Source organism: Lytechinus variegatus, chromosome 1 (assembly GCF_018143015.1).
Source record: "Lytechinus variegatus isolate NC3 chromosome 1, Lvar_3.0, whole genome shotgun sequence".
In the NCBI taxonomy this organism is placed as follows: Eukaryota; Metazoa; Echinodermata; class Echinoidea; order Temnopleuroida; family Toxopneustidae; genus Lytechinus; species Lytechinus variegatus.
The window spans coordinates 59539180-59611268 of NC_054740.1; the positions used below are offsets into that span (position 1 = coordinate 59539180).

General features: G+C 35.4%; 1 protein-coding gene across 1 annotated transcript; it reads left to right on the forward strand.

Annotated features, from left to right (window-relative positions):
• The first annotated feature begins 7368 nt into the window (after nt 1–7368).
• LOC121418442 (electroneutral sodium bicarbonate exchanger 1-like) lies at nt 7369–53868 on the forward strand. Its single transcript, XM_041612324.1, has 30 exons — nt 7369–7421; nt 8475–8555; nt 9304–9442; nt 10079–10239; nt 10630–10845; nt 11567–11727; nt 15785–15844; nt 18987–19046; nt 24882–24956; nt 26227–26301; nt 28544–28627; nt 31519–31767; nt 32042–32135; nt 32451–32628; nt 33574–33748; nt 34265–34398; nt 35724–35936; nt 37011–37266; nt 38109–38222; nt 39575–39739; nt 40476–40654; nt 41151–41223; nt 41472–41540; nt 42464–42637; nt 43137–43289; nt 44746–44805; nt 45921–45995; nt 46804–46926; nt 48423–48622; nt 50484–53868. Exons 2-30 carry the CDS (start codon nt 8546–8548, stop codon nt 50674–50676), a joined length of 3918 nt encoding a protein of 1305 aa, XP_041468258.1. The 5' UTR covers nt 7369–7421; nt 8475–8545; the 3' UTR covers nt 50677–53868.
• The last annotated feature ends 18221 nt before the right edge of the window (nt 53869–72089 follow it).

Consider the following 72089-nt stretch of genomic DNA (forward strand, 5'->3'; position numbering starts at 1 on the left):
ATTTCATACTTGTGTCAATAATAATATGTCTCTCTTATAATGAAATGATATCTAATGCCTTAAATCAGTTGTCAATCCAATTTTTCTAGTTCTTGGAGGAAAAATTTTGAATAAACCTAATTTCATATAATAAAATATAAAAGAACAAGTGGAGACATCATCAGCCCACCTAATGAATATTCATGACGGCTGTTTTCACAAAATATTGCTAAACTTTAAAATTCAATAGCTTTGTTATTTGTCATCCGATTTTGATGACATTTTCGGCATTTTGCTCATTGAATTCTACTCTATTTATTAAGCTGTAAATACTTTCAGCCTGGACCATCCCTTTAAGAATTCATGTAGTTTTCATGTCTTTAAGAAATTATGGGAGAAAGGGTATTATGCCCCCATTCTCTAATTCTAAATTAGTGAGAAAGGGGAGGCATAATACTTTCTTGATTTTTTAATGATTTTTTTTCCCACCTTTTTCTGCCATTCTTAAAACATGAAGTGTAAGAAGCATTATTCATGGGAGGCATTGCTTTTTCTCCCTGGTTTCGTTCCATTTTCTCCCGTTTCGCATTCTATTTAGAAAGAGATTGAACTGTAAAGACAACTAGCCGAAGTAGTGTGCGTCATAGAAGTGCGTGTAAGAACCTGTGTCGGCATCGGGATGGTATTGATTCTGAACACAAACCCATGTGTTTTTACAGTATGGGGCTCTCTGTTAGGCATTCTTAAAAGGACGGCCGGTGAAGAGGAAGGGATCGGTTTACAGTTGTCTCCTTGCCTTCTCATTTCACATTCATTCTCTTCTTCTTTCTGTCTTATTTTCACTCTCGCTCTCTTTACCACCAACCTCTCTTCAACCAATAGTAGCGATGGGATGGGGGGAGGGGGGAGTGACCCCTTGAACTTCATTTTTACCTTTTAAGGGGGTAGCAGCCCTCGCGAGAGGGGCTCGCATCCTCCGAAAGGGGAAAAAATCAAGAAATTGCTAGACTTGGTCTTCTCCCATTCTTTTTCACTTCTCTCACACAATATCCTCTCCCTTCTTTCTCTCCAGTACTTTCATTTTCTCTTTTTTTCTTTCTACATTCTGTCTCTTCATTTTCTCTCTTCTCTCTTGCTCATACATCATCTCATTTCTCCCTCGATTTTCATCTCTTCTCTCTCTCTCCCTGCCTATATCTATTGCTTTCTCATTTTTTCATCCCATCTGATTTCCCCTCTCTTGATCTCCCTCTGTCTTTTGCTCTCCCTCTTCTTTTTTTTTCTTTCTCTTCTCTCTCCCTCTCTCTCTCTTTTCCATCCTATCTCTGCTTTTGTTTGGATGATGTGGTGCGATTGAAATCTGGTGATAAAAAGAGCAGTGCACCTGAGCCAGCCTGTGAGCATACATAACAAAGTGCTTGAGTGTGGAAAGGTCTGAATCTGATTTCTTGATACCAATGCCGGCACTAAAGGTAGAGGTGGAGGGAGGGGGGGGGGCAACCAACCTGTATGAAATTTCAATTAGTGAGAAGAAAGGGAAGATGAGGGAGTTAGCAGGGTAAATAAAAATGAGAGTTTGTAATTTGTTCATTTTCAATTGAAAATGAAATAAAGATGTCATCTTCACGCCATTTTGCCTCTCCCTCCTCCTACCCCTCTCCCTCCCCCTTCCCTCCCCATGTGAATGACCTGATTCCACTGCCGCTCCAGATGATATCACTCTGCAAGTGAAACGCCAGCTTTCGGAAAGTCAGCCTGTGAATTGATGTTAATCACTTTGTATAATACACTAGGCTAATACAGAACATGATATGATATTATGCTGTAGTTTTTTTTTTAATTATTGATTTAAGATTGTTTGGATTGATATTTGAATAATAGTAGCAAAAGATAAGTCACTTTTAACTGTTGCTGATAGAGTCATCTATACTTAGTTATGCATGTAGAAGTAATTATTTCTCTAACATGTTATAAAAGATTATGCAAAATTTATGATGTCACTCTAAACAAGATACACATTGAATTCTACAGTTTGTTTTTTTCTCCACTTTAATACTGAACCAGCTGATTTTTTTTGTTAGCTGATCCTGCAAGTCAGACATCACAAGAATTTCCTTTTTGCTCTTTATCATATTGCCATTGCTGTATATGAAAGCAAAATCAGTAAAACTATCAATTCATAGGAGTTGGCACCAAGGACTAAAAAATATCTGCTGAAGTTATACAATATTACATCATTTATACTTTGTATGTCTTCAAATTTACTTGTTTTTTGTGAAGAGTATTCATAATTCATTAATTTCATTTTTTGTTGCAAGAAGGACCTTAGTGAAGCAGTCGCAACCTTCTTGCAGTGTGTCAAAATTAGACCACGATGTTGTCAATATGGAACCACACATGTCTTGATAGAAATATCGTACCAATACCAAGTTCCCAACACACCCTTGATCCTTCTGCCTATGCCATCATGCAAATTGGCAACAGTGTCGGTACCAAGGGATTCATCAATCTGAAAAAGACATTATGTCAAACAACACGCATTTCACTGTGTAAACCATTCAAAGGGTGCCATTAGTACTTCACCATCATAGAACATCATCTTCAAATTATGTACATTATCATCACTTGTTCATTCTTCATGTATAATTTGTTATTGAGGAAGTGGTAGGCAAACGGTGCATTATGGATTACAATCTACCTTTTTGTGTATTCACTTTCCAATTTGTATGAATCAAAAGACTGACAAATTAATTGCTTGCGAATGTTCATGGTAGACTTGAAACCAAATGTGAAGTGTTTTATTTGAGAATGTTACCGGTATAGATTTTTTTCTTAGAAATTTCCAAGATGTAGACAAACAATCTGTGAGCATTATTATTATCATTAGCATTACAGCTTACATATATATTGTCAGTTTTGGGCAGGGGAATACACATTGATCTCAAAGAGGGAGGGGAGGGTGCATAGTATGTACATCAGTACATGTATCATTGAACAGTTTTTACCACACCTCTTGGTTGCTTGGCAATGCTCCTGGTCAATCAAATATTCCAATTTCCATAGATGTTTATTCGTAAGGCCAAGGACATTCATGCCATTCAAAATCTCCCTGGCATTGGCAATACTGTACACAATGCAAGCATTCCTGTTGTACAATACTTCTTAAGATTAAATGATAGATACATGTATGTTCTCAATAAGACTGTTTCGGATGAATCACTTTGACCATGACATTTTGGAAACTAAGAAAGATTTATGATGATCATTTCTTTATTAGTCTGTTTACCTACATTGTACAGCCAGCAGAAATGAAATTTCACATATTGATTCATCAAAAAGAGTGACACATCCGTGCAAACAATTTTTTTGCTCACATGATGGAATACACTTGCATGTGATCAAGAACATTCCCAATTGAGGGGGATTAAATCGCTACAGGTGTGTTGAGCATTTTATTTTCTGTAATGCTTTTGACAGTTTCATTTATTTCAAATGAATTATCTCAATTTTCTTTGTTTCTCTTTTACCACAAAAGTAAAGTGTTCTCGTTAATTTTGGCTAACACCACAGATTTTCACTTCATATTGGAGGAGAATATTGAAAGGAGGGGGAAAATCCGGCTTATTTTAATAACTGCTTAGAGGCGGGGACACAAAGGGCTTTGATGCCTTCGTTTGACCCCATTTTCCACTTCAGGGATTATGTAGTGCAGTGTCTCTCTTCCTTTCTTTATCTCTCATTTTCTTTCGCTCTCTCTCATCGTCTGGTACGCACAATCTCTGCAGCCTGACATTGATTTGATAATTGGTCTAACTACTAGGAGGTCTGATACATTTAGGAGTAAATGAGACGTTGCATTGGCCATGGCATTTGGGTTGAATTGGATTGTCCATAGGCCGCGTTTGAGTAGGTGAATACTGGTTATACTTTTTTATCCATATATCACCACATTCCTCTCTTTACTATTGATGTTATATTGAAAGTGATTTTCCATTTGAAAAAAATGTGTTTTCTCTTTCTAAAAAGTTGTTCAGTTTCAAGTTCAAACTTGATCTAACATGGAATTACATTTTGCCATAAAAAAGTACACAGCAAATACACAAATTCTGTTTTGCAAAAGGTAAATTCGAGAACCAAAAACAGATTTTCCGTCGTGATAAACCAACATATCTGATAATAACAGAGCCTGCTTTTTGATTTTTTTTTGCAATTAATCATGTACAATAATCCACAGCTTTAAGTAAGAGGGGTCCTGATCTGCAATAGAACAAACAAAATTGAAAATAAAACAACATCAACAATAGAAGAAACAGTGAGCATTCCAATAAAACCTTGATGAATTGCTGCTGTTTATTGTAACTTGAAGAATACAGAAACGTTGGTCCTTGTCATATTGACTAGTTCTACATCTACTTAAGATTGTACTAAACCTTCAGTTTTTAATTGATGACAGAAGGGAGACTGTTCCCTCTATCTTGCTCTTTCTGTTATAATACAACTAATTCTACATCTACCTCGGATGACTCAAACAAGAAAACAAAATATTGGAAGAAAAAAAAGTATGGAAATTTAGTTTTGCTCGAACATATACCTTGGCTCCATGTGTTATGTTATTGGTATTGCATAACAGTTTTTCATCTCCTGCTGATAATTTTGATTTTTTTAAACTGTAATTATGGTTTAGTTTTGAAATTTATTCAATTTTATTTTGAGAAATCCAAAATATTTGCTTTTTCTTATTTTCCACAATCCTATAAAGATTTTTCATCTCTTTAAGTAGTTTCATATCTGTTGCTGATAACTTTGAAATAAGCCCATTTTCAGTGGTCTCATTCCGATTTGAATGGCTTTTTATTTTTTTTCTCTCATCAATTTGTTATTGTTTCTCCATTATCCATAATCTTCTCTCATTCTGTTGGGATTTAATGTTTGACTGAGTGCTTCAACATCTACTCTAGATTGATTGATAATCTCTGATTAAAAAATCTATTTCGGTCCTGCTTTATTAAATCTTACTTCGGTACATTTTTTTTAAAATACAGGGTTATTGACATGTAGGCAAATTTCCAGTCATCCTGCTTGTTGTATTGGTGTCTGGGCTTCCACGAGTTCCAAAGTATTGTATATATCTTTGACTTATGAATATTTTGATGAATGGAATTTGTATATGTATTAGCCATGCTACTTTTAGTTTATTTTCTTCTTTTTTTTGGAGGGGGTATCTCATTTCAGCAGGTAGACACAAAGCAAATGTTGAATTATATCATCTCAATTTTCCAGCTGGATTATCATGCTTAAAGCTGGTTATCTGCTGAGATGATCTATAGGCAAATGGAGTTGGATGCTGAAAATATTTATTTCCTTTTGAATATCGTTCTTTTGGGCTACGCTGCCTCCTTTAGTTTTGAAATTGCTTGCAGAATTGTAGTACCAGTTACTGGCTGTACCAAAATGTATTGGTTTTACCCTGCATAGGTTGTGACGCTCCTACATGTATACCAAGAATGAGTTATAATCAATTGCAACTTGGTTTTTCAAACAATCAAAAGTGCACATCAGGGACTTGCTCGTGATGTTTTTCTTTGCGATCGAATGCATTTCTTTCTCCAAAGGACACCAGGTCTTGTGTACACTCTTTGTGTTCACAAATGAGTAAGACACAGACATTCTTGGAAACATGCTCTCTTCATGTTCATGCACATGAAGAACATGAGCACTTACGACGAACCCTTCTTCCTTCTGCCCCATCTCCCAATCGGTAATATCATTAAACCATCTGACTCGGCTCGTTGCACGGTGTTCTTGATCCTTTGACCTTTTCTTCAGCATCCTGTCTGCCAAACGTCGAGCAATTTATATAAATACAAGTAAACGAGAAAGAAGTGAAGAAAGAAATATATCTCGATCTGATACCTGAAGATTGTCTTTGATTTGTTGCAAGTCAAGGTACCAGTACTGTATAGATCTTGAATCTCTTTTCCGGATGTACTTCATGATTTAAACATATTCAGTATACACAAGCTCAAGTTTTATGATGAAGATTTGTTTTCATGAGGATGTTTATGTCTACTGTAGCTCTTTTCCGTTTGCTGGTACAAAGAAAAGTAGACTTCAAAGCACTTTTTTAAGCTTCAATTTTAGACTTGCATGTAAAATGTAAAGAGGAGAAATAAAAAGAAAAAAAAGAGAGAGATTGTCTTTTAGTATTAAACTAAGAATAAAATCTGTGATGAAGCCTTTGAAGTTGTGGATCAAAGTTTTATTTTTTAACTTATGGATTATTCCCCTTGAATCATTATTCTGAGAGAATTGCTGTTAGTGTAAATTTTGTATTAGATCCCATTTAAAAGTGAGACTGTTTTTGTCAATCTTGACCAGATCTGGCGCTATCTGGAGTGCCTGAAGCATTGTGTGGTTATAGAATCAATTATCTTCTTTCCACTGTGTGAAGTAGGCTTAATAAGGAAAGTATTAAAGCTGATTGAAATCTAGAGGAAGTGATATTGTGAGGTGTGGGTTGAAACAGGTTTTAATAATGATAAGAGATGAAAACGCTTCGCTTTCCCAAAAATACATGGTAGAAATTAGTCTGGGTTTGCATCAGATTTGTATGTTTGCTCGAGGATCAATGGTGTTTCACGGAGAATAAATAGAGCAAATATGGAAAATCATTAAAATGGTAAAGGAAGATAACAATGAAAGAACAAAAGTGACTGTAATGTGAAAAATAACAAAAAACAGTGTAATAGAGATTCAGGGAGAGAGAAAGGGGGGGGGGGTGGTAGAATGAAAGCAGACTTGATCATCATAGATGTAAATTAATTAAGAGGATTCTTTAAAAAAATAGGTATTTTATTTTTGTCATAAGTTATGGAAAATAGAAGGATTATTGACGCAAAATAAATTCGATCATAAAGAGAAACTTCTTTCTTGCTCATTCCATTGAGAAATCGACTCCTTCGCTTTGCGATGTTTAAATAAATTTAATAAGTCTGGCTTTTGAGTTATCATCTATAGATAGATGATAACTATCTATATCTATAGATAGATGATAACTCTACAAAAAATGTATTTTTGATATCTAACAGTTCAATAATGCTGCAGTGAACATTTCCATCCCCATTCCTGTATATCCTGTATATTTTACATTCTGAAGAGAGTGAATTGACCAGCAACACTCTTTGTATCCTCTGCTTTTCTTTCATACAGGTCACCATGCCATCTATGTAGGTGTCCATGTCCCACACAGCGAAGAGCAGCCACAGAAGCACCATCATCACCACCACCATCACAAACACCGACACAAAGGCAAGAGTAAAAAGAACGGTTCACACAGTAGCGCCAACAACAGTAGTTCCACCTCAGACGCGTTCTCTACATTGGTCCAAACAGCGACCCGGATGCCAGACCAGATGCCCTTCTCCTCGATAAAAACGGTACCGGTAATGAAAAGAGAAGAAACATCACTATTACTCTTTAAAAAAACAAACAAGCTCTAGCCTACATGTATATTATAAGGAAGTAATTGGAATGGATCCGTGGTGAAAGTTTAAGCCATGTCTAGTCATTGCTTAGACTGGGAATCGGCACCTTTCCTGTTTTTTTACATTGATATGAACTAGAATAAAAGTTCTTTCTTACATTGTCAGAAGACAATGAGTACAGGGGGGGCGTTTCATGAAAAAACAAACAAGCTCTAGCCTACATGTATATTATAAGGAAGTAATTGGAATGGATCCGTGGTGAAAGTTTAAGCCATGTCTAGTCATTGCTTAGACTGGGAATCGGCACCTTTCCTGTTTTTTTACATTGATATGAACTAGAATAAAAGTTCTTTCTTACATTGTCAGAAGACAATGAGTACAGGGGGGGCGTTTCATGAAAGGACTTGTCGGACGTTTTATCCGACAAGTCCCATTTTATCCGACAGTTACCATAGGAACAGTGCCCCTCAGCCAATCAAAATCATGGAAAGATGTCAGATCTGACAACTTGTCAGATGGAAATATTGGTGAAACGCTCCCCAGGTATCTCAGAAAAAAAAATCTTTGTAGGAATTTTTGCTAGTCCTGTCCAATCCTATCCAATCTAGTTTCTGTATCCATAGACAATTCACAAAATCATGATCCCATATGGACCTGACTTCTGATAATGTACATACTACCTAAACCTAATTTTGGTAGAGTATACAATAGGGTAGTCTGTTAATGAGATTGAAACATGTATTTTAGGAACTTTTTATTTATTTTTTTATATCCTCTTGGATGTCTTCAGGATTTACTCTGTGCATGCAATCTGAACCCTTAAAAGACCCCTTTGATCCTTGATATCCCATGTTTTTGCAGATGCTTCACAGATCGTCAAGTTCATTCTTGGTGATGACGGATGATATGGAATGACTTACAGTTTGTTCAGTGGTATAATGCATGACTTGAAGGCACTTTGAACCATTTGTGAAACACCGCATTTAATCCTTATACCGTCTTTGCTTGCAGGAGATGATTCTCAGAGGGTCAAGTTTATCCTTGGTGATGAAGGGTCTGGTTACAATGAGTTTATACAAGAAATGGCTTACAGTATGTTCATTGGAATGATGCATGACTCCAAGTTACCTCGAACCCTTAATAAAGCACCCCTTTGGACCTTGATACCTTCTTTGCTTGCAGGCGATGCAATGTCACAAAATTAAGTTCATCCTTAGTGATGAAGGGTAGTCTAACAACAAGATTACCCATGGAATGACTTACAGTATGTTCATTGGTATGATGCATGACTTCAAGTTCATTTGATCCCTTAGTACAACACCCTTTGGTCCTTGATACCTCCTTTGCTTGCAGGAGATGCAATCTCAGAAAATAAGTTCACCTTTGGTGATGAAGGGTAGGTTACCCATGGAATAACTTACAGTTTGTTTATTGGTATTGTGCATGACTTGAAGTCACTTTGGACTCTATGAAACACCACTCTGGATCTTTAATATCCTGCGTACTTACAGGAGATGTTTCACATGAAGTGAGGTTCATCCACGATGATGAACGGCAGTCTACGGATAAGATTACACATGGAATGGCTTCTATTTTCTTTGGTATGATGCATGACTTTGGACTCTTGTGAAACTCCCTCTGACTCTTCTTTGCTTGCAGAGGATGCTTCTCAGAGGGTCAAGTTCATCTTGGAGATGAAGGGTAGTCAAGCAATGAGATTACACTTGGAATGACTTACAGGTTGTTCATTGGTATGATGCATGACTTGAAGTCGCATTAAATCATTCGTGAAACAACTCCTTTAATCCTTACACAATTCTTATACCGTCTTTGCTTGCAGGAGATGCTTCTCAGCGGGTTAAGTTCATCCTTGGTGATGAAGCCGATGAGGGTCATGAATCTCATGAGATCTTCACAGAGATGGAGGAGCTGTGCGTTGGGTCTGACGGGGAAGAGCTTGAGTGGAAAGAGATGGCAAGGTAGGTAACAGTTTAGCATGCTGAGGATGTAGTCTTCCGTGAAGCCCAAGGCTACAATAGATCAAGGTTAGGGATAAATGGGAGTAGGGAATCAGAGGAGGTAATAATGTAGCCAGAAGTTACACATTCTGCAGATGTGGCCATCCATGAGGCCCTATGGTTAGGATGGATCAAGTTCAGGTATAAGTGGTAGTAGGGTATCAAGAGAGACAACTATGTAGGCAACAGTTTTAGCATGCTGACGATGTGGTCCTCCACGTAGCCCTAGGTTAGGATGGATCAGGGTCAGGTATAAGTGGGAGTAGGGAATCGAGAGAGACAACAATGTAAGCAGCAATTAGGCAGGCTTAGACATTGATGGCTAGAGTCAGGGAGGTAGGCAATGCTTTTGCCTGCTGGCGATTTTAAATTAGACATAGAAGAAAATTGGTTAGTGTTTGGAGTGGTAAAATCAAATGGGGAAGAGATACAAGGTGGACACCAGTTTAACATGCTTAGGATGAAGTTAAGATTATCATGATAACAAGGTAATAAGATTAGGTGAAGCTAGGGGAAAGTGGAATCATTATAAGTTACAAGAACTATAATAAATTACCCAAGATGAGGTCCTTTCTTCAAAATCTATTTTGTAAACAGGTGGATAAAGTACGAGGAGGATGTAGATGTGGATGCAGACAGATGGAGTAAACCTCACGTAGCGACACTGCCTCTTCACAGTCTGTTTGAACTGAGGAACTGCCTGATTAATGGTACAGTGTGTCTGGACATGGAGGCAGACAACATAGTCCAGATTGCAGGTGTGTTATATCGAATTGTCCCCGTTTTGACCTAAATTGTGAGGATTGCCAATTCTAAGTTATACTCATATGGGATGCCCAATATCCTCAACTAGTTTCAATTTCTGTGATAAATTTATTATACAAAGATAGAGCTGCGGGTTCAGGATTTTTTTAAGGAGGTACTTCTGGTTCCAAAAGTTTGACAAGCTTGCAAATATACTGTACATACATTTGTGCAGTTATAGAGCACATTTAAACGTGCTCAAAATGGTATACAGTAAAAGAAATGTATGTTCTACTCTCCAAGTGCTTACAATATGCATAAAGTGGATGCTGTTAAGAAAATAAATAGGTGGTGTGTATCTTGTGTGGGTGAAAGTGAACTTGTCTTTTTTGTGTCCTCCTTAGATCTTGTCCTGGACAAGTTGATTATGTCAGAACAGTTGGATGAGAGCAAGAGAGAACAGGTCCGGGAGGCTCTTCTACGCAAGCACCATCATCAGAGCCACAAGAAACACCGTGACAAGAGGGGTAGCAGTCTCCTGCCCATGATCAGATCTCTGACGGACATCGGACGCAGTCTCTCACAGGGTGGCTCTCACAATACAAGCATGGAACAACAAGGTTTGAACTAATTGAATTGTAGGGAGAGGGGAATGGGAGGGAGGAAGAAAGAGAGAGAGAGTGGAAGACAAAGTCACAGAAATAGACAGAGAAAGAGAGAGAAAATGAAGGTAGGAATGAAGAGGAATTAGAAACAGGAAGGGTAAGGGGAAAAAATGTAGGAAAAGAAATGTAATAAGGGATGAAGATTTTTTTTTTGTGATTCTGAACACACATGCAGTGAAAAATTTCCAGATCTTATCTTATTTAATTTCTTTCTTCGATTTAAGAAATGAAATAACGTTTTAATTCCTCTTACAGATTCTAAAAAAATGAATATGATGATGACGATTGATGATGATGATGATAACGGACATTTAGTGTTTTTATAGCCCTCAAAATGCTCAAGTCACTAATTGTCATTAGCAACGCTATTTTTAATGTGAAATTTTGAGTTAGGTAAACAATTCAAAAATTGAAGGTACCATTTTATGAAAGTTGTCAGGACTGATCAGATGTCATTCTTTGACAGTTACCATAGTAACAGTCAGACATCTGCTTCTCAGTCAGTCACAATCAAGGATACTTGTCAGATCTGACAAATTGTCAGGTAGATGGAATGCCCCTTTTTTTCCAAACTGGGAAGATATTTTCAAACTCATTGTAACAATATAAGGAGGGTTAAAGAAATATTTTGTGATTTAGTTATTTATTTTTATGATTATTTTTTTTACTCCACCAGCTGCTCAAGGGACACTACAGACATCCCATGGGTCATCCCCTAACATACAGAACAGCCAAACCTCCCCTAGCTCACTCATGGTCAAGACCAGCTCCGGTGAGCTAGGCAAGTCAGATACATCCGGGAGCCTCCCCAAGGTCTCAAGTCATCACAGTCTAAAGGTACGTTACCATGGCGATTGATGAATACTAACCATAATTGATATCTCATTTTATCTCTCTTTCTTTTCTTGTACAAGGTGTTGTCGGTGTTAAGAATTTCATCTTTTTCTACCAAGAATATCGTATTGCCCAAGGATCTCCAGGCACTGGTATTAGTGCTTGTTAGGTTGCCATGGATATATATGTGGCTACCATGGCGATTTATGTCCTTGCTCCTATAAATAATGAGAGATGATTATAAGCCACAAAGTAGAAAAGGTAATTGATGCTCTTTAAAGAGATTTATGAGGTGATTTATGCAGTCAACTTCAAGTGTGTACTTATTCGTTTTGTCGCCTCTAATATCAAGAAGTAGATAGAAAATGTCTTCAGGTTTTTTCATCATACATGAATATGAGAATCATGGTCAAAATAAGTGTTCACATTTGTTTGTCAGACATTTTTGTAAGGTGGCAGTGTGTGTCATGACCTGTACTGTTGAAAAACAATGAATCATTGAAATGAAGAATGAAACACAGCATTGCCAGTCCATTCACAGGGGAAGCCCAAACATGTTATGACATTTGTGTGAATTAGAAGTGAGTCATTTAGAACTATATCATGATCTACATCAAAAGACACATTTAAAGGAATGGTTGTCAGTAAAGAAATATTACAGGTCTGTTCGTATTTAACATATGTATAATTTGTTATTGTGAAATATTTGAATATAGCCAAAGAGGAGGGTTTTTAGATTAGTAAATTGATGCAATTTTGCATTTCACGGCTAGAAGTTATCCATTTAGTGTAGCCAATAAGTTATTTGATTTCTAAGTCAAGTTTAAATCAGACGTTACATGTACATTAAATATAAAATATCTTGATATTGTAATGATCAGTTATATTTAGGATACTGCATGACAATCAGGTTGGAAATAATCCAATGGATACTATATTCTAAGTTGTAGAACATTTCAAAATATAGTCATTTGGAAATGGAAGTTGGTGAGATGTAGGTGCTTTAATGAGACTTGGTTGTGGTCCAAACCACATTTTGTTTTTTCCGACAATCGATTCGCTATCATGAATCACCCACCTTTACCCCCAAAAGAAGCAACTGGTTTCAACTTTTAAAAAAGTCCCCGATGAAAAATTCATCATGTCATTTTATGAAGAGAGAGAAAAAATGGAATCCTCTTTCACATTAATGTTTCTCGCCCTCTTTCCTGATTCTTTCATCGATGTTCAGAATAACCAGGAAGGTCTTTTATAAGTTGACTCTGTGCCAACCTCGATCTAGTCCCATTTTCTTGTTAAGGATGTGTGGTAACCTAAATTATTGACAGAGAGCAGATCACATGCTTATTATAAAGGTTTAAAAAAAATTACAATGGTAACTTTAATCAAAAGAAAAGAATGAAGTTTGCATGCTTTCTATAAAGGTAACGTCAATTTATTAAGACTGCATTTTACACAATTTCTTTTATTGATAAGAGGGGAGCTTTACATGCTTTCTATAAAGACAAACACAAATCTTAAATCAGAGGACAGCTCATTCATGTATACCTACATATTTCTAAAATGCAGTATTTAAAAACATAAGAGTAATGTAATACTGCATCAGTAGATAAAGGTATGGGATCATTATAAACCTAGACATGTTTTGGAAAGGAAACATCCTGATGGGCTTATCTCTGTGAAATATGTGTGAATAAAATAATCACCACCAAATATTGACAAACCACTTTGTAAGTTTATATTGAATTGGAAGAGAATGAATACATATGTAAATGTAGCTGGTAAGTAAATCTTTTTCAGGAATACCTGTACACTTGTGTATTTGCACTTAATAGTCATTGCAAAGGTTGAAAAATACAAATCAAATTTATAAATTCATGTATTCATCATTATGTGAATAGTTGAATGATATCAATACGGCCTGAGGGGAACATCAAATATGTTTTCAGAACAGAATCGTATTGTTCCGAGCCTCTAGATGAGGGCAACAAAGTTCTTTTATATTTGATGCCCCCTGAGAGTAGAGCCAGTCAGTAAAGAGCAAAATAGTGAAGATGCCTGGAGATATTTACAATTCATGTTTATACCAGGATCTCATAGCTTTACCATTGTGACGTAATTGTCAAACATTGTGATGCATGTTGTTACTGCACGTGACTATTTCAAATTGATGCGTATCCCTTTGCACACGTCTTCAGGTGCCCGGAAGCGAATCCATGGAAAATTCAAAGGTATATTTTGCATCGTCTCTGCATGCAGAGTCAGAGCGTGCAGAGTGACTAAAGCAAAATACAAACCATTTAACCCATTCATTCCTAATGTTCATGAAAACTGGAGTAATTCATTTCTGTAGATGACCAGCCCAGGGACCTGTTTCATAAAACTTGTTATGATATCAAATTTGCAACACAGTAAAAACTACTAGAATTGTTCAATCTGATTGGTTTGTAATGAACTTGTTTTAGAAATTGTCTATTTGTTATTGCAACGAGTCTTTTATGAAACAGGACCCCGATGTCTGATACGGGATATAATTATTTATATTGACTGGGTTATCAGACAGCTTTCGATGTGAATATTGAGTGGTATGGTTAAGTATTAAAAAATTGAATTGAAAAAAATAATCATAATCATAACCCGAAATAATAGACTGTGAATGGATTATTATTCTTATTTTTGAGAATTAATCTTTACTTCCTATTAATTTTTAGTATGATTAAGATATATTTTAAAAAAATGCCTAAATTTCTGTGTATATTCTGTATTTTACATACATAACCTTGTTTAAAATTCATGCATGACGAGTGTAGATATTTATGCAGTGTTTATTTGACTGTTAAAATCATATTGAAGTGGCCTTTTTATTTAGTTGCCGTAGGCTTTTATTTTGGTAGAAGCATTTACTTAAGTGGAATAATAGTTAAGAACAATTTAATGTACAGTACTTGTATGCTAATTGATTGTGTCGTATATATTTAGATATTTTTGCTCATCCAAAATTCCCTCTAAGTCTAATACACATTTCATTGTTATGTGAATGTTTGTGTGTTTTTACTTGTAGATATGTAATTTTTATAATCGCCTTTAGTACTAGGTAGATACAGATTCATAAAGATTTGTATAGCAAAAATAATTGTGATTTACATACAGTCTCCTGTCTTTGCACAAAAAATGTGGATATACTGCCCTCTATTGTTCATTATATTGTAATGTCATCAACATATTACTAGTAAAATATGATTTCTAGTTTGCTCCCATATTTACACCTGTTAATTTGTCAATGTCCCCATCAAATATCACTTCTTTGTAGTGTAATATCTTGTGCCCTGTAAATGTGAAACTTCCTGGTAATTGTTGGTTTTGAATAGTTTGAGTCAATTCCATATGAGAAGTAATGACGTTCTCACGATTACAAGTCTGAAATTAATATACAAGTAGGTAATATGAATTGTACAATTCATGCAACTTTTGGGCAGTATTATATGATGCATGGTCCTTAACTTACATGAAGCGGGACTGAATTACTGTTTGCAAGTAAACGCTTCTTGACAACAAACCTAAACCTTGTACCTTTTCCAATTTTTATTCAACAGGATAGTTTCTGTTGTTGAAATGTCACTTCTCTTGTGTGGAATTTACTTCAAAAGTACACTGTCCTATGAATAAACACAGCACTTGTTCGTAAATCAGATTTTCCATTAAAATATTTCACAGAATAACCCTGTAATCCCCCCCCCCCAGTTATTGAGCTGACATAGCAACAGAGATGTTGTAATATGTAAGAGCAACAAGCAAAAAACAGTTATTTTCTGCAATGATTTGGAAGAGGAAGAGGGAATACGGAAATAACCATATCGAAATACATTTATCAACTCAAAATATAATATTTTTTGTCTGCAACATATGAAAATTTGATTTGACTGTGCTATGTATATTCATCCACACGGTTTGTTTTTTATGCCAAGTGTGGTAGCACCCCTGATGTGGATAATGTTTAGTAGTGCGAACACACCTTCCCTCTATGTATCTTGGCTTTTTTTCTTGTCTCTCTCCCCCACAGAAAAGATTCAGTGAAGCTCGTCTCTCCATCCCGCACAACCTACACGGACATAGTCTCTCGGTTGGCTTCCAATTTCATTTTATTTCCCTTATTTTTATTTCACGGTGTTAATTCTTTTTAATAAAAACCCATAAAGGTGTTGTGCTTTGCTTTCCTTTTTATTCCCCAACGTGCAACCTGCAACCATACTGGCTGTAACCATCCATTTCATGATGTTTTTATTTATTTATTTAATTCATTTTCTTGGTCAAGATGTCATCTTGTTTTTGCAGGTGTTGTGATGTTTTGGCTATTCTTGTTTTGATGAGTTTTTGATGATGTTTTGAAGGTGTTAGTGGTGAATTTTGCTGTTTTTAGCAGGCTGGATTACGTTTTCTCTCTGGTCATAGCCGTTTTATTTGTTCTCTCAGTGGTCATATTCATGAAAAAGAAAAAAAGCACCAAGCTGCTGTTTCTGCCGAGCCTTTTTATGTCACAGTCTACTTCTTTAATTCTTTTCCTTCTGTTCTTTGTCATTTTTTTGAGGATGCCATGTTGGCTATCCTTCCATGCTCACTTCACCATGTAATTACCATGTCATCTTGTTTATATGTTTACCCACAATGCATTTCTTCAATGTGTCACATACCTCATTGTTACTTTAAAAAAAATATATATATATGTATATTTTTGGGTTACTTCAACAACTTATATAGCATTGCAATGGATGGAGCTCCAGGGCTCCTTTTTGAGTATCCATGGCCCATTTGAGAATTTCAGGTGCGAAATCATCCAGAGCGCCCGTGAAAGTTTTTCCCTGCTCATTGTCAATATTGCCAGTTTTATCGATACTGTCATTTCAGACAAATATGACTCTTAGACTTGATTTTTTTTTAAATGTGTTTAAATAGGTATGAGACGCATGGAATGAAATTTATTGTTTCTTTTCACTTATCATTCACTTGTCACCTCCATGCACTTAATAATAATCACTCTCCACTTTCCCAGCTTCTATCAGAGTTGTTAGTTGAAAATTAGTTTTCCTTTATCAACCTCAACCAACTGTCTTGGTAATTAATCAACCTGCTAATTTTAAACATATTATTTTGGATTAAATCATGGTTTTCTTTGATTTATATAATTGAAATTCAATGTTAGATGAAAAAAGGGCATAAAAACAGTGTAACTAATTATAGTCTTTTTTCAAAGTTATTCATAAGGTAATGTATTCATTGGATGAATATATATCTGTAACATTGGAAAAGTTTTAGCATTGCAATGGATGGAGCGCCAGGGCTCCTTTTCGAGTCATTGATATAACTGAAATTCAATATGAGATGAGAAAAAGGACATGAATACAATATTACCTAATTATAGTCTGTTAAAGTTATTTGCAAGGTGATGTATTCATTGGATGAATATTACTGAGAATTGACAAAGAACTTATTAATTTCATTCTGCCCTTGTTAATTTCACTAACACTCATACATGCATGTCCTTCTCTTTCTTCTGTAAGTGGTCATGTACATTTCACCTGCATAGCTGTCATGGTATTTTTTTTTTATTTTATCACATTTTTTCATTCCTCTGACCCTCTTCTGTGATGCAAATGAACATACAGGAATCACATTCACATGGCATTTCACAATCTTGTGAATCTTTCAGAAATCATTAAAACGATAGATAACATGAATATAACAGAATGAAGTAAATTTCACAGCATTAGTTTGAACTTCAGCGCTGTTGGAATGATAATCACCACCATCATATATGTACCATCAATCATCATCTTAGTCTGATCATCATCATCTCCATCATCATCATCCTCTTCCTTATCACCATCATCATCATCTCCATCATCGTCATCCTCATCATCCTCATCATCCTCATCATCCTCATCATCCTCATCATCCTCATCATCATCATCATCAACATCATCATCCTCATCTTCCTCATCATCATCAATTTTCATCATAATTGTAATAATCATTGTCATCGTAATTACTATCATCATTACCATTGTCGTCATTGTCATCATCGTCATAACATTCATCATAAAGTTTGTTGCTGTAGTTGTCATTTTCATCATCGTCTTTTTCTTCATGCTCAATCATAACCATCACTACCACCATTTTCTCATTTATCATTACCATCACAATCTGCACATTGCATCATTATTTGTAACTAACAACATTTTCATTAATGTGTATCCATCGTCATTTCATTCTCTATAAAAAAAAATACATTTCATGAAAAAGTCCTCCATTCTGCTTTGGTGAGAACTCCTAATCCAGCAATGGCACCTGAATATTAAATTTAAAACTTTTCATGTTTATATGCAGTGTTTGATGATGCTTTGATTTTATTTGCTTTTTAATTGTTGATTAAGTTTTCATAACTCCATTTTAGTAATGATATTGAAAATATTTAAGTCTTTGAGTTAAAGTGAAACTCATCACAATGCATCGGTCACATTAAATTCATGATCAAGTTAAAATCATTGCTGAGTTGTTGATTTAGTGAATTATTTTTGCAGACATTTTCATGAAGCAGCTATGAAAAGTGATATTAAAGAAAAATACAGCTGAATAGTCACTGAACAGAGAAAACAATTTCTACAAAGCATTTTTCATCAAGGTTGTTAATAAATTTCATTCTTGTAAAAAATGCTTGCAGGTTTGTCAAATTATGACCTCATAGAAATGTGACCATTAAAAAAATGTTTTAAAAAAGAGTGAGCAAATTTCACTGTTGCTTATTAAAAAGAAACACTTTGTTTGTAATGTATTGCTAAGAGTGTATGTAATAGTTAATGCATTCAAGCATTTCAGTAAATCTTTCACTGAAAAGTAAGAAATGAGCTTCAAATTATTCTACAATTTAAACAGTTTTAAACATAGATGCACTAATATGCCAGCTAAGCTATAATGAGTTCATCACTAAGTTTAAATTATTTTCCCATAGATATTATCATTCCATTGAATAGAAATATCATGAATATCCTAAACCTTAAAATACTGTATTTATCATCATATTTGAATGGAGTCCATCATGGTATACTGATGCTACACTATTTAGTATATATAGGACTTTCATTCTAACATTATTTCTTTGCATGGTCTTGGTGTTATATTGATGTTTGTTATATATTTCAGTTTGATGTGACATGGTTTTTCTTTCTCCGCTGCTGCTTTTTGTGGCGTCGTTTTTCCCCCTCTCACAGAAAAGACTGAGTGAAGCTAGAATGTCTCTGCCGCAAAACCTCCAGGGTCTTAGTATGACGGTTCGACAAATTTTATTTATCTTTTTATTTCTCTTTTTTTTTATTCTTAAAAGTGATAACTGCTCTTGGATTTTACATGATATATGTGCTTGTTGTCCCCCCCCCCCACCTGCTGCCTTCCTCGTTTCCCCTTCCTCATCCTCACTTTCCCCCTCCTTCATTCTCCCCTTCCCTCATTCTTTGACCTTGCCCCCCCCCCCCCATTTTCTTGCTTCTGAGCCTCCATTAAAGCCCCTTTCACAATGGGTGGTGCGACTTTGTGCAACAAACGATCGCACAAGCAATTGTGAAAGCCCCTTTGTAACTTACGTTTTAATCATGAGAAATGAAATATCAAACTGGTTAGGCCTTGAAAATCAGTAAGATTATTATTTTTCATCCAGCCTTTGTTCAAATTATACAAAATTGTGAATCAAGAATCTGAAGTTTGTGAAGATAAATTCTGGAACATTTTGATGGGTCCCTCCCATTATCCCAGGTGGTTGATTTAGAACCAGAAGTTTTGCTAATTTCCCCTCCATGGGTCTCGCATACATCTTAGGCATAACTGGGAATTCCATTGAAATCTTGCAGAATTTATCTTCATATTTAGTTCAGATTCTACATGATTCATGCCTTTGCGAGCAAGTATAACCAAAGTTCAACAAAAACAATATAGATAATATTCCCCATCCTTGATAATATTGGAGGCTAATTTAAAGTTTTCATTTCTACTTTTCCACCAATTGTGGTGCCATGAAAGTGGGGTACATGTACCTTTCTCTCAATAGGTTCTTCTTATATTGCAATGTAACTTACTGTGGAAGATAAATTTTGTCTGATCAAAAGTGTAAGGGTTTCATCGCTGACTTTAGCAACATGTTATTATTTTAGTGAAAGGGAAACTGCTAGCTTTTACTCCATCGTACAAGATTTATTCCCTTTGTACATATGATAGCGACATAGAATACAAAGTAGATCAAATCTCCGGGCCCCATTTCATGCCCAACTATGTTATAAAATCTTTTCAGCTTCCTCCCTTCTTCTCCCCCTCCCCATAATGTTGAGCTCCTCATAATATTATTATGTCATACATATGGTTTAATGAAAAAAACAACTCATATTTTTCTCATAAAACTTCTTCAAATACTTCTTTATAATATACACCCTTCCTCTCCTGTATCTACTACCAATATATTTGCATGGCACTCAATGTGCATTATGTGACTTGTTTGTATATATGTGTGTTTACTTTCTGATATTGCATGCCCATCTGCATGGCTGTATGTATTGTCCTGTTATTGTTGTCTACTGTTTTGTGAAGTCATTCATTCGGCTAGCTGTAAAGGTACTAGTATGTCATCGTGAAACCAGCAGACAAGATATGTGTTTATAAGCACAAATATACCATTCGGCTACCATAGCACTTGTAACACTCCTGCGATTGTACATTGTAAATCCTGTAGTGTTAAAATTGACACCATTTGGTAGAAGACCACACCCTGAGGTGTTAAAATTACACCTTAGAGATTGAACATAACACCATAGGTGTTGAAATAACACCCAAACTTTAACACCAGAGTAAAATTACTAGTGTGAATTCTATGTAGACCAATCAATACCCCATTTTTTGCTGTGTAAGAAGTTCAGAATTGATGCAGCTTTACATAATTCTGTCTCCATGTCTCACGATGACATACTAATAACTTTAAGAGATACATGTAAGTTCAATGCCCTTTTTGTTGGGCTGTCAGCAGGCATTTGTGAGTGGCTTGTGCAGGTTTAGATGACGACAGGTGTGCTAAATGTGAGTGGTATTTGCATTCACACATCCTGGGATCTACCTTGCGTTTTGATCCAAAGTTTTGTGATTAATCCACTCAATATTAACTATCGATGACATATTATTAATAGAAACATGTATGGTTGATATCAAAATAGTGATGTATGTAATCAATGAAATATATGAAGGATGATCATTTCAGTGAACCTCTCTATGAATATTATGGGGATAATTATTGCAGGCTTTCCAGAGTTACGATAAGTCAAGGGTTCTCTTGCATAAGCTTGCATTTCAATGCCTCTTAAGGGTCAGTTGCTGAAAGAGTTGCTATCAAATGCAACTCCAAAAATCAATCACAACTTGATTTCCAACCAATGAATGTTGGTACTAGACACCTGCGTTTGATTTTTTTGTTGCGTTTGAGCACAACTCTTTCTACAACTGGGAGCCGTTTCATAAAGCTGTAAGTTAAGAGCGACTTTAAGAACGACTGGTGATCCTTTCTTACTCGCTTAACCATCGCTAATGAATATACCATTTACAACAAGATGGGATCATCAGTCATTCTTAAAGTCACACTTACGAACAGCTTTATAAAACACCCACCAGGTCTCTGAAGAAAATCAACTTCTCGTTTCTCATCCAACGAGACTCAAGCATCAAAGGATGGGTGTTCAATTAGTATAGTTGTGTTAAAATGTGACTCCTTGTGCAACCAGCCCCAGTTGCCATATAAAATCTCTTGCATTTTTAATGTTGCATCAGTGATCTCTTTGTATTCGCAGTTGGAGAAAATGTTTCGTTTTTTCTACCATAATATTTTTAGCACAACAATATTTTGAATTAAATGTGCAGTTGAAAATGTATCATCTGAATTCTGAAATGTCTTATATAGAAAACTAGAATCAAGTTTCAATACTCCCCTCTTTAAAAAAAAATATATCAGAATTGAATAATTGAAAATAAGATAAATGAAATTTTCACTTAACTAATATTTACTCGTGTTTATAACAGCTTTGACAATTAATGCATGATTATTTAGCTCTTTTTCTCTGCTAAAAATTGGTATCATGGTGTTTATTTTTTGTATTCGCTGCTCTCTATATGACTTGTAAAAAAACCTATATAGTGCCAGCTGTATGTCCATTTAAACAAGATGTTGTGTTTGTGCATGTGATACGTCATTCTTGCTCTACTCACTTGCAAACTGCTCACTAATCTGTGCTTATTTCTTTCTGATATTTAGACTATTCCTTCATCTGTTATGTATTCCATTTCTAAATAGTTTTAGATCAGCTTATTGATTTTACTGCTCAGTGGGATGTTAAATGCATTATTCTGTGATATCTCAGTTTTCCTTTAGCCAGTATCAACAACAAACCATTAATTTGTGAGGAATATTTTTTGGGTCGTAATCATTGCAATAAAATCAGTAAAACACACCTTTATATATAGTTATATTTCATTGATAAATGTGCTATGAAGTTGGGCTTGTTCATTTGTCATAAGTGTTTTTTTTAAATTGAGAAAATGTTCATAAACTTGCATAATTTAGACTGATTATCTACAAAGCTATACAAATACATGCGATGATCATTTAGACATGCTTTCATATCAGTTTGATTTACATTTTCATATTGCATTGAGAAATCCATTGCAATTTATTCAGCAATCCGGCATTTCATTCACTTTCATAACAGAAAGTCAACCATGTAAACAATAAAGAAGCAATTCATTGTGACTATTGATAATGATGATAGCAAGTTCTCATATGACAGATATCACTTCATCATCCACTGTCCAAAGGGAGTCTAGATATTATTACCCTATCCTGCCAGCCTTTTTGTACAGCACACAAGCATATCCTGCTAGGTACCCAATTACCTCTCTTGGGTTGAGTGCTGCACAATGTGGATCAATTATTGTTGCGAAATGATTCCTTAAGGCCTGGTCACACCGCCCGAGTGTTGTTGGAGTGGTCGTGGAGCGGTAGGGAGAGAGGGTTGAATTTCACTCAAAAAATCTATTTAAAAAAATGAAAATAGAAAAACGATCGAAAATGGTGAACGGTAGCAAGCGGTGATGATTTTTTCTCTCCGCTCCACGCTCGGGCGGTGTGACCAGGCCTTAACCAGTGACACAAATTATATCTTGACAAGTTGTCTTGACACAGTTTGATTGTATAATGGCTGGTGAATTCAGAAATCACAAATGGACATTTATTTCATGAAATAAGCTCTCTGGCTTTAAATATTCACATCTCACTCCTTGGAAGGCTTGAAAAGGAACAAAAAATCTATTAAAATGCTGCATTTTCCTGTACATTTCATTATTCTGAGAATATTTCAATGTTCTAATCAAATTTGCAATTATTTATTGATATGATAAAGCTCATTAGCAATGCGCATCACTACATATATTGATACAAATTCATTATTGTGCCCGTTGATTAAAATTGTAACTAGAATATCCTGAATTATGCAAAATTGCCCTGTATTTTTTTGTTAGAGCTATACTAAATAAACAAATGGACATTAAAAGCATGCTAAAAGTTATTGCACCCTGAGATCTAATTTGTAAAGCTCTCCTTAATAACGTTGGATCAAATTTCACATTCGCACCTGTGCTATGACCTCAACAGCTGCTTTTTATTAAACACTCGAAAAGCACTTGGTGCATGCACTTCACCTGTACAAACAGATCTGCAAATGATTCTAGCATTAGTAAATGTGCAGAATAACCCTCAAATATCTCCCATTCTTGTACAAAGTGCATGGATAAAATCTACTTTAAAAAGGAATTACTGCGGAAGTGGAGAGGTCTTCACCCTTTTGATTGAGTTTCACTAATGTTTAAAAAAAAAGATTACTTAACTCTTATTATATATTATGTATATCGTCTGGGTTTTGCATTGCCAGATGTTATATGGTAGGTCTCCACTTGTTGTCTATACGGTAGACGGTGTATAAACTTTATCTTTCTAATGGCAGACACTATCTCTCAGCATTTAAACTTGGCTGCGGGCACTTTTGTATTAGCATAGCAATCCTCATAAATGTAGGGTGGGGTGCCAGAAGAGTTTATTTGATTTTTTTTGTGGTGGTAGGAGGTATAAGTTGAAATTTCAGCTGGTAGGCAGATAACAGTGACTTCTGTTTTATTAACTGAGAAATTTCCACTGAAAATGCATTAGTTATTTGTATATTTTGCGCATTTGTGCAATGATAGGACAAGATTGATAGCCACAACACACAATATGTAAATAACTGCTAGATTGTTGCACATCTCTATACTCCGTAATTGTAATTGATGATATAACGGAATGATGTTTGTATATTCCATAACCTTCTTTATAAGTCAGCGTGTTTGATACCGGTACCTTATTTTGGTAGAGCATGATGGAATACCTCTTCAACTCAAATTTTGTTGAAATCGGTCCATTGGGGCCTTACATATAGATATGACCTCATGAATAAATAATTAGCCCATTTGAAATCAAATGTATTATTGGCCTGGTTGTAAATGTTGGGAACCAATACATTGACTTCAGTGGGTCTAATTATGTATTCAGGAGGTCATATCTAAGGCTCCCATGGACCGATTCCCAACAAATTTTTGGTAGTTGGTGTTTTTCATCATGCCTTACCGAGGGATGGTATAAAAAATGCTGAAATGCAAAAACAATGTTTTGTGAGGCATCACTTTGGTACTCTTATTGATTCATTTCATTATAGTTTTCACAAATTGTCCTAAGAGACCAATATCAATGACCAACAAATTTTGTTTTTATGTTCAAATTAGATACCTGTATAAAATTTCATTCTCTTGAATGTTCTTACTTGATTCCCTAGGGAATGCACTCCTTTGCTGTCAACAGATTTATTGAGTCACATACATGTTGGTCCTTCATGAAATGTGTTTATATCACAATATCCTCGTAAAAAAAATGATAATTTGAACAAGATGTCTTGCTTCTTGTTTTAGAATTGATGATGTCAGTTATTCTTTCATGGTAATTGATTAGAATTAGTGGGATAAACCATTCATTTTTTTTTTATTTTTATTTTTTTTAGTCTCTTGAATCCTATCATAGAAGTAAACCAGAATCCATTAAACATAAGCTGGATTTTAGACATGGAAGATCTAAGGTATGTGTTGCCATGGTAACGAGTTGATTTGCTGCACAGGGTGTCTTTCTACTGACCACAAAATAGATCCGTTTGGAAGACTTTCAATGACTTAATGGCATATTCTCTTTTTATACTTTTGAAGTGCCATATATGGTATATAACTTGCTTTTCTTCAACACCATTACATTACGATAGATTTTGTGATACAGGTATTTACTATAGAAACTTGCTCTCAACAGTTTCAAAATTACCCAACTGTCTGAGATTACAATGATTACTAGCAATACAAGTCCTGGCTCCAATCCTCTCCTAGATGCATTGTTCAAGGGTTTCATATTTGGCACCACACTATGCTGAAACAAAGATTGGTGTCGCCTCATTGGTGTTTGGCACAATAAGCTAAAACAAGTAAACTACATGTAGGAAGAGTATCTGGATAAAACAAAAGAGATTAATCTACCATCTTTATTTCACATTTGCTTTAGCCACAAAATCCTTATCTCTCGTTTCAGTGTGTTGTTATGATGTGACCTGACTCTTTTATACAATTATTGTTAAATGGTGTGTGTGGAAAAAATAGGCAACTTGGAAAAAAAAACAATAATTAGATTTGTGCAGAGTTTGCTGTGGGGCACAAAACTAATTCAATTTACAAGTTCAGATATTAATGTAATGGATGTAGGTTATCCTTACTTAATTATCAAATTAATCATGAGTGTGTTAAATATTGAATTTACAACACTGCAAAAATGTTTCACAATGTCAGGTCAGAGTTTGATGGGATTTTTTAAATATTTTTTTTTAAAGATATGCCCTTTAAAGAAGTATTGTGTATTTCAGTTGTACTTCAGACATCTACAGTGTATAGGATAGTATTGGGAAAACTTTCGCCTCATTTACATGTTGGCTTCAAGTGATTTTATAAGAAGAAGATAACAAGAGTTGAAGCATTACTTTTTTAATTTGACATTTCATGTAATGCACTAGGCTAGGATTTATAGATATATTCCATTGCACACTAGGTATCGGCAGATGGCAATTAATACATTCATACTCGGTGATTCGATAAAGAAAAAATACATCAAACATTGAAATTCCCTAAGCTATCTTAAGCACCACCCACATATAAACACAACCCTAATGGATCCTCATGGCAATCCCAGGATTATGCCGGAAGGTTCCAACATGGTCCAGGATAGTTTTGTTCTATCCATCGTTGCTTTGTGATCATTATTATAAAAATTGTAATTCATGTCTAACGACCTGCAATTTGTTCGTTTACTTTTAGTCTTTCCACTCGGTCAAAGTGGATTCACCAAGACTTTACAGAGCGCATCTTATTGATAGGTTTGAGAGGTCCAAGGTATGTTGTCATGGCAATGGTTTTGTTTACATGGCACATATTTTTGTGATATTCTTGGTTCAGGAACACTAATTACCCGTCTGTTATCACTCTCAATATTCTCTCAAGGATTGAAAAAGTTAAAGTTTGGTTTTATGAGCGAAAATGTGTGTGGCAAAATTCCAAGAATTGTATTTGTGGTTCTAAAAAGAGTTTTTTTTAGAAAGCACTTATATCGGGATTTTCTTTTCGACACAACGTTTGCAGTGTTGGTGGTTGGGGTTGAAATATTCAAATTATCAATCTAATATATTGATCATTCATGCTCCATTCATGTGATAATTCATATTCCATCCCACCCTAAGAAATTTCATAATGATACTTTAAGAACAATTTACATTTAAAATCATCAATTTTCTTTACCTGGGCTATTTCACTTCAACACTACTATTGAAAAAAGAACTATTAATGTGTAAAAGATATTCCTACTTTGAATAAATGAATATTAAGAAAAACGCACTTTTAAATATAACAAAAGCAACTTTCAAAACCTACTTAATACTAGGGTTTATTTTCAATGTCAGATTTCTATAATCTGCACCCTTCTCTGTGAGGAATGATTATTTGAACACCTTTGAAACAATGTCAATGTCTGACTGTTAATCTATAATCCTTGCTGCTTATCTGTTACTTATTCTTTCTTCTCTGATGGTGTTGCTAAGAATTATCATATTGGTAGGCAAATAAATCAGTTGTGAATTATTTTTTTTTGTGAGGTGTTACTTTTATATTTTCAGTAATTGTTCTTTAGTTTGAAAAAATTGTACCATCTAAAAGGAGGGGAAATGTTTCTATGACCTTCACTTGTGAAAATAGATGAAGTAAAATAATTTCCAGGTTATATAGATATCAGTCATTAAGTTATTTCGTTATAACTAGTTTAGGGTGAGCTAATGTGACTAAGCGGTAGAAAGTTATTGGAATAGCATCTAGTAATGTGACCTTGGCTTGTTTGAAGTATTCCTGCAATGAGCAGCCAATCAAAATGTGATACATTTCAATGTACAAGACTTTGGTGTTAAAACTGACACACCAGTTCATGTTCCTTGAGGACAACACCCTAGAAATTCAAAATGGTTAAAAATGTGAAACTGAATAGATATGTGATCGTACTCGTAGTAGAATTGAAGTATATATATGGTGTTCTACTTATATCTCTAGGGGGGTGTTTCACAAAGATTTAAGCATGACTCAAGTCGCACTTAAATGCCGAAGCGTACATGATATGCAACACGCGAACTTATTGATAGATACGCATTATTGCGCATCCTCATGACACGATCTGACCAATGCGGTCAAGCCTTTCATACCGTACGCAACTCGGTATTTAAGTGCGACTCTAAGTCATACTTAAATCTTTGTGAAACACCCCCAGATATTTTTTTTTTCTTTGATATATTACATGTACATGTAAATGAATATAGATTATTTGTCAAATTCACCATATGTATTTTGAGTAATCACATTGTTTGCTGTTAATTCTTCCTATTTCTCTATAAACAGACCACCATTCTTAATCTCTTTTTATATACACACTGCACTGATGTGATTTTATATAAATCTGCACTTAATAATTTCATTGATATTCAATGACTATAAACAAGTACTTTGGTTCATTTTGCTTTAATGATGGAAAAGATCACTGTACATGTAAGGTGTATACAGTAGAATCACATTACAATATATCAAGATTTTTCATCATGAATATTGCCAGATTTAAATAAGTTGGTATTTTTTATGAATATGTTTTTGATAGAGGTAATATTGCATACTATTCATGCTAAAATATGACCAAATACATGTGTATGAAGAGCACACCATTATCTGTTGAATTAATGTGAGAAAAAGTAGTAATAAACAAATAAGAAAATATAGCCGTGATCAAAAGATGAAATTCAGGGACCGGCCATAATCAAGTTGCCAGAGTAAATACCGAAGGGGGGGGGCACTTAGAAATAGTAAATATTAAGGATATTAATACTTTTATATGAACATACCTGATTACAGCTGATTATAAAATTTCACATATGGACTTTTACACAATGTATGAGAATACATGTACCCCCCTCCCTCACCCAGAAGGGAGAAGATCCAGGTTTATTTTGCCAAAATGATCTGTCTATTCCATTACTGGATTGATGTTTAGTTTATTCATGTTAGCCTTATATCATCATGACTCTCTTTTGTATTTCATTTTTCAAAGTCTGTCCATTCCGTCCCAAGTAAATCCGGATCCCTCCATTCTAATAAATCAGAGAACTCGTTTAAATTAAAACGATCATCAAAGGTATGGTACTACGTCAACAGTGTTTCTTCCTTGCACTTGTGTGAAAGTCCCAATTCTATTAGAGTGCACCCACTCGGACCTAAAAAAATGAACTATTGACCTACATGTACATCTTTGTGACTCTGAAACGTGTTCATTTTAAACGAATTAAATTTGTTTGTTTGCAGTGTTGTATATGGGACGACTCTTACATTGGGTAATACATGAATCTTGAGTATATTGATGACAAGTTGTGGATTTGCTTGACAAAATTCATTGCAACAGTTCATGGAAATTTTCGAAAGAGAGCTTTTGTCCATCAGGAAATATTCATGCACCCTCCACATGTGCGGCTGCACTGTATTTCTTTCACTTTGCAACAGTCTTATGCAATACTTGCTTACAAGTGCATACCTGGTGGGTGTTTCATACAGCTGTTCGTAAGTTCTGAGCAACTTTAAGAACCACTGGTGATCCTTGTGGTAAATGGTAGACACCAAAATGTTCACTGACAATGGTTTAGCACATAAGAAAGGTTTACCAGTCATTCTTAAAGCTTTTATTAAGCTACAAGCAACTTTACTTATGACTGGTGATTCTTTCTCGTGGTAAATGATATACTGCAAATTCTCCTGTGTGTTGATTAAGCTTCTAAGAAATGATCACCAGTCGTTCGTAAAGTTGCTCTTAAATTATGAAAAGCTTTATGAAACACCAACTTGTAACATTTAGTCTTATTCAATTTGATATCTTAGTCTAATTCATATTTTCTTTCTCTTTAATATATTTCTTTCTTCCATTTCTCTTTTCCTTTTTTGATGATAATATTGATGTGACCTAACAACTTTTCAATGAACCATGATGGTGTGACACCTATTTGTCTTTCTTTATTCAAAGTAGTACTTCTTCAGGAGATTATTTTTCAAGTGTTTCTTTTAATCAAGCTCTGTGTTTAGGTAAAGTAAGTAATTATGGGAACAATAAGATGTTCATAGAGAACCTCTTATGACCTTTACACTCTCTGTTTCTTTTTTTTTTATAGTAGGTTAATTATGTATCTTGCAATCAACATACAATCTGACCTGGATTATATAACCACGAGGCCCCCGATTCATTAAGAGTTATGATTATGGTTGTTGAAACCATGGAAACCTTGGTGTCAAATGGATGCTGCGGCGTTATTATGGTATTTACCATCGTGACAGAGTTAACCATTATTATAAATCCTTGTGGAATGAGAAATCGATGGGTGTTTCATATAGCTGTTCGTAAGTTAATAGCGAATTTACAAACGACTGGTGGTCCTTTATGAGGAGCTAAGTTTACCACCAATGAAAATTGGGTGCGCAAAATTTACAAGAAGGGATCACCAGTCGTTTGTAAAGTCGCTGCTAACTTACGATCAGCTTTATAAAACATCTACCAGGGTCTATAACATGAAGCTTAGCGATTGATTGTCCATGAGGAGATGGTTTGAGTGATTGATTGTAATGATAATTTGCAGTCAATCATAAACATCAACTCTAGAACTAATTACTTTGCTCGAATGTGTAGTCATGACTGTTGTGTGTAAATCTGATTTGGTGTTCATTTTATTTCTGTGATGGTCTGCCTTCTCATGGCAATTACTTATTATGATTTCAGTATTGTCATGGTTCTGGGGAAGAATATACAATGTTTCACATCATATGTCTCACTGCACGTACCAACGCGTCCTCCCAATCGCAGGATTTCTTGGTCATCTGTAAAAGAACCTATTCAACAGAATACCTAACCATATTCATGCTCATTTCTTCCTTTTGACTAGGTGATTTTACCACATATATCGCTTTAATTCTGTGTGATTAGGTGTCAATGTGTGACTTTCTTCCTTTTCATATCCATTGTAATATTCATATTGGTGATTGGTTATTTCTAACAAATCTTTTTTTTGCGGTCATTAATACTAACAATTATGCACTTGGTTATCATTACATACCAGCACTGAATTACATGTATGAATTTACTCATTATGTACATAAGCTCTTCCATGTGGTATAACCTGCCATGAGTGGGAAAGGGTTTACTAATGATATTTGCATTTCTATATTTGTGTCTTGTGTTGGAATATTGCAATACTAACATTTTGTGTGCTCTTTGCTAACATTGAGGCCTTGCTTACACACAGTGCAATAATCTTCCTATGATGATGATAATGATAATAATAATAAGAACAACAACAATAACAGTAATAATAATAATAATAATAATAATAATAATGATAATAATAATAGTAATAATGATAGTATTAATAATCGTAGTCATAGTAGTAATAATTATTTTTGGAAAGTATATATCAACTGGATAAAAATGCCATTTGTGAGCAGGGACAAATAATGCTTTTCAAAATCTAATCTTGAGATGATAGCTCTATTTAACTCAAATGATGAAGTGAAATGATCATTACCAAAATCATTGGGATATAAAAAGAGATAACATCACTTTAAATAATTGTTGCAAAGTTCAGAACATTGCTTGCTTTCTTGCTTGCCTTCATTGCAGTTGTTTGATAAACTAATAGGGGGCCCATAACAGGGGGAACTTAGGAGACTTCAGACCCCACCCCCAACTTTCAAAACAGTTCAGTGGCCCTGATTAAGGAAAGAACATTGTGTGTTCATTTCCTTCATCATCTGGGAAGCATTTAAGTGAAACCAATAATGATTTTCACTGGCACTCTTGCTTAGAGCCAATCACAAGCAAGGATTTCAGTGTGGTGAAAAATCACTGATACTTGGTTTCATCAAATGCTATCCTGTTTGCTAACATTCTTGAGAGAAGGGTCATCCTTTGGGTAATATGTTAATCCTGAACCAGGGGCACATCCTTTAGCTTTGTTCATTTTTCTTCCCATCCCCTACTGTCACATCCAGGCCAGGCACAGTTTCATGCGGAAGATCCCCCAGGGTGCGGAGGCCTCCAACGTCTTGATCGGCGAGGTGGATTTCCTGTCACGTCCAATCATTGCTTTCGTTCGCCTCCAGACGGCGGTGTCCCTCGGTGACCTGACGGAGGTCCCCATCCCGACCAGGTTCCTTTTCATCCTCCTTGGCCCGCAGTCCGGGGGAACCAAGCGATACCATGAGATCGGGAGATGCGTAGCAACTCTCATGTCAGATAAGGTACGGATTTTAACAACAAATTGAATTACAATTTCTTAAAGAAAAGTCATGAATTGCAAACTTATATTCAGGCGAAACAGGGTATATCTTGCTCTTATATAAAGTTAATAGACAGACAATGTTTGTTAAATCTCAAGGTTTCTTCTCTGTGTGTGCACATTTGTGTTAAGTCATATATATTTATTTTCTTTCAAGAAGCTTGAGAATAAATAGAGCAAATTGAGCTGTAGATGATTAAATCCCAAATATCCAATGTTTTCCCCTGTATCTCAAGATTTTCCATGATGTTGCTTACAAAGCCAAGAACGTCAAGGACCTTCTTGCAGGCATTGATGAATTCATTGACTCTGTTACAGTTCTTCCACCTGGTAAGTTACATATGGATGTTGTGGCATTACCTTCAAGTAAAAATTATATGGCATGGTTCTCCTGTGTGTCATAACATTTTTAAATTGTATTCTGCTTTTCTACTCAGAGATCACAAAATTACTTTTAAGGTCTTGCTTTTAAAAACATTTTTGTAAAAGAAATTATATAAGTGATTCACACATAACATCTTCTTTTAGATATCAACAATTAAGCGCATATCCAATTTAAAAAAAAATTGATTTAAGTAAAGGTATTGCGATGAGTTGCCCAAGAGCTAAGTAAAAAGTGATTTATATATACTTTTCTGTCTGTAGGTGCATGGGATCCGAATATCAGAATTGAGCCGCCCAAGACGGTTCCTTCGCAGGCCAAGAGATTATCCCACTTCCAAACACCCAATGGACACGCAGAAGGGATAGATGAAGAAGATGGAGGAGGAGGAGGGGGTGGAGGACATAACGGAGAGCATGAAGGGCTGGAGAGAACAGGAAGGTAAGTTAACAAGGTTCAGAACGGTCAGAAGAGATAGATGAAGAAGATGGAGAAGGGATGGGATTTTAACAGTGTTGTAAAAAAAAAGGAACGTTTTCTTTCCAGAGATTGATTCTTTTTTTTTCTGAGGATATTGATTTTAAAATTTCCTCTTAAAGGGCTACTCCATGCTGAAAATAGGGTAAGGGTTTTGAACAGAAAAATCAGATAAACAAAACACTGAAAATTTGGTAGTAAATAAAGAGGCTTTAATAGGAGAAAATTATAATTTTAATGTAGTTAAGTTGCTGCCTGGAAAGCAGTAGATGGCAGGTTCGCATCCCACTGGTTCCAATTTTTTCTGACTAATGATTTTCATTACAGATTGAGCATGCGATCTTAAACACATAGGAGTAATGCCGAAAATTTGTTTACAAGCCGAAAATTTGATCAAAATCAGACAAGAATTAACATACAGTAGCTATGACATTTTAAAGATTTGCATTATTCCGGTGAAACAGTTCTGTGCACGTCTTCATGAATATTCAATGAGCAAATTGATGATGTCACATCCCCACTTGTTCTTTTGTATTTTTTATATAAAATTGTGTTTATTCAAATTTTGTTTTCCAAGAATAAAAAAAAGTAGGATTGACAAATGAACAATCATTGCTGCAACTGATATCATTACAAGGGAGATATATCATACACAGGTATGAGAATATGAAATAATTATGATTTCATGTAATTATATAAGAAAAGAAAAGTGGGGACGTGACATCATTAGCCAAACTAATAAATATTCACAATGATGTGCATTTAACTATTTTCTCAAAATATTGCTAAACTTTCAAATTTGATAACTTTGTTATTCATTATTAGATTTTGATGGGATTTTCAGCATCATTGTTTGCTACAACTGTGCATAAAAAACTTTAAAATATCTCTTTTTGCTTTGTTTCCTAGGATATTTGGTGGTCTGGTTGAGGACTGTAAGCGTCGCTTCCCTTTCTATCTGAGTGACTTCAAAGATGCGTTCCACCTGCAGTGTCTGGCTTCGTTCATCTTTATGTACTTTGCTTGTATCACTCCTGTCATTACGTTTGGTGGACTACTGGGCGAGGCTACAGATAACAAAATGGTATGTCACATGGGTTGAGATGTAACGGATGACATCATACATGTGATCACTTTTTGTAGACTGTATGGCCTGTATTCTGAAGCCAGGTTTAACTTTATAGACCATGGTCTAACTGCGCTGAAATTATACTTTTATATTTATTAACTCCCTCATTGTCAGGGTGAACTTTCCCTTTAAAATTAAAACTTTCCCATATCACAAGTCTTGTCAAAATTCAGAGCCTTATCTTCCTGCAAGAATCCTGAGAGTGGCATTTTGGTACCAAACCTCACATAACATCATAGACTAAATAATTTATTGCAGGATTCCTGCTGGTACTTCCATTTCTCCAACCCTACATGTTTTCTTATGAACAGAATTGAATAATTGAATCAAACATTCTCTTATACTATATCTCTGCCTTTATTTTGCGGTAAACCACCTTGATGTTGGGGTGAAATTTGCCTTTTAAGATCCAAACTTTCTGTCGCTCCGAACCTCTATTCTCTTTTACCCTATTTGTTTCCTAATGAACAGAGTGCGTTAGAGAGTCTACTTGGGGCTTCCATATGTGGTGTAGCATTTCATCTCTTTGCGGGTCAACCTCTTACCATCTTAGGATCAACGGGTCCTATTCTAGTCTATGAGAAGATATTGGTCAGCTTCTGCGAGTGAGTCATTCTCTCTCTCTCTCTTTCCCTTGTAATGATGCCCTTTTCGCCCAAATAGAGGTTTAAGGCTTGGTCCCACTGCACTTACAGATGCAGAGAGGATGTAAAACGGAAAAGAACCTATCTATCCATTGGAAATCATTATGTATATGTTGTGTCCTTTTTGCATACGTGTTTCATCCGCTCTATATCCATCAAGCATCCGCACACTGTGATTTCATTGTTCGCCCATTTTGTCCATTGTCTGGAGTGGATGAAATGGGATGGAGCCACCCCAAAATTTCGCTTGTCTGCTGTATCCCTTATGAATACGTTTTGGTTCATCGGCCAGTGGGACCAGGTCTTTACTTATTTGATATTAATTCCATCCCAATGTATTCTATAATGAAAAAAACAAGAATTTTTTTTTTTTTTTATTTAAATTTTCATTGCAAAACATAATAATAATGGCATATTTACCCAGGGTAGCCACATCAGTTCCGAAAACTATTCCACCAGCGGGCCCTGCTATTATTACCCCTCATTGAAAATCACAATACATTGTATTCTGCTTTTTATTGTTAATATTGATTCTTTTTATGTTTTTGCATTGTCTTATTCTTCATTACCGTTCTAAAGTAACCTGGGGGTGGTTTCATGAAGCTGTTCGTTAGTTGAGAGCGACTATACAAAAGACTGGTGAACCTTTCTCACGCTTTAAATAATCACCAATGACCATTTAATGGTCAATATCATCTACCACAAAACAAGATCACCGGTCGTTCTTTAAAGTTGCTCTGAACTTACGATCGGCTTTATGAAACGGCGCCTTGTCCCCATATACACAAACCATCTAGTAATCATATGTGGTAGAGATTTGTGTTGCCTGGGGTCTATCATAGGGCTGATTTCTATGATTGATTGCATTGATAATTGTGTATGAACAATCCAGAAAATCATTCCCCACAATCAAACACTAGACTTTGTTATTACGTCAAGGGGGGTTTAACACAAAGATTAGCAATTGATCCTGGAACAAATTGTACTATTGATAGGAATGACTACGATGGGATTTTACATTTAATCATGAAATTCAGTTAGGGTTAATGATTTTCATTCCAGAAAATATGTTTGCTTTTCTGAAAACCAGTGGTACCATTTCAAACTTGATCTAAAATGAAAATTCAGTTTCGTCATAGAAAAGGTATACAGCAAAATGTGAATTCCATATTGCAAAGATAAATTTAATGAATTCTCACATAAATTGATTTACTGTTAAACAGTATATCACTGTCCCTATCCAGTCAGTTGCTATTTAAGTTGGGCCCCGATTTTGTCTCTTTCAGAACCGCTGGTCTGGATTACCTGTCATTTCGTTTCTGGATCGGCCTTTGGACGATGTTACTATGTATCATCTTGGTTGCAACGGATGCTAGTTCTCTGGTCAAGTACTTCACCCGTTTTATCGAGGAGAGCTTCTCCAGTCTCATTTCCTTCATCTTCATCTACGAGTCTGTTCACAAACTTATAAAGATCTACAAGCAAAACCCTGTGGAAGGGTAGGTCTTTCGAAACATTTAAAGAAATTTGCAATCAATGCAAAGCTTGAAATCGTTATTTTCTGAAATAATTGATAATTTGCACGTGATGGTTGGTCTTAATCTTGCAACAAAAAAGTAAAAATGAATTTGTTATATTCGTACAACTGACATTGATTTTGGATTACCAGTAGCTGTTCACATGTGATTGCAAGTATTTTCTTGCAACACTACCATTGCTCTAGTAATGGGATTGTTCCGTGAACTGATGTAATAATAATGATAATAATCATCCGCTTTTATGTAGCGCTTATCACATTGGAACGACGTCTCTAAGGGCTTTACACATTTACTATTACCCCGATCATCAGATCCTGGCATGCTCATCTAAAATTTATGTACTTCTCCACTCCCTGGGGAGCATTCTTACAAGAGTTCCAAGACTCATATTACATAGGCTTTTGCGTCCTACTGGGTACCCATTTAACACCTGGGTGGAGGGTGGCAAATTGTGGATTGACGCTTTGCCAAATTTTTAGACCAAAGATCAAATATCCTTCTGCTGCAATATTGGTGGTCTTTTCTTCGAATTGATACCCATGACATAATTTCATTCTATCAATGAATACTGACACTTAATATAATTTCAGGCAGTCTTGCCTTAAATGTAAGAATCAGTGAACTTTTCATCTAACCACCTATCGTAGACCCATGCAAAACATGGGTTCAGGGAGTTCTCGCACCCCCCCCCCCCCCCCCCACCCCCCGGACAGTAAATACCAAAAACTATCCTAAACTATCCTAATCTCAACAATTTTCATGCTTCAAACTTTTTTTTAGGTGGTTTAATTTTTGAGGAGGCCAAAATTGTAAAACTCTTTTTTTTTTGGGGGGGTCTTGAATTTTCAATGAGGCAAATGTCAACCACAACCGTTTAGGAATTTATCAAACATTACATGTGTAATTCTTGCGGAAGCAAATGGTCAATAGTTTATGTCAACAGGATTCAAACATTTTCATTAAGTGACCCCCTCCCATGGACAAATTCTCGTACAGGCTTGTATTATTGTGTCAATTGTGAATGTTTTGTCCTAGATATGTGAATGAAAACACGACATATGAATGCATGTGCCAGACAGCATCCAACTTGTACGAGTATCGCGAAGAAGATTTCTATGAAGAAGCAGAGGAAGATTGTGAACGCATGAATGGGACGCTCGTGGGTAACTATTGTGGCAAGCATGTTCCGCAGTCGGACATCTTCCTCATGTCTCTTGTCTTGATGATCGGAACGTTCACCATTGCTTACAGTCTCAAGGAGTTCAAAACAACAGGGTACTTCCCGACCATTGTGAGTATCTTTTGAAAGCCTATGTTTTAGTTTTTGGTATATCCACCCCCAAAAAAAATAAGAAATAAAAAAAAGTGGGATGTCACTATTTCAATTCATCACTAGACGATATGAATGAGTTTGCCTTTGAACAGTTATGAGTTGGTCAAAATAAAATAAAAATTGTGTAATGGAAAGCTAGTGACTTTGCATGAAAATTTGATTGATTGGGGGTTTTGGATTCCTTTGAACCAGGTTTTATTCCCAATTGGTGCGCTATTACCCTTTGATAAGGCATTTATCCTCACTTTAACAGGTCTCTCTTGGAGCGAGAGAGAACCTCTGGTTACTTGCTTTTAAGCAATTATGCTTTCGCAGTAGTTATGTAAAAAAAATCATCTGCACCACTGCTATCATGTGACACTTTAATTGATAGCATTGATAAAGTTTTGGTTGTGGATGATACTTCTATTCTCAATTGTATGTAACTTTGATCCAAATTCACTCAAGTCTTCATTGAAAGTTTCCATTTCAACCTTTCAAAGGAGAGATTTGTTTCAGTTAAAATAGGAAAAAGAGAGATTAATATTGGAAGATCCAACGTAATTGGTTTTACTGATGAGGGATTTGTTCTTGGCCTGTTTTATTTGAATTAAGGTGCCAAACACCTACACCAGAATAGGTTGACACCAAAATGTCAACACCGTACTTGAAATCAACTTGGTGTAAGTTCCAGCCATCCTCTAGGAAACCCACAATTTTCTTGAAAACAAGCAGATTTCTTTCTCTGTATTGATGGAGGTCCCGCCATCATGCACCTTGCGTTTATATTCTTTGATCTCATTCTCTCTTTCTCATATTAGATAAGGCAAACAGTGAGTGACTTTGCCGTTCTTATCGCTGTTCTGGTCATGGTAGGAGTGGACAAACTGTTTGGCGTTGATACACCTAAGCTACTTGTACCGTCAGAATTTAAGGTATGTTGGTGCTTGTCAACTTTACGAGATCTTGAAGTTATCTGTTGCACAAAGGTTTGCTTTTTACATTCCCTTGGGGGGTGGGCAATTAGTGCCTTGATCACTCTTCAGAGTGGATACACAAGCTTTTTTCAGTGGCATTTTTATGATTATATCAGAAATATGATTAAAAAAATCTGAAATGTTGGGACAGGATTTCATGCAAAGATTGTGCTTTGTCCCGACCCCCCCCCCCCAATAACTGTTTCCCTGGGCAGTGTAAATGCATTTACCTTCAGGATGTACGAGTGAATTCCCGTAAACAGAGATGATTCTGAAAGTATTTTGGGGTTATATTCACTTTGTCTACACTCTTCAGAGTGGATACACGGTAGCCAAGAAGCCAAAGGCTTCGAACCCCAAGAAACAAGCTTTTTTCAGTGGCATTTTTATGATTATATTAGAAATATGATTTTAAAAATCTGAAATGTTGGGACAGGATTTCATGCAATGATTGTGCTTTGTCCCGACCCCTCCCCCAATAATTGTTTCCCTGTGCAGTGTAAATGCATGTACCTTCAGAATGTACGAGTGCATTCCCCTAAACAGAGATGATTCTGAAAGTATTTTGGGTTATATTCACTTTGTCTACAAACGGTTACTCTAATATACCACATGGGCCAAATCCATTTTAATCTACTTTGGTTAATTTGGTCTAATTGCTCTTTGGTCTCCACTACACCATGTCTAATATCCACCAAGTCCAATTGTCATTTACTCTACAAATGTGAAATTTGGTTCGGAAACAGGTAATAACTGGTAATTAGACAGAATGGTAAATTGGCTAAATGGCAATTTGTAGTAGCTGGATGAACTAACTAGGATTAGACTATGTGAGATAAGACAAAATAGAAAGTAGACAGTGTCCTGTATTCTGAAGTCAGGTTTAACTTAAACCATGGTCTAACTCTGTGCTAAAGTTATGGGATGCCGAACGTTTCAAAATTTTGTTTACAGTGAATGCTTCTCATGTCTACTGTGCTCTTTACTAATTCTTTAATGGTGAAGACAACTGTCCTGCTTATCCTTCCCAGCCAGTTAATTATGTTTTGGGAGTCAAATATGCAGATACATTGAACCTCTACTGTTATAGATTTATGTAACAACTGGCTTTCCATAGTCAAACCACAACTTAAAACCAGAGATTGAATTAAACCTGACTTCAGAATATGGGCCATTGGGTTTATACCAAGTGGCAATTCTCCCTTATTATTTGGGTTAATGATAAATTTTCCTATTGCTTAGAAACACTTCAATACTTTTGCGATGAGTGTATTAATAATATAAATATTGTACAAATCCCTTCATTCCAGCCCACGTCTGATGAGCGCAAGAGCTGGTTCATCGACCCGTTCAACGGCAACCCCTGGTGGACGGCGCTAGCTGGTGTCTTACCGGCCCTTCTAGCAACCATCCTCATCTTCATGGACCAGCAGATCACTGCTGTCATTGTCAATAGGAAAGAAAATAAATTCAAGGTCAGCCATTTTTCCTTGAAAAATATGATGCCACAGCCACCTTCAGCGAATGAAAAAAACATAAATGAAGGAATGAATAAAGGAATACATTAATTAATAAGATAGATGGATAAATAAATGTATAAGTACATACGTAAATAGGTAGATTGATAAATGGATGAATAAATAAATAAATATTAGCACTATATCCAATCTTCAAGGGCATTTCATGATAGAAAAGTCAGCAATTTTCACTGACAATAATTATTAACTACTGAAATCCATTATGTGTGAAACTTTCAAATATTCAATTCTTTGACATCTCCTACCCTCTCTCAGCAATGTTTTTGTTATTGCTACACTCTTATTGTGGTTATGTGATATGCATTATCATTTACCTTGTATTATTCAAAGAACATAAATTGGATCTGCCTGTTTGAGGTTTCATTGAGTATGCTACCATTATTATTTATTCTTATTGTTTTTTAGTATATTGTAGTGTTTCACCTTCTGACTTCACTCCTCTTCTCAACAGCTGAATTCACACTATCTCAAATGCCTTCGAAATCTTATTTGATTATGTTCTTCAAGATTGCCTCTTATCCAGAGTATATAAATGCCAAAAACTGTCTATAATCAATCAGGGCTGAGGTGGAGGTTAAATTACCTTGTAACGTGTTCTGTTTAGTAACATATTATGTTCTATTCACTATCATTGTCTAAAAGTTCTCTTCATTGTTTGATCATTCCCATACAGAAAGGGCTAGGCTACCATCTTGATCTGTTGATAGTTGCCGTTATGTTGGGTGTCTGTTCTATCATGGGGTTGCCATGGTTTGTTGCTGCCACTGTGTTGTCTATCAACCACGTCAACAGCTTGAGGGTGGAGTCTGAATGCAAGGCACCGGGAGAGAGACCAAAGATTGTCGGTTGCAGGTGAGTTATTAAAGACAATATTCTTGGAGGATTCCCTGGGAATAAAAGTGATCGTGGGGAGATTATGTTGATGATGATGACGATGATGATGGTGATGAAGGTGATGATGATGACAAGGATGGTGGTTTTAATGATAATGATGGTGGTGATGATTAAGATGGTGATGGGGATGATGATGATGATGGTGATGATGGTGATGGTGATGTTGATGATGATGATGATGGTGATGATGAAGATGGTAGTGTTGGTAGTAATGATCATCTTCATGAGAATGATGGTGGTAGGGATGATAGTAATGGTGATTTTAATGATGATTTTAAAGATTATGATGGTGATGGTGCTGATTTTTTATTGTGATGATGATAATGACGATGACGACAATGATGATGATGATCATTTATCATGAAAAATGTTAAGGGGGCCTTTATGCCCCCACCACCGCAAGTGTTTCATTTTAATCCAATATGTTTCTTGTTCATTTGTATATATTTTATAGGGAACAGAGATTAACAGGTGTGATGGTCTTCATTATGATTGGATTGGCTACCCTCATGACCAAGATCTTATCTGTAAGTAATCATTTAATAATAAATTTTATATTTGAAGCAAAAACAAATAATGATATTGAATTTATACTCCTTATCAATATGTTCTTTTTTAAAAGAATCATGCTTGATTATATTTAAAGAAAACCAAATGATGAAGTAAAATTCACAATCATCTTTAAAAAGTATCATTAAACTATTATAATTCTTTTACTCATCAAATAAACTTGCTATCATTTAACACCATTATATTCTCTCTTTTTTTTTTCCAGTTTGTACCAATGCCTGTCTTGTACGGAGTGTTTCTCTTCATGGGTATTGCATCACTAAAAGGTGTTCAGGTAAGACATCTCTCATTTTGCCACTCTCCATCCAGGAGAGGATGGGAAGGAGATAGAAGTTATATCTTGATAAATAACTGATCAACCAGCCTGTAAATCTCTAGCCATGTGTATCTGACAAATATGATTGTAAATTAAGAATAATAATAATATAGGTTTGTATGATGCACGTATCCACCTTGCTAGGTGCTCAAAGCGCTCTTATATTACCCCGGCTAAGCTAATCTACCGATTCTGGTGCACACAGCTTTTTGAGGAATTACTTCCTGCCGGTACCCATTTACCTCATCTGGGTCGAGTGCAGCACAACGTGGAAAAATTTCTTGCTGAAGGAAAACCCGCCATGGCTAGGATTCGAACCCACGACCCTCTGTTTGAAAGGCAAGAGTCAGAACCAATAGACCACGACGCACCCAATTAGGATTGGGTTATTATTGAATTATCAGCTGGATCTTTGATATTCAATTTTGATCCTGGACAAAATTAACTAGTTGTGTTTGAATCCCAGCATAGCACAGCGTCCTTTGGCAAGGCATCAATCCGCACTTTTGACCCAGTTGCAAAATGGGTACCCAGTAGGATGCGAATGTCACTTTGGCTTGTCAAGTAGTGTGTGCGGCGTGCACCTCAATGATGACTGGCTAGAATACTCCCCAGGGTTTGGAGGATGTGCATATATTGTGTGCAATATTGACTGATTGAATCCGATGACAGGTGTAATGATCTGCAAGAGCCTAGATACGTACAATGTATGTTTTAAGTGCATTATAAATAACCAGATGAACGGTATTATTATTTTTCTAGTGGAAGGGGGAGGGGCAGCTTCTTTTCTATCCTGAACTGCTACAATCGCAATGGTTTCATTGCCATGGTTCATATGTATCTCCTTCCTTACTCACGTTTCCTATCTTCCTCTTGTTCAGTTTGTGGACCGTCTAGCACTGTTCTTCATGCCCCTGAAGTACCAGCCAGACTACATCTACCTACGCCATGTCGGTATCAAGAGGGTTTATCTATTCACCTTTATTCAGCTCATGTGTCTCGTCGTACTCTGGGTTATTAAGTCAACGGATGCAGCCCTTGTCTTCCCCATCATGGTAAGTCCTTCAGGGGCCTGTTTCATGAAGGCTTTATAACGACAAATGCACAAGTTTATCAACAGCCAATCAGATTGAAGGATTTCAGTAGTTTTTAACTGTTCTTTCAAATTTGTAGCTTTAACAAGTTTTATGAAATGGGTTCTAGAACTGAGATGTTTGAAAATGTAGGGTTTTAAGATTGTATTTAAAGGCAAGTCATCCATCTGAGCAAAATCAACAAAAAGTGGATTTGAATAAATGATGCAGAAAATTTGATCAAAATGGTCTGAAAATATAAAGAAATATGGAGTGCTTGACATCACAGGTCCCCTCACTTTCTTACAAATCATGATGTGTATATTTACTTGGTTTTTTTTTTTAATTTAAGAAAGAGTTTGAAACATAACTTTTTCTTTTTTGGGTTGCTGATGATGTAATGCCTCATAGAAAATTGAATGATAATAAATTACATTGTATTTCCATTATAACTTGACTTCTGACCTTTGACTTCTGCTAGGTACTGGGTATGGTATTGGTGAGGAAGCTAATGGACAAGGTTTTCACCCAGCAAGAGCTGATGATGTTGGATGATGTGATGCCGGAGATGACCAAGAGAGCCAAGCATGATCGCAAGAAGAAGGAAGAAGAAGAGGTCGCAGCCTGTGAACAGGTGAGAGAGAAAACAAGGATCTTGGTGGTGGTGATGCTGCAATTGCGCCAGCTTTACTCCGTTCTGGGAGTTTTCCCTTACAGCAAATAATCACAGGGAGATAATCATTCTTATGACAAGGATGGCAGTTGGAATGATGATGATGATGATGATGATGATGGTGATGATGATGATGATGATGATGATGATGATGATGATAATGATGATGATGATAATGATGGTGATGGGATGATGATGATGATGATGATGACAACCATGTTAGTGATGAATACATGTGTATGTCATTACTCCTGTTAATGATAACAATAAGTTGTGTATGCTCAGACCAATAGAGGGTGCTATTTTAAAAAGATCATTTTCACTTGTTAATTTTGTAGATTGTTACATGATACATATATATGCTGAAGAACTTATGTTGTTTCTTACAGCTTCATGTATTACAATGGATTTCATCTAGTCTGATATTATGTGTCTTGTATTTTAATTTCTCTACTCAGGCATTTGGTTTTTCATAAAGCTGTTTGCAACGTTGCATATGACTTAACATACAACTTACATACATGAATCACAAAAATATTAAGAGCCAACATATTTGCTACATGTGTTTTTTTTATACTTAATGATTAATGAATGATGAATAACTATTTATCATTAGTGTCAACTAATTTGTGGTTAATACTCTGGTTTGCTATAAAAAAATAATGGTTGCGTCATGTTTATCAAAACTTGTGTTTAATGTGAAAGTGATTCATTATAATTGAGGAACCCCACAGAGCTCCAATTGGTTGTTAAGTTGTATTAAGCTTTCACAATCAGCCCTGTCAAAAGTGCCCCTGTATTGAATTTTTTGTGTGCATCCCAGAACACTTTTTTCATACTTTAAATAACATGTACATGTATGTTGTGTTTTGGTCTTGTATTTGGTTTTGTTTCAGCTAAACAAAAGCAATCAACACAAAAGTAGATTAGTACTGATCTGTAATGATAACAACACTACTTAATTGCTTATGCATAAATGCTAATCATTGTGCTTTTATACATATGCTTGGAGTTACCAGATATGAGTATGAACGAATGAACTATTTCTTTTTTCTTATGCATAAATGCTAATCATTGTGCTTTTATACATATGCTTGGAGTTACCAGATATGAGTATGAACAAATGAACTATTTCTTTTTTCTTATGCATAAATGCTAATCGTTGTGCTTTTATACATATGCTTGGAGTTACCAGATATGAGTATGAACAAATGAACTATTTCTTTTTTCTTATGCATAAATGCTAATCGTTGTGCTTTTATACATATGCTTGGAGTTACCAGATATGAGTATGAACAAATGAACTATTTCTTTTTTCTTATGCATAAATGCTAATCGTTGTGCTTTTATACATATGCTTGGAGTTACCAGATATGAGTATGAACGAATGAACTATTTCTTTTTTCTTATGTGACAGTTTCAATTCCTCGCCAAATTAAAAAGATTGGGTTGCGGTATAAAGTGGAAGTATAAAAAGGTGACAGTATAGTGCATGCACCCTGCCTGACATTTTAGTGTATCCCTTGAAAAAAAAAAGGATAATAAATATCCTATACAAAAAACAAGCAATAAATACAAATGACTGCAGGGACAAAATCGAGTACATCATTTTTTTTTTCATTCTGAGAAGGAAAGTCATGCCATTCTGATAATAGCATCTGAAGAAATTGCTATACAACGATTTATGGTGATTGTATTCAACACTGCATGAGAGGATTGTAGTTAGTGTAAGGCTGACTTGTTCTGATTTCCACACATACATTTTTAGCAGCTGGAATGTTCTTCTTTGCTGTATTAGCATAAGGTTTACAGCAATGTGGTGTTCCATTTTCTACACGTTAAAAAGCTTTTGAAAATAGAAATTTTTTATGGGATTATAATCATATATTGGGAAAGTGAGGAGTTATTTCTCTAGTAGTATATTTTCCTCAGATAAAATGATTTTATCAATAATGGGTTAAAAAAAAATAGAAAGTACATGTAGTGGGTAATGTTATTTGCATCTTAAGTTTGAAGAAAAGAGAAAGACATATCCTCTGAGCTTCAGAAATTGAGACCTTTCAAAAAAGGACATATTACGCATGTAAATTGTGCATGCACAGCATGAGGAAGGTATAACCACCTTTGTGTATGGTCTGTGTGAGAATCAGAAAGGCATTTACGTCTTTCTGGTGCTCAACTGACAATGTCACCACTCTAACCCCTCGGGTTTGCACCAAAACACTGAACTTCCAAATTCACTTTTAAAAAGACTGACTCATTGTACATTGTTTATCCATCTATTAACCATGCACTGATTAACAATAGAGGCCAAATTACACAAAAATGCATATTCAGGTAAGAACTTGATTCCAAAAGATCAAAATTTGTATCATGAATTAATGATAATGTTCGAAAGAGAAATAGATTTACCTGATATTTGGGAGAAATTTTTAAAAAGCAAAGATGCCAAGAAATTTGAAAAAAAAAAGAAAATCTTCATTTACAATCTGCAGACCAGGAGGGTTAGTCATGGGTGAAAGACCTACATTTTCTAAAAAAAAAATGGTTTTATTCCGGGTTTAAAGCTCAAGTAATTTTTCTAATTAACAGGGAAGAAAACGGTCGGATACATTTCAGCTTTTACAGCGTGCTTCAGCCATGGCATCCCAAGAGCATCCTAAAGTGGTATTTGATATTTTAATCCTAGAATAACAGAGATTATTGACGAAGAATATATTCCTTATCCTTCATTAAAATTCCACTCACCCAGATATGTATTAATGAATGTTTTAAAATGACCAAAAGTAAAACAAAAACACAGAAACTGAACAGAATAATAGAAGGCTTTCCAATCCTACTGTTTGTAGAACAATCTCTTCTAATTTGACCATGTGGATAATAAACATGAATGATATTACTCATTTATTTTTGTATTTCTTTTAATATGAAGTACTTTAGAAACTACCAAATTATCACTATTTCTGAGCTCATGAGCATGCCCAAGATTAAAACAAAATGGGAAAGAAAATGGTGCATTCTATTCCTTTATTTATGGGTGGTATATGTAACAAAAGTATTATTTTTGCTATCATGTTTAACCGAATGGATAACCAAATTTATTGAAACACCAGCCCAATTATGAGTGAAAGTGAAGGATACATCAAATATAAGTAGAGGTGTGCAGTGCAAATTAAACTGTACATAAATCCCAACAAGAGGGAGCTAGATAGGATAGGCATGAATCAATGGGATTAGTCACAGGCACCAATATGGCCTTCCTTACAGAGGATAGTCATTTGACTATAGGCTAGCCACCAAAAGAGGGGGCTCTATAATCGTCTGCATGCATAAACCGTTGTTCATTAGTTGTCTGCCCCAGAACTCTTGTCATTTTCTTGCATGCAACTTTACAGACCTGAAATTTCTCCAAGATCACAGAATTTATTCATTAGTTTTTGTTGTCATTTTTTTTTGTGTAAACTTCGTAAAACAGGCAACAAATGGTTCTGCGGTTAAAGAGAAAGTGATAAAAGATGAAGAAGAAGAAATGGCCCCTTCACCCCCTCCATCACCTAAAACTACACCTACAGAAAACCACAAAGAAGAGAATGGATCGGTACTGATTGGAATGTATGCATGGGGAAGGGTCCGTAGGGATAAGTCCAGCATGAATTATGTAAGACTAGGTACTTATTCAGAGCCACAAAGACGATGTATCAGTAGGGATGTCTGCATGGAGAAAGGTCCGTAGGGGATGAAATGAAAGTCCAGCATGAATTATCGAAGACTACATGCTTATTCAGAACCACCAAAAAATGGAAGATTACTAATTGGAATGTATGGATGGGGAAGGATTGGTAGGGGATGATTATAGATCCAGCAGAAATTATGTAAGACTAGTTACTCATTCAGAACCAAAAAGAAAATGGATTCATACTAATTGTGAAGGGTAGTGTACATGTATGTTCTTCATACATTGCAAGGGAAGGGTATGTAGTGCATGAATCAGATAGACTGGGTATGTGCCACCTATTTAAACTTACAGGACCAAAGAATATTGATACATTCTGATGGGGAGGGTAGTAGTTGTGCATGGGGAAGGGTCGATAGGGCCCCATTGCATAACTTTAACTAACTTTGCCATTGAATGGTAACTGTCATGGTAAAGCTCATTAACAAAGACAATCAAAATCAACGATTCCATGCAAGTAACCATTGCATGGCAGAGTTTCCATAATGGTAACGTTTATGTAATGGTGCCCCCTGGCATGCATCACCAAAAATTGAAGTTACAGGGCCACAAATAAAAAGGATGGTAAGGGGGTAATGCAGGCTTGGCATGCGTCACCTAAAACTACACCAACAGATCCACACAAAAATGAATAGATAAAGATAGAATTATTCATACTGATTTAAAGGGATGTAGTCTGCATGGAGAAGGCACTTGAATGTAGGCCTGGCATGCATCACCTGCAACAAAATGTACAGAACCACACACACACAAATTGTTCTCATTTGAATGCATGCATGGGGACGGGTTGGGAGTTATGAATGTAGGTCCAGCATGACACTTGAAACCACACATAGATGACAGCAAAGGAGATCAGAGATGTGAACTAACCATTGTTTTTCAGTCACTCAGGAACACTCTAGATGATACCCAAGGGCCTCTCTGAAGCTCTTCTCTGAAGCTCAAGCATTAGGCACCGACAGTGCCTTTACAATCCCACTCCCCTGTACTTTATACTTTATTACAACACTAGATCGCCTCTATCGATGATTCCTATGTTGTTATAGAAGAACTGAAGCCAGACTGATTACCTTCTCTGTAAAATCATCACCACCTGAAAGATGCATGGGAACACCACCAATATCCTGCAGTAATCACCTCCTTGAAGGCCACACTGGGTTGTTCTCTCCATACTTTCCATCAAGAACATTCTCCATTTTGATTTTGCATCATTCGTTCTGTCTTTTCTTTAGAACAGAAAATATCACGCAGTGGTCACCACCTTGACGACCCCTCTGGGTCGTTCTCTTTGTGGTTTCCATCAAGATTCATTCTTGATTCAAACTTTTTTTTGGTTATTTTCTTATGAATTTTTTCATCAGATCAAGAACATCCCTGGTCGTGTCCAGGTACCTCTGTCGGATGGTAACATGTTGAGCATCCCTGTGGACAAGGTGGAGTTTCATCCCGAGGTCGCATGCATCAACATTCCCGAGGACATGGCCAAGACCGGTGTCTGGAAAGCCTTGGCCAAGAATTCAGAAGCTGGTCAGGTTGTCCACAGAAAACCACACGGAAAAGAGTAAGTTGGACTGAATTTGCTTTGAATTTTATGAGAAAGAAAAATGCTTAGGGGGCCAAATCATCCACAGAAAGATTTTTCTGCTAAAAATTGCAATAGCATAGTTAGCAAAGCCATCCAATTTTTTTTTTCTGGTAACAGCTTGATTTTGTGGTATAGTATTTTAGTAACTGGTATGTAATACAAACTACAATCAAATAAATACACTTCATGTGTCCAATGAATGATCCCACACATACTTTCATGAGGACAGGATTATCATTTGTTAGGTAACGTGGGGAAAAATGAATAGGTTGCAAGAAATGTTATTGAAATCTGTTTTATGGAATTGTTTGAATGCCACATCAGTGAGCCTTCCATTATATTACCCACTCATGCTGTTTAAAATGATAACCAGAGATTCTGTCTGGCCTGCAGTCTGAAGAACTTCTGTTTAACTTACACCGATGTTTAAGTCTGGGCTGAAATTATGAAAAGCTCTACGTATCGAACGTTGTTTAGTTTACACTGTTTGCTTTGAGTGAGTTTACTGGGGGATTTTACCCATGATGCAATGGTTAAGAAAACTATTGTATTTATTATTTCAAGATGGTTTGTAATGATTTGAGTATCAAATGAGATGATAGTTTGATTATCACGTTGCAAATTTGTATCACGTATGACTACTCATATTTGAATCACAATTTTAAACCATGGTCTAAAGGTAACCAGTGTTCAGAATATGGGCCATAGGGTCAGAAAACTGTGTTTGGCAAAATATCTTATTCTATAGAACATGCGATATACAGTGCGTATCAAAAAAAAGTTTACACTTTGAAAAAATCCTGTAAAATTATGCATTTGTAATATCCTGAAGATTTTTCCACATTTAAACATTGGTACAGGTCCATTAAAGCAAATAACGATATAACTGTCAAAAAATATTTCCGCTTGAGTGAGCACCACTTACTTTTGAAAAGTTAGTGAAAAATGATTTGCGCAGAACATTGAAATAGTTATGCGAATAAAAGTAGACCGTAATCGTGAAGAATACATGGAATTTAGCTACTAAAATTGATTTGAAGATATCTTCTACTTTGTTAGACTTGTTTCCTTGCCCAAAACACTTCGAAGAGTGCATTCCGCCCTACCCCACTCCTCCACATACCGAGCCCATCGTGACGATATTTGCGTTACACTAAGGTGTGATTTACATGGAATGGCTAAAGCTTGATTTTCTTTATGTTTATCATTGCTAAAATTGAGAAAAGTTTGGAGAAACAAGTATTAAATGAAAAATGAAATGTAAACCCACTTTCAATGATAAAAACTTAAAGAAAAAATGCTGGAGATGTGTGATATAAACTTTTCTCCAGATTCAGTTATGTCCTCAGATCCAGCTGGCACAAATAGGGTAAAGGTTGTGCTTAATAAGAGCTGAAATTTCACTATGGGTGGCAAAATTGTTACAAAATGCTGGTATGTATCCGTTTTATTTCAATTGACTAAAAGTGGAAGGGAAATGTATGATAAATGTTTCGTACGGTAAGTTAGATTTCGCCCTTTCCCCTTGACACAGCATGAAAACGAGCATTTCTGCGCAAACAGATTTCTGCGAGCTTTACAGAAATGGACAGTGCTCACTCAAGTGTAACATTCTGACAAAACTTTTACTTTCATTGGATAAATGAGACCCAAACCCAAGATTATACGTGCAAAAATTACCCACATGTTGTATATTTTTGAATTCACAGGGCTTTTTCAAAGTGTAAACTTTTTTTTGATACGCACTGTATTCTAATGCCTGAAAAAGTTGTCTCCCTCAAACTGAATTACCAGCTAATATCATGTCCCTCCTCTCCCCCCTTTCCTATCAATCCAGAAAAACAAATAGTGGTGGTGCCCGTCCAACTCTCGACCTTCCCACAATCCCCGGCAGTCCTCGGGAATCGTCGTACCTAGAGACCCAACGGGGGAGCATCCAGGAGGTCCGTATCGAGGTCCCTGAGCAGTTCCGACGCACCCCATCTCCTCCCCCACCTTACAATGGTACTGATAACGAAACCTCTGTTTAAAAGGCTACAAGGTCTCAACTCCATCACTCTGTGGATGCTATGAGTCAAGCAGAAGGAGTTAACTCCAGTTTCCGATTATGACTGACTAATACAGATACAGATGTACTTTATTTTCTCTGTGGTGACATGTGTAGTCAAAAAGTATATATGTCAAGGCATGAAGACTGTATAATGGCAGGGAAGATGTTTCAACAGATGTGTGATCATATCAGAGTTTTAAAGAATTTACTTTGTCAGTCAGTTTGTTTTTATTTGTTCGAGAGGTGTGTTCATAGGAAATGTATATTTTTATTGATTGAAAAAATGAAGTTACACCTTTTGTTTGGTTGGCAGCCTAGTTGCATGCTGTCAGAATGCTGTAGGATCGTCAAAAGTTAAGAACCCATTAAGAACCAAAAGGGAAATGATCTTATAACTCATACATCATCGTCGGTGATTTTTTTTTTTAAAAGCCAATTATGTAAGAATGTGTGTGCAAAACTGCTGCATGATATTTATTATGTGCGTGTGTTTATCAAATGAGAGAATATAATATTTTGGAGAGAGATTTCCAGATATTGTGGGGTTGCGCCTGTCGGAGATGATCTGATTTACATCATATCCAAAGGGCATGTAGAAGCGGAGTGTTAAGGCAATTCACAATGAAAACAGAAAAAATTAAATCTAGATTGATATTGCGACCTTTTGAAAATACATGTATACCACTAATCTGCATTGTGTGTGTTGACAGTTAATAGGTGATATCAGGCTTTATATCAACTCCCTCCATTCCAAAAACTTGTATATACATTGCTGTCATACATCTTAAAACGGTAGTACTATACTATCTGACTCCGAATTTAAAATCATTTCATCAGGCAGCAAGGATTATATTAAAGAAAGATATTAAGTCAATTTGCTACCTACATATTAGGCAGTTTTATTTCTTTTGTCTTATGCAGAAAGATTATTGGCAGATATGAGCTCTCTTTGTATAGACAAAATAAAATCATGGCTCTATGATTTATATGAATAACGAGTATATGATCTCAATAATTAATGATTTACGCACATGTATACCTCTATCATACTTAATTGTCCTTTGTCATTTTGTTGGGGGTTGTCAAAAACTGTATCTGAAAATGTAAATGATTTAAGAAAAACTGTATTTTTTTATCATGGCAATAGTTGCAACCTCATATTGTCTGAAAACAGTCTCCTAGTTCCTGGAGAGAATTTTTCTATGCAGAAAAGGTTGCTACATATGTCATTCTAAAAAATAATAATAATAAAAACAACCTATTCAGAACTATTAATTTGGGGATACAAGGGTAATACTTTTGAACTAGGATATACTCTAATCTCAGTTTTTCTAGAGGATTGTATAACTTTTCTAAACTTGCACAGGCATGCCTACGGACGCCTGTATGGGAACAAAAATAACCGACCTGAAGGAGAGAATTGGTCAGAAGCCATCGGTATTTATTGTTGTTTAATTTAAAAATAGTTTTGTATGTTCTGGTGTGATAATTTAAAGCACCACTCATTTCATTTCGTTTCATGTATCTCAACAAATTGTAGAGTTTTATGATAGCGATGAAAATGCCCACAAGTTGAAACAGTGCATTGGCGAGTTCACACCAGACCGTATGAAACAATCATTAACTTACAGATATAGATGCAGAATATTATTACAGGGTTAAAAGCTAGAAACAAATTCTTGTTAGTTAAAAAAAAGAGAATGATTAATTTTATTCTTGCCAGTATCATATCACCAACACCTTAAAAAAAAAGTTATCTGTAGTTATGTCCAGCCGAAGTAGTGTTAAACGGTCAGGGTTAGGAAAAAGAAAAAGAATTGTGTATAAAACTGAATATGTAAATAGGCTAAAACAACATAACATGGTAGGGTTTCTATTATAGACTGGCAATAATACATTTATTACTTTCGTAACAATCATACTTTTTTTTGTATAAAACTTTAGTCCCCTTTTAACCAAATATTTTCGAAGCCAAAAGGGCAATTAATGATCTTGTTTTTAAAGTCTAGTAGTGTAGATTTTTTTTCCTTGTGTAAATGTATATTTCTTGAGATTTCAAAATGTTTGTAAATTAATGATATTGTCAGGATATCGAAAGAAGAAAAATGGAGGAAAAAATGTTAAATTATTGTAAACTACATGTTTTTAAGAGCACTTCCATAACTAAGTGATGATTGTAAAGAGATATATTTTGTTCACCTTATATTATGCAACTTTCTACCACTTTGAATGTGCTTGTCTTTGTTTTATTGGTGTTCGGTAGTTCTTTTAGTGTCCATTGATTGCTGTTTTTGTTGAACATACTAAACTAAATTTTTATTAAAAACAAGAAAATCAGTGATTTGGGCATATGAAAAGAGTGATAAAGGATTATTAATAGAAATTAGAAGAATGGCAACCAGCCGAAAAATAATTTACATTTTAAGTATGATTATCATGTTATTCTCAAAGGCCTGTATCCTGAAGTTCAGTTTGACTTAGGTCTTGGTCCATCTCGGCTAAAATTATGGCAAGCCCAAAATAACAAATTTTAATCACGATGTACATGTATGGTTTTAATGTTCATCGTCCTTTTCATCATGCTGTACTGGGGAAAAAATAAATTCAGTTATTATTCCTAGACAGTCATGGATGGTATGGATGAGAGATGGGTTGATAAATCAAACCTATACATTTACAGAATTGTGTCACAATTGGCTTTCCATAGATGAAATACAGCTTTAGGCCTGATTTTAAGTTAAACACAAGTTCAGAATACGGGCCAAAGAGTCACGATGGCCATTTTCTTTTTAAATTATTTTTTTTTATTCTTGATTTGAAATTTCTCCTACTTATGATTTGTATCTATCACAACACCAGAGAAGGAGTTGTTGATTCATGGAAATTGAAAATATACATTCTTTGTGTAAATCATGATAAAAAGAGATTTTCATCAGACAACATAGAAAAAAAAGATGTACAGGTTATAAATATGTTTGAGAGTGCATTTGCTGACTAATATGCATGTACAGTATACTGGTAAAACTTTGATGAAATATGCTTAACATACCATTCTTGAAATAGACTCTTTTCTTTTCCTCTAGAAATCTGTGCACAATCCCCTGATACATACAACTCATAGTTGATAATTTCCGTAGTGGTATTCAGTAGTAAAGAGTAGATTACGCGCGCATGTGTGTGTGTTTGTGTTCATGAATAAACTGTGTGGGTGAGAATAACGTGATCTTACGAATACACCTTGCTAGAAGATTATATCAATACATTTTGATGTAAAGTAGTCGTCTGCTCCAGATGTTGTAAATAAAAAGAATTTAAAACTAACAAGTAATAATATATGATCAGGAATATGTGGATGAATTTTATCCAGTTTGTGTCTGAGCTGGATAGGGGTATATTTTGTTGAAAATCCATTAATTGTTTCAGAGAAATTAGTGTATGGATTTTAATATTAAGAAAAAATGAATGGTTCGTATGAGGGACCAATCTGTGTCACCAATAACCGGTTAATTCAGTGAACATGAGATTGATTTGGAAAAGTAAACATGAGTAGCATCTATTCATGATATCAATTATGTGCTACATGTAAATACGAAGAGAGGGCCTCCATGCTAGCGCTTTTCATTCATGTTCAGAAAATTGTATGAATTTTGTGCTCATAACTCATTACTTTAAGAATATTATCATATTTGCAGCATTTTTTATGTACAAATATCATGCACACTATTGTACAAATGAGAGATATTATGCATTTTACTTCTATTTACAGTTATCATGGCATAGTGTGAACAGACCCTCTAGCTACCTCCAGTCCTTGTAATAGACTAATGTGAACAACCCTTGTTTAATACTGGCGTTATCGGTATATATAGTGTCTAGTGTGAATGGATTGAAACCGCTTCACTTGTTACTATACCCCTGCCAAACAAAGTTTGAAGGGGGTGATATAGGAATCAGCTTATGGTTGGGTGGTCGGTCCATTGCAAATCTTGTGCATCGAACTACCCTCAGTTTTTTAAAGACTCTCATGAAACTTGGAACATATATTGGTGTTGCGGTGAAGATGCGCAAGACACGTTTTCGCATGTATCGGACATTGTATTGACATGGTAATGGCATATTTTGGCAAAAATGAAGTAAAAATCTTGTGCATCAAACTACTTCATCAGTTTTTAACCGATTCTCATAATATTTTGCTCACACGTAGGTCTTGGGGTCAAGATAGGCAAGACATATTATTTTCATTTGTTAGAAACTGTTGCCATGGTTACAGCATAGGGCGGGGTATTAATTACCTTCAGTGATAGTTCTAGTTAATTCTACCTCCATGCAGCCTAATACAAAGCCAATGATAAAGAAAGTCCACTGTACATACTTCATATTTCACCTGAACCTGTCAATACTGAATTTCTTGTCTACCTTCAGTAGTTGCTTTACACAGGTCTAATTATTTGATAACAGCCATATTACACAAAGCTTAATTGATCAATGCTAGAATTTTTACAATTGATTGCATTGATGGTTATTTGGCAATCAATTGTAAAACTGGTACTCAGCCCTTTGCCATGTGACAAAATGCTTGGCAATTGGTTGTACATTAGAGTTATATTCTTGGAAAGATAACAACAAACTTAGATTGGAATACTTAACAGGTATGATATAATTTTTTATTAATTCCTTTTGAGAAAAGGAGTGTGCATTCGGATGACCATTGAATAAAGCTTCCTGGATGAGTGGCCATAGTGTAAAGATTGAGTCACATATCAACAATCATACATATATACATCAACAATCGCCTTTACTGCACCATATATACTAAAATTATATATCCATGTACTCGGTATTGCTACATTATTGAACTTAGCGGTTGTAGTGTCAGTTCAATATACAACATTGCATAAGCTTTGGTAACCCGTGGTTATTTTGCTACAAAGATACAAGTGTACGTCCATTAGTAACACGTCCTTGTGTACATAGGGACTAATGTATCGTTATTCAGCTATGAAAATATCCAGTCGAATGAACTGCCCTTGTAATAACTAAGAATATACTTAAGTAATATATTTTCTATGCTCACAAAGCGGATGTTAAATCTTGAAGCCTGTTTGACAATCATTGCAATGATGTCCCTTCATGTTTTATCCCTATTGGGTTTCTTTCGTTGTCAAAAAACACTGGGTGATTTTAAGTCCGGTGTTGAACTTGGTGTTGAAATTTGTATTGCTTCCCCTAGCTCCAAAACTTATTCAGAGTTTGTAAAACTGATCCAAATCACACTATTGACATCTTAAGAACTAGTGAGTGACTTTTCAGGACCATCTTCATTTTATGTTTGGTGTTATACTCATGTAAAAATGACCTAACACCAACACTTAAAAGGTCAACACTGATCTTGAAACCACCCATTAGTGTAACAATTATACATGTAATTACAGATGAAGTGTGTGGTGTTAAAGTGCAAGAAGTCGCTGCCCGATCGATTCTAAAAAAAAATATATAAATTTCAAACTCGGTAGAGGATAAATGGAGGTAGTGAAGTAGAGAGCAGATTTAAAAACAGTTTTGAAAAGTCAGTGTAATCTCTAGCTATGGGGCCTGTTAAATAAAGCACAATGATTGATGATAGAGTGGATTTGTACATTTGGCAACACATATAGATCAATGCAATCAATTGTGAACATCAGTTGTACTGCAATCATTGAGCCTCATGTCACAGATCTCAGAATCTTACTATAATAATTTAAGTTGGGATTTGGATCAATTATTTGTACAACAGTATTTTTGGGAAGGAATTCTGACTATTTTTAGGTGTTGGACTAAATCACATCGTGAGATGAAGTCATGTTGGGCATGATATAGTGCATTTGAAAATTACAGTATTAGAAGCAGCAGACTCCATATTTTGTTTGCATTTTATTGTTTTATCATATACCTCACACAATCATGATCATCATATTAGTTTCCCCATAAGAATGTCATATTTCACACTTGAAAAAAATCCTTTTTTTTTTTAATGCAACCTTCTTTTTGAGAATAATCGACTTTAGGATTGTGAATGTGCAGAGGTTTTAAAAATCAGAAGTTGTTATGGAATCTTGATTTATTTCCGACAAATGTTGATGAAATCTCATTTGTATTTTTAATTTGAAGAATAAGAAAACTTCATGTGAGCTTCTTTTTACAGGATATATTTTCATTCATACATTATATTATTTAAGTTGATGATTTATGTTGGTACTTGGCCCTACTGAAAAATATACCAGTAGGTATTGGTGGAGTGCTTGTAAAATAATCTTATTGATAATATTGAGAATGATTAGCAATATTTGTATCATAAAGACATTAAGTGTGTTATCCTTTTATCATCTCTCTCTCTCCCACTTTATCTCTCAATCGCCCTGTCTGTCTCTCTATCTTTCTTTATTTCTCTCTCTCTTCTTTTTTCCATTATCTTACTTCCTCCATCTCTCCATACTTCCTTCAATTTTCATCATTATTTGTCATGATGGTTTATTCTATGCACCAGCTTATGTTTGATGATGGTCCATGGAAGAATTGCATCCCTTATTTTTTACTGCCATGTCCCCTCCTTTCTTTTGTTTTAGTCCATCGGTCAGCGTATTCTGTCTGTCCAACTCTCTTTCGGTGTGTAATAAGTATTTGATTGTGGTGTGCAGCGCATTATTCTATTCTCTCTACTCTGTGCCTCCCACCTTTCTCCTCCCCTCTCTCTTCTTTTTGTACATTTCTTAATATTTCCTCTTGTAACTTTCGTAATTAATTTTTGCATTTTTTCTTCTACTCTCATTTTCTCCTTGCCACCCTTCTCGTCTGTATCCTTATTCTTTTTTTCTCCTTTTTGCCATCTCTGTCTCCCTCTCTCAACAAATCATCTTTTATTGCAATTTTTTGTTTACTCTTACGTCGTCATTGCATAAAGTTCGTAATTTAAAAGTCCCAAGTATTATTTCATAATTGTCTGCATGTACCTTTGTATCCAAAGGAATAATGCCTTGTCTATGTACTTTTTCTTTGCAATGTTGTGTGTTTAATTTAGCTCTTGTAATGTAAAGAAGGAGGGTTGTTGAAATTTTGAGTCCTATCTCCACTTAAAAAAAAGAAAGATTCTTATTTCTTTGTTGTATATCTGTATTGAACCTGTCTTGTCGATGGTGAAAGCCTCTTCCCCGCACCCAGAATATGTTCCGGTCTAAGGAGTGGCCCATTCTGGTACATGGTGGTAAAAGGTAAACAGTGAATTAAAAAAAAAGAAGATTTATGGACCACTCTGAAGTCGGAGGACAGAATCTGAAATTTTAAACCATTCAGTTTTGTGTGACAAGGGTTTTCTCCCTTTTCAGCTTTGGTATAAAGTTAGTTTTATTTTCTTCTTTTAACATTATTTCATGTAGATATGCTTATAATGCTTTATACTTAAAGAACCTGGTGTCATTTTATGTATAATTGACAAAGGAATTCATTTTTTTCTGTTTTCCTGTCTTGCTTTCCTGATATAACAAATATTTGAATTTTTATTCATTTGTTGAATAAATAATTGTATTTTCCTCTTATCCCTTTATAAAAACATGGAGAAAATAATGAGAATGGCATCACATATTTTATTTTAAACCACATGTATTTCAGGGTAATTCTTTTTTTTTTAAACCTGTTTCGTCTCTTTTTAGGTATAGCATTTCTCTACTTGTAAGCAAGTGTTTTTATCCTGTAAAGTAATTTTTTTTTAAAACAAAATGATAGTTTTAACATCATTTTTTATAAGTATTTCCATTTAGTGTGATACAATCTGGTAAGTTTCTATTTGTTCTTAATTTGGATTCCCATTTGATTATTTTTAGGTGCTATAGAACTTACAGTTTACATTCATTATTTTCAAAGAAATCTTCATTTTACTTTTATTTTGTCTATATTAGATTTTACGTTGTGCTGTTAAAGGCAAAGCTTATTACAAAGACCAAAGAAATGTTCTACATTTGGATATACATGATGAAAGAAGATATTGACGACTACATCACCTATTTCTCTGTCTCCTATTTATTTTATCCATATATGCTAAAATATATTTGTACAATGGGAAAAGACTCCCATTATTAGCAACACTGGACTGCTGGAGATGGAACGGCTTCTGTTGCAAACTTGAGAATTTCAACTTCTTTGAAGTATATTTGCTAGTGAATTGCTAGGGGATTTACGTTTGAAATTTGAAATTGCATTTTATTTTTCTTGATACCAATGCTGAAGAAGGGATAATGTATAAGTAAGTCATCCCATTGTTATTATGATATGAATGTACTTATAGATCGTATGTTTATGTCGAATCAAAAGAGAATAAATATTGATATTGTGGAGAATGATATGAAGATAAAGTTTTTTTTGTTTTCTGTTCCGTCCTTGTGTCCGTGAGTTGAACTTATTCAATTTGCTTTTTTTAATTATTATTATTAATGCTTGAGTCTATTTTCTGTAAACATTTACATTTTCTGTTCGAAAATTATGTTCATTCTTGTTGCTGCGAATGATTTTCTGTTTTACAAACCCACACAGCATTCTGAAGTATCGACAAACTTGCTTTTCTATATAATTCAAACCCCGACCGCGTCAGACCAAAAGACGTTAAAAGATGGAAGTTGCTGCTACCCTGTTTGGCGTTCAACGATTGAAGGGATAGAGCCTCGTCGATCTGGCGCTGCACAGCGGCTGACGGGCCCACGATCAATTGGGCAAAGCAAATTTTTCATGTCTATTTCGAACAATAAAGTATAGATTTTCATCTTTCATTTTAATTACGAAAATATATCGTGATAATAAGGACATCGTTAATGCGCCAATGACACTCATAACAGATGCTCATGGAGTAATAAAGATACTTTGATAGAAAGAGCAACATTTTACAGGAATTTATTTTCCTATATTACAAAAATCATCCCACGTTATTTTGAATCCAATTAAAGGAGAAAATGTGAGGAATATCTATATCTATGTGTATTATCAATATAGATATAGATTTTAAAATGTAAAATATGATAAAATATGAAAAGAAAGTTAAAATGGAAAATAGATACAAAGAGAATAAATGCCATGCAGGGGTAATTTCCTGTGTGTACTTGCATCACGCGTGCCTCGAGACTGAAAATTGATACAGAAACTATATTTCAGGAAAATGGCGTAATGAGCCGCCCCCTAGAAAATGAGGGATACTATGTGACGAAATGCCTTAAAAAGTTTCAAGCGAGCTTGGAACTTTTGTGGGGGGGGCATGGCCTCCTAGGCCCCCCCCCCCATCTGTACACCAATGCTTCATCAGGAATGCCTAGCTGAGGCTCTAACATCTTCGTGTCCCATCTTTTATCTGAATTATTTCTTGAACTGTGTTTAAATGTCAAGTCCACCCCAGAAAAAATGTTGATTTGAATAAATAAAGAAAAATCAAACTAGCATAACGCTGAAAATTTCATCAAAATCGGATGTAAAATAAGAAAGTTATGACATTTTAAATTTTCGCTTATTTTTCACAAAACAGTGATATGCACAACTCAGTGACATGGCAAATGAGACGGTCGATGATGTCCCTCATTTCATATGATAACAAATACATAAGAATTAATGAGTGGATGACGTCATCGGTCTCCTCATTTGCATACCGACCATTCAGCATTATTAAACAAATTTTAAAATGTCATAACTTTCTTATTTTACATCCGATTTTGATGAAATTTTCAGTGTTATGCTTGATTGATTTTTTCTCTTTTTATTCAAATCAACTTCTTATTTGGGTGGACTTGTCCTTTAATGATCATAGATCAGATAACAATCGGGTTCGTCTCCTGGATGATAATATTCCTGTTGTGCAAAACCATTCTAGCTTAAAAACACACTTACCCGTGACATTTCTTAATGGTGAAATTGCATGTTATTGTGACTAGCTTCAACGCTCATAAAATGACGTCAGAGGTCAGGGGTCATTGTTATATAATGATTCTCTATTGTTTTGGGTTGTTTGCATTGCTAATATCGGTGTAAATATCACTTATGAAACAGCTTGATGTTTATTTTCTTTGATGACAATGTTCTTCACAAAATGGGCTTTTTGTTTGTTTTTATTGCTTCTGACAATCAAGAATAATGGCTAATAATCATATTTCAGAGTTCATGTTGACTTAAGGGGCAACATTGTCAGACAACCTAGTTAATGTGATTAAATCAGGGACAAGAAATCTAGGTCACGTTTCTCTTCAGTTATGTCTTTGCCTTTTGGCGCGGTAAGGGGGGGGGGCTAATGTTTTCTCAATATGACATAAGGTAGAAATTGAGTCCAAGTAGGAGAGGAACAATATTTTTTACTTTCAGTTCAGTATATTTCACACGACTTTTACTTAAATGGATGGTCCAGGCTGGAAATATATATCTCAAGAAATAAAGTAAAACTCATAGAGCAAAATGCTGAAAATTTGATCAAAATCGGATGACAAAAACCAGTTATTGATTTTAAGATTTACATCATTCCGGTGAAACAGTTCTAGGCATGTCTTTATGAATATTCATTAGGTGGGCTGATGATGTCATATCCCCATTTGTTCTTTTGTATCTTATTATATGAAATGAGGTTTATCAAAAAAATTCTACCAAAAAATAAAACAATTGGCTGACAACTGATTAATGCATTAGTCACTTATTGCCGCAACTTATTTCATCCTAATGGAGATACATCATTTACACAATGTATGTAAAAAATGAAACATTTATGATTTCAAGTAATAAATATAAGAAAAGGGAAAGTGGGGATGTGACATCATCAGCCCACCTGAATATTCATGGCGATGTGCATATAACTATTTTCACAAAATATTGATAAACTTTAAAATTAAATGACTTTGTTATTTGTCATCCGATTTTGATGAAATATTCAGCATTTTGCTTTGTGAATTTTACTCTATTTATGTAGATATGAATATTTCAGCCCGGGCCATTCCTTTAATTCATATAGCTCTTGCCTCTTCTATGGTATCCTAGACTGTTGGAATGGGGTTCTTTAATCACCCCCGAGAGTGGAAAGTACTAGAATCTGACCAATACACAATTTTTAGTGGGAAAATACAAATGAGAAATAAATGGAAGTAAAATACGAAGAAATAGGTTATCAGAAAAGGGTTCTCAATGAAACTGGCAAATTTTTACAATGTTTGTTAGAGATGTGCTGGGATCTAAAAGAGTTGCATGGAGAAAATTTGTTATAAGGATTTTTGAAATATATATCGTACTCCAAAATAGTATCTTTTATATATTTTTCAATCAGATTTGGTAAAATCCATTTACATCAATATCCCCACATGCGTCTTGTATATGAGCCTAACCGAGGATTCCAGTAATTAGCGCATCTGCGTGAAGTCATGTATCCCATTATTGTGTCAGACGGAGGGAAGCTAAGCCGTCGGTCCTCTGATCTGGTTGCATTCATGTTATCGATCGGGTAGCATAACCACTACCAATATGAAAGACTGAGAACCCGACCCTGTGGGTAGGGTTCAGTTCGTCTGGATTGTCGTACCTGTACCAAATTACCATTACTCCAAAATTATGATAACTATATTCACATATCCCGATTCATGAATTTATGAATAATACAAGTGTTTTTTTCTCTACCCAAGATTGAACTTTAAAAAAATGAAATGTTAATTGCACAGAATTTGTATTGTGACCGCACTTCTTAGCGCTGATTTAGTAATGGGATGTGCAGTCGCTATACAAGCTTTGTGCAATTACTTAATTTTTTTAGAGTGTGAGTTATAATAATAATAATATTCCGCATTTATATAGCGCTAAATACATCGGAACGACATCTCTAAGCGCTTTACAGATATTATCATCCCGGTCATCGGATCCTTGCATGCCCGCATACAATGTATGTACCTTCTCCACTCCCTGGGGAGCATTCCAACAAGAGTTCCAAGACTCAATTGCTAGGCATACTACATATAGGCTTTCACATCCAAAGTGTGGATTAACGCCTTGCCAAAGTACGCTAGGCCATGGTAGGATACGAACACACGACCCTCTGATTACAAGGCGAGAGTCAGAACCGCTACACCACGACGCTTCCACTTGGATACTTATTTGGGGTCATTTGGATCGTTTTGGGTATAACATCGAACCTTATTAAGGACAACACAAACAAACGAAATTTAATTTGAATAACATCTCAAAAAATGGTTAGTTGAGTGTCAGCCGGAGAGTGCAAATCGAAAGATGGATCTATTTATCAACAAAATAATTTAATCGAGATCAAATAAACGAATATCTGTTTTATTGGCTCAGAGTGCAACCATAAACTCTCCGACACAGTCACATATAATTTACTGCTTATATAAAAGGTATTATAGTAATTCGTTTATTCCACTTTGGGTGTTTTATGTTTGTATTTCGAAGGTTACCCAGAGTATCAACTACAAAGTCACGCCTGAATAATGAAAATAAAGAAATATCGAGTCTTTGTATCTTGTTTTATCAAATATGTCGGTGATTCACGTGATTCTTATGATGTTCAAATTTAATATCATAAATTATATTTGCTAGAAGGGATGTGTATCTCTGTGTCACTCTCGAATCATTTGTAGTTTAACCCAAGATGTTTGATAATTGCAACCCTGAAAAAAAGAACAATTTTGTAAATGAAATAATCTACTGTTTATTTTCCTTGCCATTATACAGACGGCCCCACATATGAAATACATTATGTACAAATGGACCAAGCAAATAAAGCTTAATGAATTAATGAAAAACTAAATAAACGAATAAAAATAGATGAATAGTTAGCATGCTAAAAAGTAAAAAAAAAAAAGATAAGTGGACAAGTCAGTAAATGTTTTAATGTAACAGTGTCCTGTGTGGGCTTTCTGTTGCATTTGCCTAAAAAATGTTAATGCGTTTGAAGAATATCAAATCAATATTATAATGTCTGATCGATATCACAACATGCCGTTTATCGTAAAGCCATCTCCAATTTGGTATTTTTATGTGCAAACCAAAACTTCCACTACATGTATTAATGATAACAATAATGGCAATGTTTTTAATCAGAATCATTACGAAGGCGTAGATCTTGCCAATGAAAATTGCACACGCGAATGCAAACGTGATCGAAATTGCCCCATTCATCCAAACTCATCATTAATCGAATCCCTCTCAAGTTATCATTATATTACATTATCCACATTACTCCGCCCCCTTCTCAAATGAGAGTCGATTTCGTTGATCGATCACGTACCGATCGCAATCAATAACTGCCTCATGACCGTCTGGTGAACCTAAATCTTAAAAACCCCAAATTACGACCTTATTTCTGCGTGATTATTGTGATACGATATACGATAACTCATTTCGTACTTTGCGCCTCCCACAATAATTAATAATCATATTTCATGAAGAAAAACGAGACATGTCTGTCTAGATCTAGTCTTCAACATGTAAATGGAGAAACTTCAAGCAATAAAAGATTGTGGTTTGAACGGTTCACCGCTCGGGCGAGACACTTTGTGCCCCGACAAAATTATCACTGATTGGCTTAGCAAGTTTTTTACAGTACTTCATCCCAGCGATTTGATTGGCTGGTTAGTTTTTGTTGGTTGTCATGTCATGGACGAAAGATGTCAACAACTATTCACGTTTAGATTTACATCGCATTTCTTTCTTGATTGCTCTGGTCGATTGACCCAGCTAACATTAAACTCTATCTTAATTTATTGTCGTAGTGTGAATCAGATTATGATCATAATAATTACTAATTAGTTTGATTAATATTTCCCTTAAATTTCTTCACAGGCATGTAGACCAAAAACTGCATCATGACAGTGTGCTATTATGGACAAAGAAGGGCTACGGGGGGGGGGGGGCTGTGACTACCCCTACGAATTCAAAGAAGTGAAAGGGGGTTACAATGAAGAAAGGGAAGAAGAGCAAAAGGGAAGGAAAGTATAAAGAGTGAAGGTCGTACTACCCCCAATCGACAATTTCTGACGCATCCCTGATTATGGAGCATTTAGATTTATTGATTGTATTCAATAAAATGATTTAAAAATCTACCGTATAAATCAGAATTATAGAGGTCAATTGAAATGCACGTTTACATCATTAATTATCTCTCAAACCGCCACCCCAGTTCAAATCTCTTCGCGTTGACACCTTGAAGTTACGATTATTCTCATAAGCTAATCTGATGTCTTAGAATGGATATCTGGTTCCGAAATTTCGTAATAAACTGTCATCGCACTAGATGATATATTCATATCAGAACATACATAAATACAATGGGCTGATTTTTTTTTATTCTTCTGGATATATTCTGTATATATTCTGGATATGACCGTGCAAGAAGACATTTGTTCCTCATTAATGTACCGGGGATATTCTGCAGGGGAAAACACCTCTCAATCCGCAAGGGATTGTTGGTAATATCATATCTTATTTTTCGATTTCCATGCTACCAAATTTAGAAGTCATATGTAGCAAATTTCTTGGATATCACTATAACTTCCGCCGACAGGGGGCTTGGCAAGCTTCTCCTCGTAGTCTCGATTCAGTGACCTCCTGATTGCAAAATATTCTATCACTACTTTGCAAAATATTCCATAGTTCACCAAGATGAATAAACGGAGAGGGGCTGGTTTGATATACTCTGTATGTCAATCTTCGTTTTCTTTATTAAGAGATATTTGGGGAGATATTTAACTTTTCTGTTTTGGTGAAGCGATCCGAAGTATATTTAGTCTACTTGCATCGCTTACTTGTAAATCAGATACAATGCATGGGAACATGTTTGAAAAGATGTAGACCATAACAACAATAATGATATACATTTTGGTCTCTCCTCTGCCCTATCGCTAGTTGGAATGACTGTGGGGGGGGGGGGGGTGGACCATGTATACCCCTTTTCGTGCTGCCTCTGATCTATGCTACTGCAGATGCAGAAAATGAAAAGTACTTACGGCAATGCACCATCACCGAATGGAATATAGCATCCATTCGAGTCCAGACATGATCGAACAAAGAGATGCTCTTTTCTTACCCAAAATACAACATTTTTACTCTTAGCAACGTCAATACCACAAATCTATTGCCAATATACATACAAAACCATATCACAATATATACCCCCAGCATTCCATTTTTCTGGATAAGATAAACTGATCATATATAGTTTGTTAAAGTTACACATACTATATATACGTATGTCACAGTCGCATCAGATATGATACAGTCTCACCAGAACGAAAACGACTACAAACTGACCAAAGCCATTGCATTGTTTCCATTGACGTTCATCGATCAGTTTGAAGTCGGTTTCGTTGGTATGACTGTAACATTATATTAAAGGGAGGAGTGAACTGTGTGTGGCCTCTCATTACCGTGTGTTATAAATACATAGTCTCAAAATATACGTTATTAAATATCTACGGATACTACAAAAATAAATTGACCTATAACTGTATTTGTATAGAGAAACTAATATGTTTTGAGAGGAAAATTAATTGTATTTCTCCTTTATAACATAATTATTGCGGTATAAATGTATGGAGTAGATAATAAAAATGTTATCACTCAAGTGGGTCTATATTACTAGACTACACTAGCATTATGGGTTAGGAAACTGGCCAGGTATAAGTAGTTGAGGACTCGTGATGGCGCTATTGGTTCGTATCTGCTTTAAAAGGCAAGTTCACCCTGAAATAAAGTTTGTTGTAAAACATAGCAGAAAAAATATATATTGTCGAAGGTTTGGAAAAATCCATCAAAGAATACAAAAGTTATTAGAATTTTGATCATTTGATTTGTGACGTCATATGCAAGCAGCTTTACTATACAGTGCGTATCAAAAAAAAGTTTACACTTTGAAAAAGCCCTGGGAATTAAAAATATACAACACGTGGGTAAATTTTTCACTTATAATCTTGGGTTTGGGTCTCATCTATCCAATGAAAGTAAAAGTTTTGACAGAATGTTACACTTGAGCGAGCACTGTCCATTTTTGTAAAGCTCGCAGAAATCTGTTTGCGCAGAAATGCTCGTTTGTACGCTGTGTCAAGGGGAAAAGGGCGATATCAAACTTTCCCTGCGAAACATTTCTCATACATTTCTCTTGCACTTTTAGTCGATTGATTTAAAACGGATACATTCAAGCATTTTCTAACAATTTTGCTACCAAAATTTAAATTTCAACACTTAGTAAACACAACCTTTACCCTTTTTGTGCCAGCTGGATCTGAGGACATGACTGAATCTGAACATAAGTTTATATCATACATCTCTAGCATTTTCTTTTTCACTAAGTTTTATCATTTAATGTGGGTTTACATTTTATTTTCATTTAATACTTGTTTCTCCACACTTTTTCCAAGCTTGACAATGATTAACAAAATGAAAATCAACCCTATGCCGTTTTCTGTAAATCACAGCTCAGTGTAAAGCAAATATCGTCACGATGGCTTCAGTTTGTGGGGGAGTGGGGTGGGGCGCAGTGCACTCCTCGAAGTGGTTTAGGCAATGAAACAAGTTAAAAAAAGGGTAAAAGATATCTTCAAATCAATTTTACTAGCTAACTTCCACGTGTCATTCATGATTAAGGTCTACTTTTATTCGCATAACTATTCAAAATTCTTCGAAAATCATTTTTCACCAACTTTTCAAAAGTAAGTGGTGCTCGCTCAAGCGGAAATATTTTTCGACATCTATATCGTCATTTGCTTAAATGGATCTGTACCAATGTTAAAATGTGAAAAAATCTTCAGGATATTACAAATGTATTATTTTACAGGAATTTTTCTAAGTGTAAACTTTTTTTTTGATACGCAATGTATATCGAATGGTAAAAAAAAAATAAATGAAATGTCATGTTCTCAGGAAATTGAAAATTGTTTTGATTGTACCTTCAGTATACTAAGAATAGACAAATCAATTAATTTCGTACCTATTCCTAAAAGGAAAGCCCCCCAAAAAAGTCATCATGAACCATAAAAAAAAAGAAATTTATGCATTTTATATTACATAACATATGGGGCAGCTGCTGGTTTATGACGTCATAAATCCAAAAATTGACATTCTAATAACTTTCTTAATCTTTAATGGATTTTCCTCGAACCTTCACCAATATTTTTAAATATTTTTTCCTGCTATTTGTGTAACAAACTTCTCTTCAGGGTAAACTTCCCCTTTAAGGACCCCGCTGTGAAATATACCTCGTTGGAGGAGAGACCCCTGTTTAATTAAAACAGGAAGAAATGGTTTTGTATTGGAGCTTGAGACGAGACTATTTATGAAGTGAGTAAGGTCCTGATTCATCAGGATGTGTAGCATGAATGTTGACGTTTAGAAGAGAATGAACTCTTCAACCCTCCAAACATCGTGAAGAGAGTAAAAGATCTTGGAAAGATATAGTAGAAGATTATAGGAAGGTTGTACCTAAAGAGTGTAATATGTGATTTTTTTTCCAGGGGAGCGTAAACCTGTGTATCAGTGATAGCGATTTTTCATAATCATAATGATATAGGGAATCATTTCTTGCATTGGGCTACATTGCCACATTCTCTTCACATGTGGGTCGTGTGGTCCAGTGGTTAGAGCACTGGACTCGTAATCGCAAGGTTGTGAGTTCGAATCTCAACTCAGCCATGTTTGTCTCCACTTTATCAAAAAGGCCCGAGAGTGATGTCTGTCGTCTATAACGTCAGCCACTATGACTGATTAACCTAGACGTAAAATGTTTCCTAGGTAATTGGTTATATACCAGCTTGGTGTTTACCAGCAAAAAGCTGTCCTGCCGAGTTCCTACGGGAGTTACCATAAACAGAAACAGAAACATAAATCTATTTTGTTTGAATAAGCGTAGTGTCGTTAAAACCAAGAACAAGGATCGCGGTACCCATTCAACACGCGCCAAAGTGTAGCCTTTTCGAATGGGCTTACTCTTTGCCATAATTGCCCTTATTAATAATTTGCCCAACAGTTGGAATGATATTATCGCGATTATTTGGTAGAGTTACGTAATATTTGTCACATTTCAAATGCTTAAAGGTCAAGTCCACCCCAGAAAACTGTTGATTTGAATCGATACAGAAAAATCAAACAAACATAACGCTGCAAAATTCCATCGAAATCGGTTGTAAAATAAGAAAGTTACGATATTTTTAAGTTTCGTTTATTTTTCACATAACATTTAAATGCACAACTTAGCGATATGCAAACGACATAGTCGATGATGTCCATCACTCACTATTTCTTTTGTTTTTATTGTTTGAATAATACAATATTTCAATTTTTAGAGATTTGACAATAAGGACCAACTTGACCATAAACTGTTAAATTAATTGTAATTCCTCATGTTCAGGGAGAAATAAAACTTTGTTTCACTTGACAAGGAGGAGAAAATTAGAATATTTCATATAATAAAATGTAAAAGAAATAGTGAGTGGGTGACGGCATCAGTCTGTCAATTTGCATATATACCACCAGGATGTGCATACAACTGTTTTGTGAAATTAAGCGAAACTTTAAAATGTCATAACTTTCTTATTTTACATCCGATTTTGATGAAATTTTCAGTGTTTTGCTTGTTGGACTTTTCTCCTTTTTTTCAAATCAACTTTTTATTGGGGGTGGACTTGTCCCTTAAACATTACGAATTTCACCCTGTCACTACCTATTATTTTGAAGCATGGTGTCATGGTTATATGTTTTCCGTCAAAGCCTAGCCCCCATCCCCTTCCTTCCCACTCACCCATATTACTGTGACCTATCGGTCTGCAATGGTCGGGGAGGGAGAATGATGGGCAGGTTGGGGAGGGGTACGATAATAGAGAGAGAGAGAGAGAGAGGGGATGTTCATAGAATACTTGTTCATATATTTTTTATAGAGAGGGGTGGAGGTCTGATATGAAAGGGGAGGAGAGAAACAGAAACAGAAGAAGAATTAGAAGAAGAACAAGAAGAAGAAGGAGGAGGAGGAGGAGAAGAAGAAGAAGAAGAAGAAGAAGGAGGAGGAGGAGGAGAAGAAGAGGAAGAGGAAGAAGAAAAAGTAAGAAGAATAAGAAGAAAAGAAGAAGAAGAAGAAGAAGGAGGAGGAGGAGAAGAAGAGGAATAGGAAAAGTAAGAAGAAGAAGTAGAAGAAGAAGAAGAAAAAGAAGAAGAAGGAGGAGAGGGAGGGGAAAAGAAGAAGAAGAATACGTTGATTCTCTTCTCCCGATATGACAAGGTGAATGTTATTCATGTAATGGTTCAAATCAGGATTAACCTTGTAATTTAAAATGACTTTTTCGCTGTTGTGGTGAACATAATCAATAATGATTCAGCACCACGTGATCGCCAACAACCAATTAACAGCTGATAAACACTAAATATAACTTTGAACCTTTTTAAAGGTCGACTGATTTATGATCATTATAGTAAGAACATTGGCGGAAGAATATACGCGGAAGGCCTGTGTCGTCGTGTCAAATTCATTTTTTTTTTATAATAGTTGAAAAAAAAACCTTGCCCAATAGTCCACGATATATTTGTTAAAAAAGAATATGATATTGTTTCGTTTTACGTTGGAAATTAAACCTGAACTTAAAAAGGGTTAACGATTAAACATTCAAATGAATATTTATTTTTATGTATTTTTCATCGTAAACATTATCAAATATGAGACACTGTATTACGAGGCCTCCTCAGAGGAAACATATTTAAATTTGTGTGATGTTATTTATGGATACATATATAGTAGAATAAAATCAAGACATCATAACATTAACACCCCTGACTTGCATTTTCTTTATCAACTTTAATCAATAACCTTATATACTATTAATCGCAATATACAGCAAAAAGGGTGTAAGGCCCACGGCAGAGGAATAGGGTGATGGGGGGGGGGGTCTGAGATAATGACGTAAAATTCAAGTTTTTTATCATGTCTAATTTGAAACGACAACTCAGGCGAAAACAACTGGATTAAAACATAGGTATTGTTTGTCAGGGGCTCTTCCTTGTAAAACACTTTCAAATGTCGTGCGGGTCGTGTGGTCCAGTGGTCAGAGCATCGGACTCATAATCGCAAGGTTGTGAGTTCGAATCCACACTCTGTCATTGTCTTCACTTTGAAAAAAAAGGCCCATGAGTAATATATGTCGTCTTATAAGGTCAGCCAATATGACTAACGTAGACGTAAAATGTTTCCTAAGTAATTGGTTATATACCAGCTTGGCGTTTACCAGCAAAATGCTGAGTTCCTATACGGGAGCTACCAAAAACAGAAACGGAAAAGAGGATCGATGGCTCACTAAATTGAACAAATAAATGATATTTTATGTGATCCCTCCTCATCACAGCTTGATTTTAATTTTCATTCGATTGCGTTATTATCTTTACTAGGAAGGATAATAATCTCTTTCTCCGTCGTGCCCGAATGAAGGATTATTCTTTCCTATGAGGGGCTGGGGCGGGGGCATTTTTTAATGAATGCGAGGAAAGGAAGCGATCACGCTGATCACAAGGGCCGTTTTACCATTTCAAAGAAAAATTAAAGGATCTGCTGTATATCATTGTCGGATATTTCCGGAGGCACTTTCCCATAGGGACCGAGGATCTAGTGGCTGGGGGCTTCCACTTTTTTTTTCAATAAATACATACAGAAGCTGAAACATCACTATTTTATCTGGGTATGGTTTTTTGCATGGTCAGCCCCCCCCCCCTTTTTTTAAGCCGTTCAGCACCATGATCCACTGTATTCCACTCGTTTGCGTCCATGACCTCTGTCGAATGCTTAAAATGTCAGAAAAGATGTTGATCATCGATGAAACGCTCCCCTGGGTCCCGGCTTACAAAGAGTTACAATTGATCCGATCAATCGTAACTCTATGGAAATCCATCCGTGTCATAGTTTTTTCTACAGAAAATTTGCAAAATGTCCTTTGTAAACAAAGGAGAACACACCAAATTGTCAAGATATTAAAGAAGTTACGGATATACATTTATATCTAGAAAAGTTTTTGAACAAACATGCATTTTACATGTTGACTTTGCTGGTTTTCTATAGTTGCGATTGATCTGATCAATTGAAACTCTTTGTGAGACGGCCCCCTGGAGTCGATTGCGCCGGCGTGACTGTAGCTGCACACTTTATCCGTGAAAATAACATCTCTGTCCTTCATTTAGCTCACAGCTGGCTTGTCCAAGCGAGCAATGAATAATTGCAAGATACTACTTCCTGTCAGGTCGCCCACACCTGGGTGGAGAGAAACAGGTGAACAGGAAATGCCTGTGAACGAGGAAAAGGTGCACAAAATGACAGCATTTTTAAAGACTCAAGGTCAAGGTTAGCATCCGTCGTTGATTTCAAAGTTTAAACTCGCAAGA

What these genes read in the sequence shown, in the direction of transcription:
- LOC121418442 (XM_041612324.1), top strand. An exon ending in TACAAGCATGGAACAACAAG is followed by an intron (nt 10,846 to 11,566) that starts GTTTGAACTAAT and finishes TTACTCCACCAG; the next exon opens with CTGCTCAAGGGACACTACAG. An exon ending in GGAAAGAAAATAAATTCAAG is followed by an intron (nt 39,740 to 40,475) that starts GTCAGCCATTTT and finishes ATTCCCATACAG; the next exon opens with AAAGGGCTAGGCTACCATCT.